The sequence below is a fragment of the Miniopterus natalensis genome, chromosome 9 (genome assembly GCF_054644295.1).
Source record: "Miniopterus natalensis isolate mMinNat1 chromosome 9, mMinNat1.hap1, whole genome shotgun sequence".
Taxonomy (NCBI): Eukaryota; Metazoa; Chordata; class Mammalia; order Chiroptera; family Miniopteridae; genus Miniopterus; species Miniopterus natalensis.
Genome location: NC_142089.1, coordinates 70,349,018 through 70,421,106, shown reverse-complemented (window position 1 = coordinate 70,421,106; position 72,089 = coordinate 70,349,018). Strand labels below are relative to the sequence as shown.

Below are 72,089 nucleotides of genomic sequence, written 5' to 3'. Positions count from 1 at the left end.
ATTTCAGTGTAATATTGTCTCCATTAAGTGAGTGTAAAGACAAAGTTGAAGTTTGAACAGAAAGCAATCCACTGCTGTTCCACATCTGGCTGTTATTTACATTCATTTGTTGAATTTGCACCTTAACTGAGTCATAAGCTTTCTAGCAAGTGTACACTGAGCACTTCTGTTCTGTAGTCAAAACAGAGTCAGACAAGGATACCGACCATCTATTTGACTGTTTGTTTGTTTTTTCCATGACTATATTCCCCATCTTGTCTGGATTTATAAGAACTAGCAGGGAAAGAGAGGAATTTTGTTGTTTATATAGAAATAACCTAGAAATGATTGCCTTTATTATGGGTGGGAGAAATAAATTTCATACAATCTGTTTTAATCTAAATAAAATACAACTTTTAAAAATTTTATTAAATTTAGTAGGAGTAACATTGTTAATAAGATTACATAGGTTTCAAGTGTACAATTCTATAATATATCATCTGTATATTGCATTGTGTGCACCCAAAGTAAAGTCTCCTTCCAATACCATATATTTGACCCTCTTTATTTCTTTTTCTACCTCCCTCCCTCTGGTAACCCCCAAACAATTGTCTGTGCCTATAAATTTTTTTGTTTTTCTTATTTATTTGTTGCTTTCTGTTTTGTATTCCACATCCGAGTGAAATTATAAGGCTCTTGACTTTTTCCATCTGACTTATTTAGCTTAGCATAATATCCTCAAGACCCACCCAGTTGTTGCAAATGACAATGTTTCATCTTTTCTTATGGACTGATAGTATTCCACCGTATATATGCACCACATCTTTATCGCATCGTCTATCGAAGGACAGGGACACTTCGGTTGTTTCCATGTCTGCCCCTGCGAATAATGCTGCAATGAATATAGGGGTGCATATATCTTTAAGAATAAATGTTTTTAAATACAATTTTTATTTTTTTAATGAGTAAAATTACAAAGAAATAATCTTCATAATGATAAATGCAAAAACTTCCTAACAAAGTACTAGCAAACTTAATTCAGCAATATGGAAAAGAACAGTACACCACGACAAAATAGAATTTATTGCAGGAATGCAATGTTGGTTTCACGTTGGAAAGTCGATTAATACTGCCCTGGCCAGTGTGGCTCAGTTGGTTGGGCGCCATCCTGTGCACCAAAAGGTTGCCAGTTGAATCCTGGTCAGGGCACAGGCCCGAGTTTCAGGCTCAGTCTCCAGGAGGGGGTGTGCAGGAGGCAGCGGATCGATGTTATGCTCTTACATTGATGTTTCTCTCCTCTCCCTTCTTCTCTCTCTAAAAATCAATAAACTATTCTTTTTTAAAAAGTCAATTAATATTACTCATCTTTTTAAAAAATATTACTCATTGTATTGACAGAATAAAGGAACAAAACCATAGGATCTTCTTAATAGACGCATAAAAAGTACTTGACAAAATTAAAAACTCATTTCTTATGTTTAAGAACTTTAAGACTAGGAATAGAAAGAAACTCCTTCCACCTGATAAAAGACATTTAGGAAAATCTTACAGTGCTCATTGTTGAAAGACTGTTTTTCCTCTAAGACTGGACACATAAAGGAGGCCCAAGTCAGTAGAACAGGGCAAGACAATGAAATAAAGAGGATGTTTGTGTAGAAATTTCTAAGGAACCAATAAGCAGCTACTACAACTAATGTGCAGATTTTAAATGTTACAGGATATACTGTATATATTCCAAAATCAATTTTTTATGTAGTGGTAGCAAAATCATTGGTTTGCTGCTAATAAAAATTTTAAAATCCATCTATACAATAAATTAGAAATACATAAAATATTTCAAACTAAGTTAAATAAAAAATGCAAGTTCTCTACACTAAAAAATTACAAAATGTTATTGAGAGAAATTAAGGAAAAATCCAAATAAATGGACATGCATGCCATGTTAATGGATTAGAAGACACAAGTAAATTTTAAAAAGGAGAACAAAGTTGAAAGATTTATACTACCCTAATTTAAAATTTAATAAAGCAACCTTAATCAAGACAGTGTGACACTGGCATAAGGACTGACAAATGTCAATGGGACAGAATAGAAAGCCCATACTTAGACTCACATTTACACAATCAATTAATTTTCAACAAAGGCACCAAAGCACATTGAGGGCAAGAAAAATCTTTTTAATGAAAGGTGCTGGTACAATTGGATACCCAACTGGCAAAAGATTATCTAAAAGGAACCTGGATGTTCTTCAGCATTGCTCCTGTCCAATACAGCAATCTGCCATATTTTTAATTTATACATTAGTAATATAGTCTGAGCTCATCAAAGCATTGTTTCCACTATCATGGGAATATTCCTACTGCAGGGGTATTCTTTTTCTTTTTATAAAGATAACCTTTTTAAATTATAAAAGTAACAATCTTCATTAATGATAGCTTCAATATTAAAGTAGAAACAAAAATTACTCATAATTATAAACCCCCAAATCAACAAAATTTACATTTTGGGGTGGTCTTTTAATATCTATATTTGATATCATAAAATTTGTATAATTCATTTTTTGACCCAATATTATTTTGCATGTGATTTTCTTTGTTCAAGACTCTTTGAGATTTTTTTTTGGTTTGCATGTAATATGACAATATTAGCTTTCATTTCAACATATTTCATGGCATTTGTAACTGCCTTTCCTGAAGAGATAATTTCAATTTCAGGCTAAATCCAAATTGAACTTACAGTAGATATCTATTTCTGTAGTACCTGCCAAATTTATAACGGCTCCTTTTCTGTGGAAATTGCCCATTTTACAAGCCCATGTCCAGAATGTAACATTACTGTTGAACAAGCATGACCCAGGGAGGTAATGGTGGGAAAAATTTGTTTTTGTCTTCTACTGTTACTTTAAATTCATTTTTTATGCTTAGTCTTCTCTTGCTCCTGATAAAAATTGGGGCAGGTCACAAATCTGAGCATTTTGAAATTATATTTAAGAATCCTGTTACAAGAATAATACCCACAGTCTCACAGAAGCCAAATTTACAGATTATCTACTCCAAGCCACTATTGATTGTTCAAATTCTGGCAATCGGAAACAAATGGGCCAGGTATGCTCTCACCCAGGAATTTCAAAATAAAGTTTGAGCCCTAGCTGGTTTGCTCAGTAGTTAGAGCTCTGGCCTGTGGACTGAAGAGTCCTGGGTTCAATTACGATCAAGGGCACTTACCTGGGTTGCCGGCTAGGTCCCGGGCCCCGGTAGGGGTGAGTGCAGGAGGCAACAAATCATTGGGTCTCTCATCAATATTTATCTCTCTGCCCACCCCCCTTCTTTCTTTTTCTCTTCGAAAACCAATGGGAAAAATATCCTCAGGTGAGGATTTTAAAAAAGGAATTTGAGAGTTAAGTGTGCCAAGTTTGGCCTGCAATTATAGCCCAGTTTGTGGACTGGAGACCAAAGAAAGACGGCCTTCAGAGAGAAAGAAGACAGAAGGAAATGCAAAGGGGAGGAGCAGATATGGACCAAGAGAGCTCTTGGATTCTGCCAGCTGTTAGCTGCTGGTTCCACTTCCTTCTGGAACTTCAGTTGGATTCCTGCCTTTGAATTCTGTGAAACCTCTCAGTCATTGTAATGCTTAACTCCTAACTTATTTCTTTGTCAAATCAAGTTCCTAACTTATTGCTTTGTCAAACCAAGTTCCTGTTAAAGAGGCCCAAATAATACAAAAATTAATATGGCTTGTGGGAAGTTTTCTCCCATAAATAGCCAATCCTATTCATGATTAGTATATTCCTTGGCTTCCCCTATAAAAAGGGGCCCTTCTCTGCTCTACTTACTCCCTCAATCTAAGGGTGCATGTTAGCTACAAACTTACAGTGCCCTCTGCTCACTCTCTAAGGTGCTGAATGTAGAGTTCCTCAGATCATCAATGCTCTTTTGAGGCTGTAATGTCAAACTTTTACGTATATTTTTCTAACTTGAGAGAATACATTGTCAGAAAATGTACAGGATTTGATATTTGGTGAGCTCTTTAAATTAGTTAATTCTAACCCCTTTGTGTTGTATTTGGAAAGGAAATCAAGTTTTATTTGCCTCACTATTATTTGTAATATAGTCAATAATGTTAATACTGTGAGAGTGAAGCCCATGAGGGTTTTTTGGCTTCTGAATGTCAATGACTTCTGTTTTCAGAAATTTGCCTTGGGTTTAGCATAAATTTATATGATATGTTTTAGTGACTATGGCAAAAACAACAACATACTTTCACATTGCTAAATAAAAGTTTTTCAGTATTAGCAATATAATTTTTATTGGTTTGTGTACCTCTAAGGACTTCTAGAAGACAAAAGATAGAGATCATCACACCCCTAAAATATGTTAATAATTGATTTTCCACACATTATTGAGAAAATTACCTTTACAATTCATATTGAAGACTCTGTTTAACTAAGATAAAATATTTTTAGCTTAGAAAACCAGTTTGTATAACTTATTAAGTTTTTGGAAACTTGGTTTCCCTATTCTTCTGTAAGAAACACACTCTCAAACTATTGTGAAACTTTATTAAATTAAGTAAATCAAGCAAAAATTATTCAATAAATATTAGGTATTACAGGGGAAATATATGAGTTGTGGCGTTTTCCCTCCTTTGCCTTGTAAAATAGTTGGGGAGAAATATAAAGCAACAGCAATAAAACAGGACAGTGTTGAGTAATATGTATACTGATTTTTTAAGGTTCTGAGATTTAGGAGGAAGGAGTAGAAAAAAGATAAACACAGAAGCTAAGAACAAAGGTCACAAAGACAGAGTACATCTTGCATTCCTGACAACTTTTCTGTCCTTCCCTTCTTGCAGCTCCACTGGAAAGAAATGAAGCTGCAATGATGAGAGATCCCTTTTTTTAGGGAGATGGGATTTGATTTGGGGCCTGACGGAAGAGACAGAATTTGAAAGGATAAACAGTTAAGTGAACAACATAAGCCAAAGTATGGGGCTGAGAATACACTCACTTTTGCAGAGAAGTTATTAGTCTTACTAGAGTAGAGCTGCAAGTTGGAAGTCTTGGGAACGTATACTGGGTGAACATGGTGAATAAAAAGAAACCAGAGGGTTTTAAAGATGAAGAACACAAGGAATCACTGAGCAGAGAAATGACAGAATGAAAACTGCATTTGGGGTGATTAATTGGGAAAGGTTATGAAAGAGACATTGGAAGGGTAGGGACTGGAGCCTGGCAAGCTCACCAGGGTATTGCTGTAGTAATCTTTCCATGAGGCAATGAGAACTGGGACTGGGGCAGCGTCTTTGCAAAGAGGAAAGGTGAAGAAGACCTTTTCAAGGAAGGAAAATATCTGATCTTGAGCAAGCTAAGTTAGAGATGATGGTAGAGCTTGTCTAAAACGAGTTGGGAGGTATGAGACTGGGGCTTAGGAAAGAGGACAGCATGGAGAGGTAGGTTGATATAGATTTGGTATTCAGTCTCAGAGGTTACAACTGACTCCAAGAGAATGAGGGAATTTCTAAAAAAGGGAATGTGAAGGTAAAAACAGAGGAATATGAGTTGGGAAGCACACACATTTAGGGCATAAGACAAGTAAGAGGAGCCAATGCAAGGAGGAGCATGTGCCCCGTGTTGTAAGTGAGACTCAGGCAGTATTGCCAGAAAATGAAGGGAGCAGAGTGGGTAAGAGAAAGATGTCCTCACCAGTGATGGAAGAAGCTAAATGATCAAGATGAGGACCTTTGGGCAAAGAGTTTCAGTCGTGATCTGGGACTGGAAACAAGATTACATAGATAAGGGAGTAAAGAAGCCAGGAGGTGATGGGGCAGTGGACATAAGCAGAATAATGAAGTTGTTAGGACAAGCTCTGATGAACCCTCTACCTAAATCCTGGCTCTACCCAGACTGGGAAACTTAACATGCAGAAGTTTGCCTAAGTCTCCATGCACTGGGTTGAGTAGTGTCCCTCCAAATTCATGTCCTTCTCAGAATCTCAGAATATAACTTTTTTTGGAAATAAGGTCATTGCAAATGTAACTAGTAAAGATAAGGTTATACTGCAGTGGGTGCGCTCTTAAACAATTATGACTGATGCTCTTATAAGAAGAGGAAAGGACATGGAGAGAGACACACATAGGGAAGATGACCATGTTAAGATAGAGGCAGAGACTGGAGTTATGCAGCTGCAAGCCAAGGCTTATTGGCAACACCAGAAGCTAAGACAAAGAACAGAACGGATTCTCACCCTAGAACCTTGAGAGAATATGACCCTTCTGACACCTTGATTTTAGACTTCTAGCCTCCAGGACTGTGAGAAAATACATCTCTGTTGTGTCAAGCCACTCAGTTTGTGGTACTTCATTATGGCAGCTCTAGCAAACTAATATACTCAGTTACCTCATCCTTAAAGTGAGGATACCAACACTTTCCTCATAGGGAGAGTTAGCAATATGACATGAAAAATACTTAGTACAGTGTCTACCCCATAGGAAAAGCTGAGTTACATGTTGCCACATATTATGTTATTCTTTGAACAATTTGGTGTGGAAGAAGAGAAAAAGTAATCCCAGGAAAACCATTAATATGATGAAGTAAATGTTATTGTTTTTGTTTCTTTCTAAATACGACTTATGTGTGCATATTTAAATGCTGAAAATAAATAAATAAAATCTCCAGGAAGAGGGATAAACTAAACAATTTTGAGATGATATATATGTTCATCAAAGACCAAATCCAGTGCAAATGAAAGATTTCAAGAGCTGTGACTATAAAGTAATAGACTATATACTTTAATGATTTACTATCATTTATAATTCCAAATCAATATTACTCTTCAGGGAAGTACTCTGGAAGGTTAGATTTTTATTCTAATGACAATGCCATTACTTAAAATGTTTTTATTTTTCTTCCAAACCAAGTGGTTTCAAACTATGCAAAGGTTTCACCACCTATGACACACCTCATTTTTGATCAAAAGAAACATTTTCCCAGCCTAGTCACTCAACTGACATAACACCAAGAAACTTCTATTTCCAAACACTAAATTCAATGCCCCTCAAATTAAAAACATTAGAGCCATTGAGGGCATTTTTAAAGTGCACCAAATAGTTTTCAAAGTTAGTCTTAAATACCCAAATGTGAAAGAAAACACTCGGAATTCAAGTAGAATATCAATCTTGTTGGCATAAATAATGGATGACTTCAAACCAGGCAAGCTTTTAAAAAGTATGTATTATATATTTTTCTCAGATACCTAAATGGCTAATCCTAACTGGCTATTCACTGAAGTAATGAAATTTTCAGTGTTGTATTTCCAATTGATGTCCACAGCAGTTTCAAAGTAAGCAAATTTAAATACGTAGATTTATATTTTTCTTCTCATATCTTAGACCTTAGAATGCATGCAGACAGGCTTTATTTTTCAAAGACTTTTAAAGGACAGAAAGGAATAAACAAAATGATTTCAAAAGGCTTAATAATTTCAGAAGGAAAGGAGGACAAGCAAAAGGCCAAATGATCTTCTTTTAGTCTGTCCCAACTTTAACATTCCCAGAGATTCCAGACAGATAAAAAAGGATCATTAACAGAAACTCACTTTGTTTAAAATGAGTTTTTTAAAAAATATATCTTTGTCCTGCCAGGCGTGGCTCAGCGGTTGAGTGTCGACCTAGGATCCAGGCTACTGGGGTCGATTCCCGGTCAGGGCACATGCCCGGGTTGTGGGCTTGATCAATGACTCTCTCATCATGGATGTTTCTGTCTGTCTGTCTGTCTGTCTCTCTCTCTCCTTTCCTCTCTCTGAAATCAATAAAGATACATTTAAAATAAATAAATAAATAAAAATATATCTTTATTGATTTCAGAGAGAGGAAAGGAGAAGGAGAGAGAGAGATAGAAACATCAGTGATGAGAGTCATTGATCAGGTGCCCCTGCACGACCCCGACCGGGAATTGAACCCTGATTGCCTAATCCTAGGTTGATGCTCAACCGCTGAGCCACGCCCAGTCAGGCTAAAATGAGGTGTTAAATGGGCCTCTTAGTACACATGGACCAAAAGTTTTTCACTGCCTAATATTCTCCCTGGAGTAAATTAAATTCTTTATTCATCCTTCTACTGTACTTTGTGAATCATATTTCACAGTAAAATACTACATGGTACTTTATTTGAGCTTGGAAATCCAGGACAAACTTAAGGAGGCTGAAGTAAAAGAGGAGCCTCCCTCGGAAGCCAGCTTTTGAGAAGCAGAGAGGAAGTTGCATTTTGTTGTGCAACTTGTTGATCATGCAGAACTCTTGGCCTAATTCTAAGAGATGACACCAGTTTAACCGTTGCCCAACTCAGTGCCTTACTCAATCAATATGTGTTGACTTGATTTTAAAACACTGTCTTCCATTCTTTTGGTCATCAGGAAAGATAAAGAAACTAAGAGGGGGAGCAGAGTGCCCTAGTGGGTACAATCATTTCTCCAACTTGGAATTGGATCACATGACCTTGGCTATGAGGAAGGCTCTGATTCATCCTACCCTGTTCTTACAATTCTCTCAGCATTAATGACATATATGGTTATAGATATATACACACACATGTATATATACACACATATACATATATATACACATATATATCTGTAACTGAGAACATGCATTATATATGTAATATATTTACTGAGCATACACATATATTATGTAATATACATAAAATATATATTATTGTACCTGTTACAATATAATACATACTATAATATTTATATATACATAAGTTACACAAATATAACATACATATATGCTATATGTACATATAATATATAATGTTAGTATGTACTCAGTCACAGGTTGTTTGTTATCTGTGTCCTTATGGTTTCTAATGTGTGTTTTGTTCTCTCTTAAACACGTTAAGGTTGATCTTCTATTTCTTAATAAATATAACTACAATAATGAAAGAAAAATAATGACAATTATAAACTTGGCTTCAGTTTCATACTTTTACAACGGGCCAGGTGTTCTCATTATATTTCCAGTTACCCCAGATATGTATTCTATGAACTTAAAAAAGTTATATTATCTAAGATGGCATCAAAAATGGCCATTGGAAAACTTACATTCAGAATTTTATTTTATTTTTTTATTGATTTTTTTTTTAGAGAGAGAGAGGAAGGGAGAGAGAGAGAAAAAACAATGATTTGATGTTCCACTTGTTTATGCATTCATTGGTTTATTCTTGTATGTGCCTTGACTTGGGATCAAACCCACAGCCTTGGCATATTGAGACTATGCTCTAACCAAAGCCCAGCCAAGGCCCAGAATTTTTTTTTTTCAATGCACCAAAATATTTCCAGTTGAATTCAATCTATGATACATTGGCTATGTAACTTAATTAAACAGAACTTTAAGATGGAGTAGTGTTATAGAGTAACACTCATTCTGTATGTGACATAAAAAATTAGACACTTAGAAACAGGGTGGTCAGGGTGAGTTCTCCAGAATGGCCTTTTCTAGCTGCAAGATTTTTACCTGGGTAGAAGCATTTTGTGGGTAAATAAGATCTACTCAAATTTTCTGGGTCTGATAGAAAATTTGAATAACCTAGATTTGATTACTAAATTGAATTCACCAACAGACTTCCAAGAAATAGGATCACTAAAAACATCAAATACAAAATAATGTATTCCTATGGAGCAGTATTAAAATATTTTTTAGGTTGCCTAAAATGCTGAAACCAAAGTTTTAAAATACAGTAACTCAACACAGAGGAAGTTCAAAGTGGGTTCCAGACCACCAGGGGGTGCTCAGTTCCATACACCTTTCCAAGAACCTGGGCTGGTGTCAGCCTTGACATCTTCAACATGTGGCTTTCGAGGATACTTGGGTATCACCATCCCACTTTTCATCAGCAAAATGAAAGAGTATGAAGGAACAGTTGTGGGAGGTTTTTATACACCGGGCTAGGAAGTGGCACACATCACATCTGGGTACAGTCCACGGCCACACCTAACTACAGAGGAGGCTGGGAAACGCATCTTGTTGGGTGCCCAGGAGGAAGGGAAGAGATTTTGGTGAACAGCTAGTCTCTGTCACAAAAGTCATTCAACAAGCAGGTCTTCTTCTATCACCTTTGTCAATTTTGAGCTTCAAAAGTCTTATGGAAACAAGAGGGTAGTTTGGAGGAGTAGCAGTTAGGTTGTGGGGATCAGGTGTCAGATAGGTAACCTTAAGCTAGGTGACCTTGGCAGGGTTTGTCCTATCCGTTTGGGACCACAGCTCTTTCAACCAGAGAAGTAGTTCTCTCAGGGTTTCAGCCTCCTGCTGTTCCCTATGGACTGTCATTGCAGCTGCCTCAGCTACAGCCCATTAGGGCTGGGACTGAGCCCAAAGGGGAAAAAAAGCAGCGATTTCTCACCATTCTCTCTGAGTGTTGGGAGGCTTTTTCTTTCTCTTCAAGCCAAAACAGGAGGACTTCTGGAGCTCTCACAGCTGGCACCTATGTCCATGTCCGTGGTCTGTGCTGTCCTGAGCCTAGCCTGGGGGATGCAGAGGAAAGACATGGGAAACGAATGACCTGTCTGATGGCACTTCAAATTCTTATCATCTCCCAATCCACGGGCTCCTCTTGACTTTCCAAATTCCTCCCTGCACACTAAGTTCAGTCGCTACATTTCACAGAAGACGCTGGATGAAGAATGTTTACTTTGTCTTACCCTGAACTGGACCCTGACTTATTAATTGTATACTTGCTTAAATTTTCATTCAACAACAAAAGACTTCAAGGAATATGCTGTAGTTTCTTTAAGTATTTTTAATGTCAAGATGAAGTAATATTGTGTAACTGACAGCAGTTGGGAGAGGAAGGGTGAAGGGAGGAAGTTGAAATATGTTGATTTCCTCATTTCTCTTAGCTTGGGTTAAAAAGGTATTTGAAATGGCTAAGCCCATAGAAAAGCTAATAATGATGGTGGCCTGAGGGGGACTAAGTGGCTGGGGACAGGGATGAAGGGTGACTTTTTACTGAACACACTTCAGCCATGTGAATATATTATTTTAAAACGGGAATTCAAGAGAATTCTTCACAAGTCCCCTTTGCTTGTTCTTTAGGAGAAGCATGTTGTAGAAGTTGGCATTTCCAAATCGTTTTAAAAATCTATTAATATTTAAATGAAACAATAATAACAGCTAGCACTACCTGAGTGTTTATAGCTCCAGATGCCACTGTAAATACATAATATATAAATGAATAATATATATATATTTAAGATATAGATATTTCCCATTTTACAGATGAGAAAACTGGAGATCATTAAGGTTAAATAACTTACCTAATGTTCTTATCTAGTAAAGCAGCCAGGCTAGGATTAGAACAGGTAGTTGAGCAGTAAAGATAAAGGTAGAAAATATATCACCTACTGTAATCTGATTGGGAAGAGAAAGGTTAGGGTTCACCAAAAGGTATATGCTTTTGAATTGCTTAAGGTGGGCCAATAGCTATACTCTGTTTAGAGGAGACTGAGATGGTGGAGATTAGCATAAAAAATAAAAGCAGGACCAACCCTTTCAAATTATAATGAACACATAAACAAAAGAAAGGCAACACAAACCATACCAATTAAATACTATTTTAAAAGATGGGACACCTGTGAGAGTGGCTGTTCTCAACAAGACAAGCAATAACAAGTGTGGAGAGGCTGTGGAGAAAAGGGAGCCCTCATTCGCTGCTGTGGGAATGAAGACTGGTGCAACCACTGTCAAAAGCAGTATGGAGGCTCCTCAAAAAGTTAAGAATAGAGCTACCATACGACCCAGCACCCCCTCTCCTGGGTATATACCTAAAAAACTCCAAAACATGCATTCGCAAAGATATATGCACCCTGCACCCCCATGCTCATTGCATCATTATGCACGGTGGCCGAGACATGGAAACAACCAAAGTGTCCTGCGATAGAGGACTGGATAAAGATGTGGGGCATGCACACAGTGGAATACTACTCGCCACAAGAAAAGACAAGATACTGCCATTTGCAACAACATGAATGGAGAGAGAATATTATGCTGAGCGAAGTAAGTCAGTCAGAAAAAGCTAAGAACCATATGATTTCACTCATATGTGGGATATAAAACTGAAACTCATGGACACAAAGAGCAGGGTGGTGGCTGCCAGAGGAAAGGAGGTGGGGGGTGAAGAGGGTCCTAACATATGGTGAAGGGAGAAGAATATGACTTTGGGTGGAGGGCACACAGTGCAATATGCAGATCTTGTAACACATAAACACACCTGAAACCTATATGTTCATATCAACCAATGTCACCCCAATACATTTAATTAAAAATAAAAAAGAAGCAACATAATAGAAAGAATATAGCTAATACTATATGTCTATTATATCAACAAAAAGAAATAGTTTAAATTAAAATAGGAATTTCACATTATATCACAAAGTTAAACAAGAGAATTCCCTAGAACAAAATGGTGCAGAAAGGTTGACAATGAATAAAGATATACTCAGTAGACAGATAAATGCAGACAAAAAGAAAGTTAATATTTCTTCTAAAGTCATGACCTTAACATTTGGCAAGATTAAATTTTAAAAGCATTCTCTGTCCACCAAAAAATATAGAATCAAAATTCATAAAGCCCAAGCTATAGAAAAAAGAAAGAAGCAGAAATATATATTATTTGTAGACTGACCTCATTCAGCTCGTGTTAGACTGTGTTATTTGTTCAAATTATTTGTTGCTTCCACCTGCTCACCTTTGCCAGTCTATCCAGTAGGCCAAATATACTTCTTTATTTTATTCGGTTTGGGTTTGACCATTTAGGCTTTGACCAAATAAATGTGAGTATATGTGACATGGACCATACTGGAGCATAAACTTAAAATACACCTGCCTTGCTTCTCTTGTTCTTGCCAGAACTGGGATGAAGGTGAGGTCATAGCGTATTCTCTTTTTAAGATTTGGGATAACAAACAAGGAGCTACGTTGTAAGGGGTGGTAGCTGGGAGAATTTGGTAGGTAGGTGGTTTGAATGCATCAGTGGAGGGAGCACACAAGAATGGAGTGAAAAGTGGAGCTGCCTGGCCTTCCTCAAGCATGCCTCTGGCTCTCAATGACTGCAGTGGAGGCCCTATCCCCCTGCCATGACAAAGCAGTTCTCCTTCCTTTTCTGGGCAGGGCTGGACCCCTCCGCAGCCCCCTAACGGTAGCCTGGTACCCTAGGTGTACCATGTTACTGAAGAGACAAAACAGGACATATCTTTATATTCCTAGTCCCAGAAATCTCAGCTTTTTAAATTGTCTAGGTGAGCAATTTGGAATGCTTCTAATTTTGGTAGGTAGACTAACTACATGTCATTTTGCAACATTGTGTTTAGAGTTAGAGCTTTCACAGAAGGAAAATCCTCTTTACCTTGTTTCTCTGATCTACTGTGATGGAAATGTCTCTTGACACTAATAGGTGTTCCGAGAAATATCTCAGCATGTAAATTTCACTGCAGTACACATTTTGGAATGATGTGCATGGCTCTTTCTTCTTCTTACTTCTGTCATTTCTCCCAACTGAATTTTTCTTCAAAAAACAACCAACAGCGCTCTCATTTCTCTCTCTCTCTCCCTCTCTCTCTTGTGTGTGTGTGTGTGTGTGTGTGTGTGTGTGTGTGTGTGTGTGTGTGTGTGTGTGTGTGTATGCAACAAGATTCGGGCAGAAGTGTGGTTGCATGTATGACATTTGAAAAAAATTAGTCGAAAAGTGTTGCAAAATTTCAACCTATACTTGTGAAAATTAAATGAACTAATCTATAGTACTTGGCACAAAGCCTGGTGTAAAGAAGATGCTCTGTGTTGATTGTTGGTATATGGAGAGACACTATTATTTCTCACATTTTAGAGCTAGTAAGTGTTAGAACCCATGTTTAAACTATATTTTCCATATAATGAATCGATTGAACTTACCACCCAGGGTTTAGAACTGCTGAAATGTGTAACAAGGTGAAGTTAGGTTTTCTATGCCATGTGATCCTATTATATAGTACCATACAGCAAGAAAGAAATAAAGTGGAGACAAAAATGTCTTTGATAATGTTTTTCTCAAAGGATCAATATTATCATATTGTCTGATTTTAAAAGTTTTATTCTGGACCCTATCTGGGCATTTAACAGGATGGCTAAGACTTATGTTACCTCACTTGTGTAAGACGTAAGCCAGGAATCGTTCGTAAATTGCTTATTTTATATTCAAGGGTACAGGGTTAAAAGCGACCTCTAAGATTCATTTGGGGTGTTTCCTGGCTCTGGCAGGAATGTGACTAAACCATTCCTTGACCAGTGTATGAAGTCAATGTCTAAAATCTACAAGGAAAGAAATTATACAGCTTTCATTTGCATTAACTCACTTTCGTGTTTAATAACTCTGGCTGTTGGAAAATGTTCAATTCCCTCGAGAGTATAGGCTTCCAACACAGCAGGTATTATTACCCTTATCAAGGCAAATGAAAGTTAAATGCAATGAATTAGCCTAGAGAGCAGAGAACTTATTAATCTTCAAATCCTATAGATAATGCTTAGCATAGAGCATTACAAATAATAAGTGCCAAATAAACTGAAAAGCAGGGGAAGGTTGTTGGGTTATCAAAGTGCATTATGTAATAGAGCAGTGATCTGTAATCGGTGCGCCACGAGAATTTTTAAAACCTGCAATACCAGACTATTTAGTCAGGGGCACTGACGTCTTTTCCCTTAGACTGGCAGATGAAAAATGACAATAGCCAACACAACAACAGCTGTCAGGTGTAAAGGAACCAGAATCATACCTAATTTTTTTGTCAGATTTGCAAAATATATATATATATTTGGTTGTGCCACAGAATTTTAGTAATTAGTTTATATGCCATGAGATGAAAAAGGCTGAAAGTTGCTGGACTAGAAGCTTCATGGCTATGTCTTACTTTCTCATTTCCTGAAATCAACACTTAAATTACATTTAAAAAATTTATGTGAAACAAGAAAAATGTTGATTTTTTATGAAGTGCATTCAAGTATTCATCCCGTAAATATTTATTGAACACCATGTGCTAGGCACTGTCCCAGGTTCTGAATATTTTATTTTTTTAATTGCATTTATTCAAGTGACAGTGGTTCACAAAAGCATACCAGTTTCAAATGCACAACTCAATGAAACATCATCTGAGCACTGTGTTGTGCACACACTGCCCCAAGCAAAGTCTCTTTCCTTCTATCCCCATTTTCCCTTCTTTGCCTACCTCCACCTAGCCCCGACCCTCCTTTCCCTCTGGCCATCACCACACGGGTATCTATGTCTTTGGGTTATTCATATATGTTCTTTGGCTAATCCCTTCACCTTCTTTCATCCAGTTCCCCCACCCCCTCCTCTCTGACATCTGTCAGTCTGTTCCATGTATCCATGCCTCTGTTTCTATTTTGTTTGTCAGTTTATTTTGTCCATTAGATTCCACATATATGTGAGACCATATGGTATTTGTCTTTCTCTGACTGGCTTATTTCACTTAGCAGAATAATCTAAAGGTCCATCCATGCTGTCACAAAAGGTAAGATTTCCTTCTTTTTTACGGATGCATAGTATTCCATCAGGTAAATGTGCCACAGCTCTTTTATCCACTCAGCTACTGATGGGCACTTGGGCTGTTTCTAGATCTTGGCTACTGTAAATAATGCTACCACAAACATGAATGCTATGTTTTAAATAATAGTGTGTAATACTAAGAACCCCAGTTGATTGCAGACCAATTAAAAGTTCCTGATGTGACAGTTTAACAAGCTGTTGCTCAGAGTTTGCTATGCACACTTCACTGAATGTGGTTCCTTTTTTTTTTTTTTAAATACAACTAATCATATGATGTCAATTCTCTTAGCACCACCATTAAATAACCTGTACCTCCACATCCAGAGCCTTAAAGTTATGGAGTAATAGTGAGTTAAGAAACACAGGGTGGTTGCTAGAAAGAATAGATTGGAATTCAGAAACAAGCCTCTGAAGTGGTGTTACCTCTGTCAAGTCACTGAATTCTGCAGAATCAGTTTCCTTATCTATAAAATAAAATGAATTAGAACAATGCTAACGCCTCTTTTAAGCCCGATATTCTATAATCTTTAATTAAGATCTAATTCTAATTTCTAGGAGGAAGATAAACTCTACATTATTTTGGGCTCATTCCTATTAGTGATGCAAAAATTTCCCTTCCCTTTGTACTTTACAGATGGCAGAGCAGCTGACAAAGGATGGAGTTGGGGATGGGGTGGTGGCTAGTGCATACTTATGTTAAGGCCAAAACTTGATTTTTATTTTTCAGGTTAAAAGGTTTTCAGACTTCCAGGAGTTTAGTTTGTTATAGTTGGATTTTAGATAGCTCCTCCGGCTAATGTTGGACATGAAGAAAGGCACCAGACAGTGGGGAGAAAGTTTAAGTCCTGGGGGAGAAAAAGAACAAAAACTTTTATTTAATTATTTTTTTTACAATTGGGAAGAAAAAAAATACTGCAATGAAAAAAGAACTAGATCAGGGAATGGCGCCGAATAGGGCGCCAGGAGCCCTAGGTCGGTGAGTATTGGGGAGCCTGGAGCCACAGGAGGCCCAAGTTCCCGCCGAGGGGAGGCGTGGGGGATGGGAAAGGGGGTTATTTCTGTTTTGGTGGCTTTAAAAGTCACCCGACTCACTGAGAAAAAAGCCCTCAAATGAATAAATCTAAACTGTTGAGATATTTACGCCTTTCAAAAGCAGGTGCAAATACCTGTATCAGAAGCATCTCACCGTAACTGTCACGGAGTCCATCTCACGAAGCGCGGTACCCCCGGCGCCCCCCCAGGTCGCGGCTGCCCCTGAGGCTCGGGTTCAGCAGCGCCCGCGCGCAGCGCGCCTCCGCCCCCCGCGCCGGCTCTCCCAGGGCGCGCGCCCGGCGCAGGGGGCGGGGACGGCGCGGAGGCGGGTCCCGGGGAGCGCCCAATCAGCAGCGAAGCCCGGCGGTGGCGCTAGTGACGTAGCCGCGCTTCCCTCCGCCCCGCTGCGGGCAGGCTCTCGGCGGCGTCGCCCTCGCGAGCTCCGCGCGCGGGGAGGGAGGGGGAGCAGGAGGACTTGGGGGCCGGTCGCGCGTCCGAGGGCGGCGGGTCGCGGGAAGGGGACGAGTGAGCATGCGCAGCGGCTCCGGTGAACGAAGGGAGGAGGGGACCCGTGCGCGCGCGCACGAGAGGCCCGCCGGCGGCCGCGGGTGGAGGGGGCGGTTCCTCGAGTGTCGGCGGCCGGAGGGTGGGCAGGCTGGCGGCAGGTGCGGCCGAGGCCACCGCCGCAGCCTCCTCCGGGTCGCGGGTCTCCTAGTCCACCGGCGGTGATGAGCTGGACTCCGTCGGGGGCTGCACCTGCCGGCTGCCCATCACTCCGAGCCTCCGGTGTGACCTCGGCCTCCTAGCCTGCCCGCTCCCCGCGGCGCGGTGCTGCCCCTGAGGGGGAGCGGCGGCGGCCTCCTCCGCACCGCGTCCTCGCTTGGGGGCCGCGCGGGGAGAGCGCCCGGCCCCCTCCCCTTCCCCGTCCGCCGTCCTCAATGTCTCCCCGGCGGGGAGGAGGCTGCCTGGGAGACGCGCTGAGCGGCACCCCCCGGAGGCCCATCGGCCGCAGCAGCAGCGCCCAGCCCGGCGCCCCGCAGCCTTGCCCGGCGGCGGCGGCGGCCTGGAGGAGCCGCGCACCCGCCGCCGCCCCCGGAGCCTCGCAGCCGCCGCCGCCACCCGGCGCCCGAGGAGAGGGCGGCGGGCGCCCCCCAGGGAAGATGAAGGCGGAGGCGGGTGACCACTCCATGATCAACCTGTCGGTGCAGCAGGTCCTGAGCCTCTGGGCCCACGGGACGGTGCTGAGGAACCTCACGGGTAATTGACGCGCCGGGGTGGGGACCGGGATTCGGTGCCATCCCCAGCCGCCGCCTCCCTCTGGAGTAGAGGAAGTGCTCCCGGCCGCCCCGCCCCCGTGTGCGCCCCCTCGGGAATTTGCGGTCTCGGGTCCTGGCTAGCCAGGTCTAAATTGGGGCCACTCCGCGCGGGTTCCCGGGCCGCAGACGCCGCCCCCCTTTCGCCCCGCAACTCTGAGGTTTCCCAGGCGTGTAGGGGAGGGTGGGAGAATCCACGACCCGGGCCTCCTGCCCAGCAGGGGGAGGGCCCGCGGCCCTGCCTTCTGTAGTACGCGCGGAATAGCATCGGCGCTGAGACTTGAGCACTGTTAGCTTTTATTTACCCCCTCTTTCCCCACTCGCCCACACACTCATACACACACACACACACACACACACACACCGATTTTTGCTGTTTAGATCTTTTTCTGTTTAGCTCTTTTTCTTTCTGGCAAATCTCAAACTGAATGCAGGACTTAAATTCCTGCTCATGATCAGTTTGCTTCAATTGTTAATTTTTGTTTTTTGGAAATATAGATTACAAGTAGATTATAGAGGGTCAGGGGTTGCGTCAAGGTTTAGTGCATCCTAAGCGTTTTAGTTTTAACCATATAATCTCCTCCCTCTCCTATTTCCTTTTGTCTGTCTCTCTCCCTTTGGCCTCAAGCTGCTGCTTCTGTGACATTTGATAATTTTGTGTGTTTCCTTTCATTCTCAAGGCTATCGGGAGGGATTTGGGCTTAACTATATTATAATAATTAACATCAATTTCTAGTTGTAAAAACGAGTAATACTCATATTTTTATCGAATTTTTAGGTTTGCTTTGTGAAGAAACTTCTGGCTTTGTTAATGTGGAAATGCTTATATTATCATAATCTGAGTCCCAAATTTTAAAAATACCCTCTGAAGATTAATGTATACAAAAAAGAGATTCTTTTACAATTTGGTGACTCTTCAGTGCCTGATCCTCAGAGAAAAAACTTAAAAACACACTCCGGATTTGATTCTTGAAAATGTATAAGGCAGCAAATTTTGATAGAACATTAGTATTTCAAAATGCATTATATCAAACTGGCTAAGAGTAGGAAGAGTATACTACAAATATAACCTGTCTTGACAGGATTCATATATGTGTGTGTGTGTGTATATGTATGTATATATACACATATATACAATGTGTTTTAAAATATGGTATGATATGGCATTCAGATATTCATAGAGACTTTTTTTTTAATTATATACCACAAGGATGACTTCGAGACACTGGTTTCCTTGAATGTGGAAACTATAAAATTACTATAGATTCTGGATCGATTCATGGTGTCCTCACTTTTAATATGTGGTTATTTAACTTGGAGCAAACTGACCTTACATGAGGGTTTAAAGTCAGGAACATGTTCTTCTGAACAACTACATTGACATAAAGACCATCTTATGATTCAGTTGAATTTAGGGATAGATTGCTTTATCTTACTTAGGGCTTTGCTTCCTATTTGTTCACTGTTAATATTTCAAATGTTAAAAAATTAGCTTTGGGAGACCTAGAGAAAATGTTAATGTAACTTAGCTCTTGGCTAGATTTTACACTATTTTAAAATATTTCCTATAAGATTCTAATCACTATTTAGTGGCTTCCAGTTCCACAAGTCAACCATTAGGTTAGTAATAGTAGTATCAGCCCAGGGCTAGCTCTCATTATCTCCTAATACATCTTAATAATTGCCAGTTGCTCATAGGACTTGGCCATTTCATAGAGGATATGCAGAACATCCCAAACTAGGACCCAGGTGGGGCTGGGGAATAAATGGAACCTCTTTTAGGAAATAAGTAGAGTGTGAATATGCAAAATTCTGTTTGGCAGGGTAAAAAATGGAGAAGGAAATAGAAGTATATTTCCCCAGCAGGTGAGTGTTCCACATGTAAGAACCACATCACTTCCAAAGTCCATAAAAAATGAACTTTGGAAGTGGTTACATTCTGATGTGATTCTTTATGGTCTTCTTCACACTGGTGACATATGTAGCTCGGTCATTGTCAAGGTATGTTACCTGCCATGCCATTTAGAACTTGGCCTATTAAACTCAGCTCCTAAAACAACTAAAACAATTCCTGCCATGTATCGGGTACTTAACATATGTTATTTCTCATCTTCAGAATAACTCTCCAAAATAGATTTACAAAGAAGCTCAGAGAGGTAAATTCAGTTGCCCAAATCCTATGCTAGTCGATGGCTGAGCTAGGCTTTAGAAACCCAATCTGCCTACAGAACTGCTTTTTCCCCTTCACCAGGATGGCTTGGTTACTTCCTCTTTACCCCCTTCAGACAGTGAACTACTCGCTTCATCCTGCTACTTCTCTTTATCTATGCTTTTTAGTTATATTTTTCAATTGCATTATAATTTTTATGTGTCTCTTCTAGACTGTGGGCTTTTTGGGGATGGAATCAATGTCTTAATTACTGAATTCTGGAACCCTAGCATTATAGCTCCTGGCACATAGTAAATGCTTAGTACATATTTATGGAATTTTAAAAATGATACTTAACAGTTGGATGATTTAAACATTCTGTTTGCATTATTTTTCAGCTACATCTTTTGGAGTAAATATGCTGTTAATAGGGAATGAGGTGTTTCTATAATTTTTGTAGAAATTATCATACCTTTAAAACACACAAATACTTATTGAATGCCCTTTTTGTGCTAGTGAACCATACTTCCATGTATTTTATTTAATCTTTTCAACAATCTTGAGAGAGGTCGTTTATCTTTAATTTACACATTTAAGAATTGAAGACTAACTTGCTTATATCTGATAGCTAGTAAGTTAAAAATTACCTTTTTTTCCCCAAATTATGATAACATTAAGTCAGAAGGCATTTTTGTTGTCATAATAAACTTGGAAAGAAGCAGGTAATAGAAAGGAGCATAGTATAGAACCAGACTGATTTGAATTTAAGAAATGACTGTGTCAAGGATTTATGGAAATCTGGTTAATAGGAATTCTGGTTAATTAAGAGTCAATTAAAGGGGGAACACATCTCTATTTTTTTCTTTCTACAAACAGGTGTATTTTTTTCTTTGTATCTTATCTCATAGGTGAAGTGGGAAATTTTTTATATTGACCTTTTTATCTTAGAAACTGACCTTTAGAAAATAGTCTTGAGTATGTATTACTTTGACAGCAATAAATGTTTAAAAAGTGATAATGAGAAGTAGCTTAACATTCTAGAGCTAGAAGTTACGTTGTTCAGCTCCTTCATTTTAGAAATATCGAATGTCTCGTTATGGAAGTGAAATGCATGGCAGGGATCGAGCAATTGCTTAATGATGGAGGCAGGACTGGAACTAACCTCCCCTGACCCTTAAGTCTGTGCCTTTTCCTTTAATTCCACATGGCTTTTTTCAGGCAGGTCTGTTGATTAATCTTAATGTACTTAAGAATAAATAGCCTGGTAAGTATTTGTCCCAGTGAGCCCAAGAATGTGTGACTGGAATTGATCTCTGTCCATCTAATAAAATATATTAGAAAATGCAAGAGTTACTGAATAACAGTGCTTTCTAAAATTTTAAGTTGCTTTTGCCTGTGTAAAAGTTAGTGATCTATATTTATTATGTATCCAGTTTTAGAAATCTAAGAAGTTAGGGGTGCTATTTATTTTTCCCTCTCATGGAAGACACTAGGATGGGGACTCCATATAGAGCAGATTATTATCTGGAGACCCCCATCTCTGTCACTTAATAACCGTTGCCAAAGTTCTCTTCTGTATCCATCGCTTCCCAAAGTGTGTAATTCATAAGATTCATAAATTATTAGCTGTGTATTGGTTAGATGTGTCTATGGCTTACTGAAGTAGAGAGAGAAATGGTTTTCTTTTTCAGATAGTTTCTCTTTCTCTGAATTGTTCTAAATACCCTGCTTCCCCCTCCCCCAATCTAAAATTAGAGTCAATACATATATACTTTTTCAGTTTTATGGGTTACTTGACTGTTTTGAAAAAAATAATCTACAGTAAAATGTATTATTTTGCTTTACCTTTATTTTCCCAACTTTGTGTTCTGACCCAAATTTGGTTTAGAGAAGAAGTTTTTACTTAGAAATAGGCAGGATGCCTAAACCCCTGGATAAACACAGATCCAGGCTGGTGTTGGGAAAGGGATAATTGGTCCCTGGGAAAAAAAGGCAAAGGCTAGCTTTAAGCTCATCTGCTCTCACAGTGACAGCAGCAAATGTGGGGGCAGGTGTTTCCCTCTTTCTATTGGTAATAAGCATTGGGAGGCTGGGAATTCAAACTGGCAGGAGGGTCAACCATCTCTGTGTATGTGCATATGTGTGTGTGTCTATATTAAGTGTATATGTACTTGCCCTGGTCGATGTGGCTCAGTGGTTAGTGCATGCACTGAAGGGTTGTGGATTCAGTTCCTGGTCAAGGGCCCTTACTTGAGTTGCAGGTTCAATCCCTGGCTCCCTCGGGGTGAGTACGAGGAGGCAACCAATTGATGTGTCTCTCTCACATTGATGTTTCTCTCTCTCACTCCTCCCTTTCTTCCTCCTACTCTCTCTAAAAATCAATGGAAAAAATATACTCAGGTGAAGGTTAACAAAAAGATGTATATGTGCTTTTTTATTTTTACGGTATGCATACATATTGTCAGCAAAAAACAAAAGACGAAGGGGAAAAATAGTTGGTATCTCCTCTAGGTATTTGGGATTGTTCATACCTTCCTTTAGCGATGCTCTCAAGCAGGTCTGCTTCTCTTGGTGTTACTTTGCTCCTAGATTCTAGTTTAAGGTCAAGTTAAATTCCTCTTCCTAAGTGCTCTGTTATTGGAAGTGAGTTTATGTAGATGAGTTATTTCAAATTCCCCTTTATAGTATTTATGTTTTACAAATGTAGCCTTAAAGACAGGTACTGCTTTTCAGTACTGTGCTGGACCCTAACATTTACTATTCCTGAAATACATGTGAAAAAATCCTGTATTCTTTTGTGGTACAGAGCCAGTAAATAAGTGCTGGTGTGATTTGTACTTTGTAGGAGTTTACTTTTTGGAAGGCTGTGTATCTTATTGAGAATGAAGATACTGTAATTTTTCAAAACTTAGAATTTTTATCTTCAGCTTTTTAAAATTCCCATTTCATTATCTTTGACTCATCATACATTTGTATCCTCTGGCAATACCAAGTCTAAGGTCCAGATGGCATATTTTAAATATAAAGCAGTTTCTGGATAAGTCTTGACAATAACTCTGGGTAATTTTGACATTTTAAGTTAACTAATCGTTAACAGATATAGATTTATCTTTGTCCAGGTGTGATGGGGTAATTATGTATTTTTAATGACTAAATATTTTAACAATAAAAATCATAGCGTGAACAGTGGTGGTAGCAGCATGTTTGAGAGAGTTCTCATTAGACTATCAAGTTCTAGTGGCTTTAGCTGAGTAGGTGAAGCTTTGGAATAGAAGGAGATTTTTCAGGAAACTTCATGCAAATAGGAAGAACCAAACTTTTACTTGGATTCAGTTGCTTGTGTTCTTATTTATAATACAAATCTTGGAATATAATCTAGGAGCATGTTCTGTGCTTACTATAGTAACACTGGGACAAATGAAAATAGTTTTGAGGGCTATAGATTGCTAGGTCAATTAACACTACCTTATTAACATATCCAATATCTTCTTTTATTTGATATGCTATCTCAATATTTGAAGGTAAATCAGTTTTCTAATAATCCTGACATGGCTTGTAAATAATTCTTACATTAAAAAATTCATTTTCAGGATTTCAATACCAAGCAAAGAGAGTGATACATTTCCTCTTTTAGAAATTTTACTTTTAGTAGTTAACCACATTTAACACTTTTTAGTGTGGTGGACATTGTTCTGAGACTGTTACATCTTATTTTCTTTGATCCTCATAAGCCCCTGAGGTAAAGGATCATTACTGACTCCACTTTTAAAAATAAAGAAGCTGTCATAGACAGTATCTTGTGCCTACTTACAGAATATGTAATCCAGGACTTGAAAAATTATCAGTCAATCCAATTCAGCAAGCAGTTGAGTAACTGCAGTGGACATGCTGCTGTCAGAGCTACAACAAATAACACGTCATGACTGTTTTCAAGAAGCTTGTGTTCTAGTGAGTATGAATTTACAATTCTTTGTATTAGTTATTTATTGCTGAGTAACAACTTGCCCCAGAATTTAGCAACTTAAGACACATACATTTTCTCACAGTTTTTGATGTTCAGGAACCTGGGATGGTATTGCTGGTTCTGGCTCAGTGTCTTATGGTAACGGTCAAGCTGTCAGCCTGGACTGCAGTCTCCACAGACTTGACTGGGCTGGAGGGTTGGCGGGCTTCCAGGCACTTTCATGTGACTGTCGGTAAGAGGCGTGAGTCCTCTCCAGGGACTGCTCATAACATGGCTTCCTCCACCATAGTGAGTAGTCAGAGAGAAGCCAAAACACAAGTCACAGGGTCTCTCATGATCTGACCTTGGAAGTGATTCCCATCACTTCTGCTGTACTCTACTGGTCACACAGACCAACTCTGGTGTGTTGTTCAGGGCACTGTACCAGGATGTGAATAGTAGATAAGAATCATTGGGGCCCTCCTAGAGCCTGGCTGCCACAGCCTTGAAGGTAGTTTTGGGAAGGGAGTATGGCCCTGAAAGGGAAGACTAGATGTAACACAGTGGATGAGGGGATGAAGTATCTGCCTAGAAAAGACAAAAACCATCTTCATACATTGAAGAATTATACTAAAAAGCGATGTCTCACATTTTCAAGTGTTAATTTTGTTGGATATTTCTTGGCCATGAGTCACGTATCAGTCTCTGATAAATACAGATAAACAAAGGAAAGTATCAATCATTGTCCGTAAGGAGCTCATGGTCTAAAGACATTGACTAGCCATCTGGTTAAGCAATATTTTTGTGGCCTGTTGAGTTCAAGGAGAACCAGGTAGCAGGATTTTGAAGGCAACAGAAGAGGTAGAGAGTGGAGAAAGAACCTGTTTGTGGGATGGTGGAGAGAAAGGAGAGATGAACTGCTTTGCTTGTAGGATGATCCAGGAATACCATCAGGACTTGATTAAGTTTAAAAGTATTACTTGAATATCTATGTCCAGCTAAAATGTTTTCATCAGTAATGAAACTGGATTTTCATTATAAAATTCTCCCCCTTCCCATCCCTTACCATCCCATTCCCTACCATGACTTACCTTAATCCGACAGGATTTCTAGACTTTGCTACATAATGGAATCACCTGGGGCTGGTTAATGGTACAGATCCAGGGCCTCAGCTCCTATCTGTGGAATTAGGATCTTTGAGAACAGAGGCTAGGAAACCACCTTTTAAAATAGCTCTTAAGGTGATTTTGTTATTGAGGGTTCAAGGATTGGGGACACCTGATTTTGAAAAATTAAGTTTTTTGGGATCAATTTGTAGCTATGTAAGATACATAATGCACATTACTATGGAGTATTTAGTATAGCTAAAAACTTGTTAAAATTTCAATGTAAATGATTCACTTATATTCCAAGAAGATGCTATGACCATTTTTTTTAAGTGACTTTTTTTTAAGTGACTGGTCTTTAACATTAGGATCACATATCTTTTAAAAATGTTTTATTTATATGAAGTATTAGCCATGGAGAATAATTCTTATAAAATAACAATATTTTAAAAATTCTCAGCAGTTTATATTAAATCTGAAGTATATGGGAGAATTGAGCATTAACACTGTTTATGTAAATACTTACATAATGAGCAGTTATTGGAATTTTCACCCCTACTATAATTTGGATTCTGCCAGATTTCTGTATGAAAATAAAGAGTCTAAGTAAGCACTAGGATCCTTGAGTTCACAAGTCAAGAACCTGAATTTTATCCTTGAATGTTACTAATTAGCTTTTGTGCTTCAGACAAGCCATCTATTTCCAGGGTCATCCATAATATAATCTAATGCCAACAATTTTCATATTGAAAGCCGATTTAGAAATTTTAATGAGTTGAGAAAAAGTTTAGAGATTTTACTGCGTTAAGAAAAACATTTATATTTGCATATAAACTTGTTTCTTTAATCTTTAAAATTAAGAAACTTTTTTTAAAAAATGGGGACTTCTTCAGGTCTTTAATATGCTAATTAGGTTTTGGTTTAGGACCTAGAAAATCTTTGTTGTCTGAATGCCATTTAATAACTCCTAGAAGTAGGCCTTCTTAAAATCTGGTTTAAGAAACTGGATTCAGTATCTATGAGATCCCTTCCACTTCGGAAATTATGGTTTGTTTTTTTAATCCCAGTGTGGTATAAACTGCTCCCTCAGGGTTACTGTCAATAATGCCTGAGGTATGACTGTCTTGACGGTGCTTGTGAGATACTTGCTTAACAGTTTTTCTGGTTGTGCTTTTATTTTCTGATCTGCCATTCATTTGGTCTCTTTTGTAGATTTAATTTTAGGAGTATGTTATATTTAGGAATATAAATTCTGTTCATTGATATAAAAAGTTCATTTTTCAGTATTCAGCGTAAATATCTTTTAGAAATATTGTATCATGAGATCATTCGCCGAGATAAGGTCAGTGACTGAATCAAACAAATGTGTTGTTTACTGGGATAACTTAAGATGCTTGAGGGCATACAAGTAATAACAATTGAAACTACTGCATAATCTCTTATAATTTTATAATAGATTCAGATTCTGACTATAAGCCCTGTTCTTTTGTAACTGAGTAGTAACTAATCAGTTATGAGGACAAACAAACTGAATGGCATCCTTCAGGAGGATAATGCTGTGGCTGAAATATAGAGCAGTTTTTGAACTATTTTAAATAGCTTAACAGTTTCTTTAAAGCAATTGATATTTGGGTTGTTTTAAAGTAAAAGCCTGTTTTTCTAACAATTTTACTATTCCATGATGAGTACTGTAATCTGTAGTTTGAAATTCCATAATTAGGTAGAGAAAGGGTAATTTAGTTTAAGTGGATAATAAACAGTATTGCCATAAGCTTTAAGAGAGGCAGTATGTTAAAGCAGCTCTTGAAGGTGTCACAAATAAATTTAAAATCTAGTGTTTTTGCTCTTTTCTAGGAAGCAGAAGCAGACCACTATTAAATATCTAAAACAGCTATAACTTCTATGCTAAATGAGGTTTCATGTACAAAGACAGGAACTTATTTTTAAATCTGATTAAATTGTTGGAGTAATTAAAAATAAGAAAGCATGTCTTTTATATTTACTTTCATTGTTATTCATTCTTTTTGTAGAGTTAGGATTTCATGTAGTATTATACCTCTTCTCTCTGAAGAGCTTCCTTTTATGTGTCTTGTAGCACAGGTCTGTTGGCAGTTAATTCTCCCAGCTTTTTTCTTTCTAAAAAAAAAAGGTCTTCATTTCACCTTCAGTTTTGAGAGGTAGTCTCTTTAATATAGATTTCTGGCTTTATAGTTTTTTTCCCTTTCAGTCTTTTTTAAAAATGTGACTCTGTTGTCTTCTGGTTTGATAATTTCTGATGAGAAGCTTGCTGTACACTTTATCTTTGTTCCTCTGTGTCTAATACAGTAAACCCTCGATTTTGTTGACCCTGATTTAACGGGCTTCAGATTTAACAGACAAAATTTTTGGTCAATATGTCATATGTAAAAAATTAACACCTTGTTAATTTTAAAATGCTTTTAACCAAGATTTGTTTATAATTAACAGGTTATTTTTTGTTATTAATTCACTGTTATTTTTAACAAATTTTAGCAAATAGACCATATGTTGGAAAAAATACTGTAGTAATTTTGCTAATATAAATATTACATATCTACAACTATAGTCTACGTATTTACATCGAAGAGTCACCGCTTATAAACAGTGTTTGCAAATGATTAGTACCCGATCACACTGTATCGCATCTTGCTCGATAATTGGTTCTGTTATCTCATAGGGTGACTTTCTGCAGCAGTTTTAACCTGCCACATGCTCTAAGCCTTGCTCCAGCCTTGTGCATTTGTTTACTCACAGTGACTGGTGGGTGAATGCACGCATTCACTAGACCTAGTCAGTGTAAATTTAGAACTACTGAAAACTTTTCTGTGAAATTAAACTTTTCATACATACTTAACTTTAATTACACAAAAACATGTTCACATAAGTAAAACAGGTAAACTAACTAATTTGTTCATTTTTTAACATACGCATTTGGAAACCTACTTTATTATAAATGGACTTTCAGCTTTATCTCCTCACCCAAATTAGTTCATTATATTAAAGTTTTACTGTACATCTTTTCCCCTCCAGCTACCGTCAGTATTTTTTCTTTGTCTTTGGTTTTCAGTAATTTCACTGTGATATATCTAGGAGTGTGTGCATAGTTTACTTTTGTTTTATTGAGTTTTTTTGTTCTTTTTGGGAGGTCTTTATCTTGCTTGGGATTCTTTGAAAAGTCTTAGATTTAGGGTTTGATATCTTTAGTTATTTAAAAAAACTGTTCAGCCACTCTCTTCATATATATATATACACATATATATATATTTGCATTCCCTCTTTCTTCTCCTTCGGGGACTCCAGTTACATGTATGTTAAACCATTTGAAATTGTCCCATAGCCCTTAGATGGTTTCTCCTTTTCCTTCCCCTGTTACATTTCAGTGTAAATAATTTCAATCGGTTCATCTTTAAGTTCACTGATTCTTTGCTTAGCTGTGTCAAGTCTACAGGTGAGCCCATTAAAAGAATTCTTCACCTCTGAGATCATATTTTTTGTTGTATTTTTTGTATGTTTGTTTTTTAATTTCTAGCATTTCTATTTGATTTTTTCTTGGAGTTTCCATCTCTCTGCTAAAATTTCTCGTCGTTCCTGTGAGCCGTCTACCTTTTTCATGAGAGTCTTTAACATTGTTAATTATAGTTATTTTATAGTCCTTGTCTGGTTGTTCTAAAATCTGGGTCATCTCTGGGTCTGGTTTTGTTGATTACTTTGTTTCTTAACAGCGGATTATTTTTCCCGTTTTTGAGTGTGTCTCATAATTTTTTTTTAATCCTCACCCGTTGATATGCTTACTGAATTTAGAGAGAGGAAGGAAGAGACAGAAGCATCAATGATTTTCTCCCATATGCGCCCCAACCCAGGGATTAAACCTGCAACTTAAGTATGTGCCCTCCCTGGGAATCGAGCCTGCAACCCTTTTGATGTATGGGTCAGTGCTCTAACCAGCTGAGCCACCTGGCCAGGACTGTTATGGCTACCTTCAATGTACCACAACCTTCAAATTCTCTAGTAATTGGTGTTGCTGCCTTGTCCTTAGGGTAGGGAGTAAGTGCTGCAGGGTTATTCTTAGTGTTAGTGCTGTATGTCAGGTTTTAGCCATCTCTACCGCTGTAGGGTTGCCTGTCCATGCACTTCCCTCTCCCAGTGGGAGACTTCTGTTGTTTGTTACTTAGTGCTAGGATCATGGTAGGGGCAGGAGAATTTCTTTGCTGTCCTTGTCCAGTTTTAGTCTTTGGCAAGCTCTGTGTATTAGGGTCTGACAGTAGAATTGAACTGTCAGTATTTTTGCCTTTCAGAACCACGGTAGCCACACTGTACCTTGTATCTGATAACCTTGCCTGCTTCTTGGCACCTGCTCTTACTTAAAGCAAAAGACTTAAGCCATTAGGGGAGGGCAGCCTCAGTTTTTGCATTTTCATATTCTCTATTGTACGTAGTTCCGTGATTTGATCATTATATCTTAGAGTTGTTTCTTGTTCTTGGCTGTGCATGAGAGTCACCGGGGAACTTTTAAAAACTTCTGATGCTCAACTAAATCAGAATTTCTGGGGGTGGTATTTCTTCTAGGCTCTCCCAAGTCACTCTAACCTACTACTGAGGCTGAGAACCATTGGCTTAGAGTGCCCCTCTCCATTTCTCACCCTCATTCTATCTCCAATATGTTTATAGGTTAATCCTGTTTATTTTTTTAAATTCGGGTGTAGCAATGTATTGTCTTGCGATCTTCCTTGACATTCTGCCCCCTTTCTTTGAACTATGTATCCCATAGTACCAGTTGCGTACTGTGCTCTGAAGAACCTGGAGTATTAGAATATATGCCATTGAGGTATCATTAATTAAACACCAAAAGTGTCAGTTCTTTATAATATATGAAATAACCGGGACAGTAATTTTCAATGGGGTGTGGGACAGTGCAGCCCCTGGGACATATATCAAAATCATCTACACCAGGAAACAGCAACTTTTTCTGTAAAGGGCTAGTATTCAACATACTCAATATAGTAATTGCAGTAAATATTTTTGGTATTGCTGGCTGTATGGTCTTTGTCACAACTGCTCAGCTCTGCCATTGTGGCATGAAAACAGCCATAGACAATGTGAATGAGCATGTCTATGTGCTAGTAAAACTTTATGAACAATTAAATTTGAATTTTGTATAATTTTATGAAATGCTGTTTTTTAAATTTTTTTCAATTATTTCAAAATGTGAAAACCATTTATAGCTCACAGAGACAGAGAGTGGACCAGATATAGCTCATGGGTCATATCTGAGGCTGACCTCTGATCTGGGGACTTTTTCAGATATAAACACATCATCTTCCTGAGAATGAAATAAGCCCCCTCTGTGGGATATATCCCCAAATTGAGAAAACACTGCTGTTTGAAACTGAGGAGAGCAAGTTCACACCTTAGATTTGTTAGAATGAAAAAAGTTTCAGATATTGAGATAGCCTAATTTGAACACAAATTATTTAAACATATAATGTGCACCGTTTCTATAAAGAAGGTGGAAAATTATGAACAGCCTCCATCTTACTGGTATGGTATTTTCAGCTTGAGGCTTAGAGTATGATGAATATATAGTATGTTTTTAGTATCTACTTGCTAATGATATTAAAGGGTTAGATACTTTATAGAGGATTAAAAATCTAGTGTTTTTTTAATGAGATAGGTTTCCTTGTTTTTAAGACTTTTAGATTTTTTAATAAATACTGCTATGAACCTTTAGCCTAGAGTAGTGATTTCTGTCTCTATTGCTTGTCATGATTATTTGGTAGATCTGATAAAAAATATAGTAGTTTAAGTCCTACTTCCAGAGAGTTTTAGTTGCTCTATGGGTAATTCTTAGGAGCTACCTAGGTTGAGAACCTTTGGGTTTGATGAGTTATAGAATGAAAACCTATTTTTCTAAAATATGTTTTTATTGATTTTAGAGAGAGGAAAGGAGAGGTAGAGAGAGGTACAAACATCACTGATGAGAGAGTCATTGATTGGCTCCCTCCTGCACACCCCTACTGGAGATCAAGCCCAAAACCTGGGCATGTACCCCAACAGGGAATGGAACCGTGATCTCCTGGTTCATGGGTCAATGCTCAACCATGAGCCACGCCGGCCAGGCAAAAACCTATTTTTTAAAGACAGTATAATTTTCAGTAAATTTTTTTTAAAGTATTGCAGTTTATGCCTGGCCGGGCGTGGCTCAGCGGTTAAGCATCGACCTAGGATCCAGGCGATCAGGGTTCGATTCCTGGGCAGGGCACATGCCCGGGTTTCGGGCTGCAGCCGATCAATGACTCTCTCATCATTGATGTTTCTATCTCTCTCTCTCCCTCTCCTTTCCTCTCTCTGAAATCAATAAAGATATATTTAAAAAAAAATAAAGTATTGCAGTCTATTAAAAAATAAGCAAATAATAAAGCATATACACAGTCTCATTTATGTCCTATCTTATTTTTAAAAGATAGCCATTGTCAAGTCTTTTGTTTGTTTATACATTTTATGTAAATATATAAATATAATTTTTAAAACAAATAGGACCAAACAATATGTACCATTCTTTGACTTGTTTTTACCCAGTTAGTATATTCTAGACATCTAGAGAAGTTCATTCTCATAATAAATTTTTCCAACGATTAAAATCAAAAGCACAAAATATAATTTCTGAGTGACTTGGCAACCGTGGCTGATGAGATGCAGATTTTTAGCAGGGCTATTTCTAGTATTGTTTGGAGGCTGAAACAAATCACAACTCTCCTGCCTCTTATCCCATTAAAAAATAAACAAACACACTGCAAAAATCCAGGCAAAACTGGTTTAAGTTGAAGATTATAGACAGCCTTGAGTAGGGAAGAGTAACCAAAGGGCTTCATAAGAGGTGCCCAGGAAGAAGGGATATATCTTGCACTGAATTAAAGCGATTGTATGGGTGGCATGCTTCAAAGTTTCTGTTTTGTGCATTGTACTTTAAAATTTTTGTTTTATGTTTGCTTAGCATTAGCGAAGTTTCCCTCTGGCTTCCTTTTTTCACTGTTGCTCAATTGCTAGAAGCTTGGATTAGATGAAGTGTAGATGGAAAGGAAAAACTGTGGGAGTGTGAGTATTCAAGTTAGCTGCAGGACCTAGACAGTTAAAGAAGAGATGATTTTTAACTCCTGTCCTCTTAGTGCCTGTTCTTCCTTTGGCTTTTGGGCATCTCTTTTGCTCTCCTCTTAGGATCTGCAGTTTTCTTCATCTGAACTAACCCAGTAGGTTTCCTGCGTTTGCCAGTTGTGAGTAGGACCTTAGACACTAAGGCTTGTTTACCCAGAGTAGATCAAGATCTTCAGAGGTCCTGCTCATTGACAGGGTTGTGTTAATCACTCAGGCAATCAAAATAATAGTAGTAACATGAAACCTAAATTAATTGCAGATATTTTCAGTGGAGTTTAATTTTTTTCCATGATAAATAACATTACTCTTTTTTTAAAGAGAAAGAAACATAAAAGTAAAGTTGAGTTTAAGTACTTTGTAGTTAGACTCCATAAGAGATAATCCTATCCTGGTCATTAGAGGACCATTTAATATTTCCTTTTTAGTCATATAATTCTTTAATATCTTGGGGTTTTATAAAACATTACATTTAAACTTTACTTTTCCTTATTATTAGGTAAATTTATTGTTGAGATCAATAGCTATATAGTCAGTAGGCAGAGAATATTACTTGTAGTGTCAAATAATCCTGCATTCATGGTATTAAATATAGTCAAGAAATTTTGTATTCTACTTGTGTTACAAGGAAAACAAAGAAAAGTGCTTTTGGGGGGTAGATCTGATAAGTTACCAGAAATGGTCTTAGGATACAAGGCAGATTGTTGACTTATTAGGATTACGTTTTCTGTTGCAGAGCCTTTCCTTGTCTTAGAGCACTTCCCATTGCATTTTATTACTCCCTTATATTTTTACTTTATTAGGTTCACTTTGGAAAAATGTAAATATAAATTTAATATTTATATTTATAAATATAAATTTATAAAATATAAATATAAATTTTTAAATATAATTTTTATCTTCTGAGCAAGTTAAGCCTTTTTATCTTTAATTAATTATGAGTTGAAGCCGTTGGTTTGGGAGTGATAGCATGAAAGCACTGTTTCCCAGAAAACTGGAAGGGAGAAAACCTTTTAAAAAGCAAGCTGTGTCTGTTTCCCTAACCACCAGCATCTCTCTCGTACTGTTGAACAGCATGCTTGGCACTCTAATGTATATTGGAAAATATAACAGATGTCTCCTGTGAAATGATTTCGAATGATCCGAGTCCATTCTGAGGATCAGTTCTTAAGAATTTGGGATCTCCCTTCCTTTTTCTTTTTAAATTTAACTTTTTATTTTGAGATAATTGTAGATTTACATGCAGTTGTAAGGAATGATTCAGAGAGAACCCATGTGCTCTTTACCCACTTTACCCAATGGGGAACATCTTGGAAAAGCACAGTATCATATTAGAACCAGGATATTAACATCAATGCATTCCACCAACCTGCACACTTCACCAGCATTGTGTACTTGTACTTGTTTGTGTGTGTGTGTGTATTTAGTTATATACAGTTTTATCAGCCTTGTATGTACCCACCATCACAGTCAAAATACCGAACAGTTTTATTGCCACAGAAATCCCTGGTGTTACCATTTTATAACCACACCTCCTTCCTTTCTCAAGAGAGGTTTTTGTTTGTTTTGTTTTTAAATGCCTAGTCATTTATGGTCTTGACTTAAGACAATTATCTTTTAAATTTCTACCCATATGTTTTAAAAATTTTACTTATTTAATTTTTTAAAGTGTGGCAAAAATATAATGCAAAATTTATGATCCATTTTTAAGAGTGTAGTTCAGTAGTATGTTCATATTTGTCGTGCACCACGTCTCCACGTTGTTCTTGTCTTGCAGAACTAAAACCCTACCCATTAAACAGTTCCCCTTCCCCCTCTTCCCCAGTCCCTTGGCAACCACTGTTCTATTTTCTGTTTCTGTGAATTTTACTACTTTAGATACTTCATATAAGTGGAATCAAACAGTATTTGTCCTTGTGACTGGCTTATTTTATTTAGCAAGAAGTCCTCAAGGTGCATCCATGTTGGAGCATCTGACAGAATTGCTTCCTTTTTAAAGCTGAATAATATTCCATTCTGTGTATAGACCACATTTTGTTTATTGATTCATCCGTCTGTGGATACTTGGGTTACTTTCCACCTCTTGGCTCTTGTGAGTAATGCTGCTGTGAACATGGTGTGCAAATTATCCCTTCACCATCCTGCTATCAATTCTTTTGGCTATATACCCAGAAGTGGAATAGCTGCATCATATGGGTAGTTCTATTATTTTTTTTTTTGAGGAAACACCACATGGTTTTCCATAGTGGCTGCATCATTTTACATACTCATCAACTGTGCATAACTGTACTCTAATGATGTTTGAATAAATAAGTTTTAATTCATTTATTTTTGTTTCATTTTCTGACTTGTATTGACTTACCTTTTATACTCAATGAGTGAGTATTAGCACAAATAGCAAATGAGGTATTTTGTATTATAGAACGTTTGTATACCAAGGACGAGTCTCAAGGTGACATCTAAATATTTTAGAGTCAGCTCTTTTAATTATAGGTAACAGAAACCTTATCTGAACTAGTTTAAATAAAAAGAGGGATTTTATTACAAGGAAACTGGGATTGAATCTAAGGATGGTAATGTGGCAGGGCCTTAGAAATCACTAAAAATGGGACTTGGTTGTCTCTTGTCTTTGGTGGATCTATTTTTCTTTCATTGTGTATGGTGACTTTTGTCACATGGCGATGAAATGGCTCTTTACAAATCCTGAGCCCTTCTGCTTCAGCCACCCAAAGACTGAGTTGCTCAGTTGGTCCCAGTACAGAATTCCTAGGGGGAGGGGTGACTGGTGTGGCTGGGCTCAGTGGCCTGCTCTGATATACCTGACCACAACCATGGTCAAGAAAATGGAGCCAGTGCGAGGGCCCAGCAATATGTATGGGAGCTATAGGGATTGACTGGTTGTCAGAAAGAAAGGGAATGACTGCTAGAGAGACCCAATGCAAGGTATGCTCATTAACTCTATATAAACTCAACTTCAATGAATAGTAGCTCACTGAAGATACATTGAGGCATATTGGAGCTTGAGGAACTTTGGGTAAGGACTATTAAAACAACCGCAGGCAAAGAATTCTTAATAAAAAGTTCTGACTGCTCAGTAGTATATATAAAGTTGAGAGCCAAGACGGGAAGTGCTTCAAATTCTTAAAATTTTAAAAGATAAGCTCATTGACTAATTTCTGGAATGATTTGAATTAAGGAGTAGGATTTTAAATGTCAACATTGGTATTTAGTGTAGAAAATAGAAATTTACATATCAAACAGCAATAAATTAACTTATAATTCACTTCAGGAGATTTGAAAATATATTAGAGATATCTTAGACAAATTGATGTATTATGGCTACATAATGGAGACGTTTGGAGGAAATTATCGTGTAGCCTTAACCTTTTGAAGTCATGGAGGGAATTATTTTCCCATCAAGCACTAGCAATGATGGTAATTGTTAAAATGTAGTTAGTACTGCTACCTATCAGGCACTGTGCTAGGCATTTTATATCTGTTACCTCATTTACCCTTCCCCAAACCATGGGGACTCACTCACAATTTGTCAATTGAATTTTCTAGGCTGTTTTTCCACAGGATGATTAACACAGCTTTTCCTTTCAGAGATGTGGTATTGGATCTTTCTCTGGGCTCTCTTCTCCTCTCTGTTTGTCCACGGTGCTGCGGGAGTGCTGATGTTCGTGATGCTGCAGAGACATAGGCAGGGAAGAGTAATCTCCATCATTGCCGTCAGCGTCGGGTTTCTGGCTTCTGTGACTGGAGCATTGATCACTAGTAAGTTGATTTTGTTTTGTTTAAGAACATAATTTTATATGTACTTACGGTTTTGGTAACGTTATTCTTATTGCTACTGTAACATGTAATCTTTCATGTAGAATATTTTTCAGCACTAATTGCACTCCTCCTAGAAGGTAAAGATCAGTTCATTTATTCATTGAAATCATTTTTGTACTTCTACTATGTGAAGACTCATATTTTGTGGGAAAAGCAAAAACTTATAAAATTTGGCAAGGGGTAAAGCCATTCCTGGGAAAATTTATCTTACAGTGGATGTAGTTTCTGCTTTAAAGGAGCTCACTGTCTCATAAGGGGGAAAGGTAGGAACACAAATATGATGGTGATTCTTAAAAAAGAATGGTTGTTCTTAAAAAAGAATGAAAATATATCCCTTAGGTCCTTGATGTCATCCTCCTGTAACTACAAAATAAAATTGCTCTTCTTTCTTATACATAAATTATGGCACAAATCTCCCTGTCCTACTGGAAATTAGCTACTTTAGAGTGTCCTCTAACTATTTGCAAGTTTTCTACTGTGCTGCTCTTGTATTTCATGCATGGCCTCAGGTTCATTCTCTCTGCTCCTCTCCTCTTTCTTTTTTTAAATCCTTACCTGAGGATATGTTTTTATTGATTTTTTTTTAGACAGAGGAAGGGAGAGGGAGAGAGAGAGAGACAGAAAACATCAATGTGAGAGAGAAACATTGATGGGTTGCCTCCTGTGTGTACCTCAACTAGGGAATTGAACCGGCAACCTCGATATGTTCCCTGACCAGGAATCAAACGCGCGACCTTTCGGTGTATGGGACTATGCTCCAACCAGCGGAGACACACCTGTCAGGACTGGCCCTGTCCTCATAACACTGTCCTTAGACTCCAACTCTAGCCTGGGGTTCAAAGAGTTAGTTCTGATTTCTGCTCTGCTAGTTGAACCAGAACTTCGATGCATCTTGTTCTGACTGGAGGGTGCCACAGCTGCTTCCTTAATGTGGTCGTGTCAGAAATGGGCTGCTTCTCTCTGCTGCTGTTGATTGTCATTGCCACTGAGTAATAGAGGCTTATGTTTCCCTTTGCTTCTGCCCTACTTCCAAATGTCTGGGGCAGCTCACTGCTCCCACTGGATCTGTTTGGAGACTCTCCAGAAAGGACTTCCTCCTTCCTAGTTGGTCCTTAGCCCCAGAGATATGAGGACGGGAGGTACTTTTCTTCTGTAGCTCTAAGGCCTCCCCTTTTGTGTCCCACCCGCACCTTTTTCCGGAGTGATTGACACACCTTGCCCTGAGAGGAAAGCCCCATTTCCATGTCTCTGGGTGTTTCCTGGGGAACTGATGAGATAATTGTAAAATAGTTGTGGGAAGTGGTGAGTAGCCTGTTTTTTCCTTTCTTCATTTACTATTTGTTTTTGTGTGTGTTGTATTAGGTTTTTGGTTTTGCTTTTGTTGTTGATGTATTTATTCCCCCTGTAACTTTATCATCTGGTACCTCATCCACTTTGCCATAGATAAGGCTTAAAAGAAGTGCACAGGTTTAGCTGAACATAGGATGTGCATAGTGAAGGAGATTCAGCTGGAAAAGTGGAATGGCGCCAGAGCCTAGAGGGCCTTGGAAGGCCAGAGGGAAAGTACTGCACGGTGTGCAAAACAACATACTTTTGAGCGGAGTTGGCAAGGTGCAAAGGAGTTCAAGGGAAAATGTGTTTTATAGCTAAATATAGAATATATGTGAGGAACCAAGAGAAAACTCTGAAAGACAGGGACCTTCTCTGTCTTTATCACTGATATATCCCCAAAATAAAACACTACCTGGAACATAATAGATACTCAAAAATAGTGGATGGCTGGATGGCTGGCTGGATGGATGGATGTAGTGAGGGAGGAAGAGCGGAGAAAGGAGGAAAGAAAGGGAAGGAAGAGGAATTAAGAGGCAATGACTGTAACTCGAACTTGAGGTTGGATCTGAATTAGAGTGGCAGTGGGTTGGAAAAGAAGTTAATGTTAGCACTGCGGCAAAGGGGAAAAAATCCAAATTAGTTATTGTATAGTTTGATGGCTAACAAAGAGGCATGAAAGGGACTGCCACTGTTGCTGATGTGGGCCACTGTGGTAATCCTGGAACAGTGAACAGAGGAGAAAGAAGGAACAGCTTGTTCAGAAGTCATGGTATATGTGTATTTATTGGCATAGATGTTTTAAAAATTTAAAGAAATGTCATTCTACTTCCATGTGTCTCATTGATATCTAGACATATATTACCTACTTTCAATTCAGTCAAGAATAAAATAAGCCAATGATTTTGGAAACGGCAATGTTATATTTTAAAATTCTTGAAAATATAAGTCTGACACATTTTCAAGTAAAAAGTTTATATCCAGCTTAGTAAGAAAACACTTAGATTTATTCTGGCTAATTTTCTGACCTGCAAGCATTTGAATTAAGGAAATTAGCCAATGTGAACATTTAACTCCGTTTTCTTAGTGTATTTATGAGTGTCAGAGCACTCATAGCTTTATATTCAGTGCAGGAATCGGTCTTGGATATCTATGTGGAACAAGATACTGACTGAAGATAGATACGTCTCTGATATTACGCCACTTCTTAGATTTTATTTCCAGGATAGAGTGATTTTTTTTCATTTTAGTTAATACAGATAGTTAATACCAGAATTGGGAAAAACTGGGTTTCTATGTAATGCCATAGTTGGCATTATACACATAGCTGTCTAATTTTAGCAAGGTATAAAGTGACACCTCATTGTTGGTTTAATTTGCATTTCCCTGATTACTGAATGAATTAGAACATCTCTCTCTATGCTTATTATATATTTAGATTTCCTTTTCTGCAAGTTGCTTCTTTAAATTCAGTGCTTGCTTTTCTTTTGGGGTTCTTTTATCCTCCTTACAGGTGTTCTCATGTGCTGGAGAAATTGACCTCTTGTTGGTTTGGGATTCTGCAAATAACTTCTCAGTCTCTTACCAGTTACCTTCATCCATGATGTTATTTATTGGGCAGAAATCTTTAATTTCTTCATAATCAGCTTAAAGATTTTTTTATTTTATGGTTTATAATTTAGAGTTTTATTTAATAATTTTTCCCCATTCCAAGGTCAAAAGATTTTATGATATATTGTCTTCTGTTTACATTACAGTTTTACCTTTTATTTTAAGGTCTTCATCTAGAGCAGGGGTCAGCTAACATTTTCTAAAAGGGCCAGATAGTAAATATTTTAAACTTTGCAGGCCAGATGTCTCTGTCACAACTATTCAGTTTTGCCATTTTAGGGAAAAGCAGTCATAGACATATGTAAATGAGTAGGCATGGCTTTTTTAAATTAAACTTTATATACAAAAACAGGCATCTGGCATTCAGGTCATAATTTGCCCTCTGGTCTAAAGTCTACCTTTATGTTTGGTATTAGATAGGATTCCAGGTGCCTTTTTTTCTTCCCATAGAAGAAGCCAGTTTTTACCACTCCAGCCACTGAAATATACATTTCCTCATTGATTTGTAGCATCACCTTTTTTGTATATTATGTTCTAATAGTGAATAGATACATCTCTGAACTCTATTCGGATTTGGTAGTCTTTTTATCTGTTCTTTCAGCAAGGCCATGTTTTTTATCCCCATGGTTTTGTAGTACAGGCAGACCTCATCTTACTGTGCTTCATTTTACTGTGCTTCACAAATGTTGCATTATTTTACAAGTTGAAGGCAAACCCTCCACCAGCAAAAAGGTTATGACTTGCATTATTGCCATACTTGCTCTGTTGCAGAAAGGGAAGGAAGAGGAATTAAGGGTCAGTGACTGTAATTTGAACTTGAGGTTGGATCTGAACTAGAGTGGCAGTGGGTTGGAAAAGAAGGAGTTAATATTAGGACTATGGCAAAGGGGGGAAAATCCAAATTAGTTATTATGTACTTTGATGGCCTGCAAAGGACATGAAAGGGACTGCCAGTGTTTGTGATGTGAGCCTGGAGCCAAACCCACAATATCCCTGAGATGTGCCTATATTTCTTAATATCTGATAGGGCCAGGTCCCTCTCATTTCTCTTCTTTTTCAGAGTTAACATAGCTGTTCATGGATCTTGATTCTTTCATGTAAATTTTTTAAAATGCCTACTGAGTTCCTCAAAAAGTGTAACAATGATTTTGGGCAGGATTTAATTGAACGTAGAGGTTAATATGAGTAATATGAGAAGAACTGGCATAGTAAATTAATCCACCTAAGAAAACGTAATATATCTCTATTTATTCAGATCAGCTTCTGTATCTTTTGTTAGAGTTTTAAAATGTTTTTCTCCATAGGAGGGTCTTATATTTTGATTATTTCCTAACCTCTTTATGCTCTGGTTGTCATGCATGGTATCTCTTCTGATTACCTTGTTTAGTTTCATTGGTATAGAGAAATGCTGTTAAGTTTTGTATGTTATGACTTGCTTTATTGCCATACTTGCTCTGTTGCAGAAAGGGAAGGAAGAGGAATTAAGGGTCAGTGACTGTAATTTGAACTTGAGGTTGGATCTGAACTAGAGTGGCAGTGGATTGGAAAAGAAGGAGTTAATATTAGGACTATGGCAAAGGGGGGAAAATCCAAATTAGTTATTACGTACTTTGATGGCTTGCAAAAGGATATGAAAGGGACTGCCAGTGTTTGTGATGTGAGCCTGGAGCCAAACCCACAATATCCCTGAGGTGTGCCTTTCTTTCTTTTCTTTTCTTTCTTTCTTTCTTTTTCTTTCTTTCTTTCTTTCTTTCTTTCTTTCTTTCTTTCTTTCTTTCTTTCTTTCTTTCTTTCTTTCTTTCTTTCTTTCTTTCTTTCTTTCCTTCCTTCCTTCCTTCCTTCCTTCCTTCCTTCCTTCCTTCCTTCCTTCCTTCCTTCCTTCCTTCCTTCCTTCCTTCCTTCCTTTTCTTTCTTTCTTTCTTTCTTTCTTTCTTTCTTTCTTTCTTTCTTTCTTTCTTTCTTTCTTTCTTTCTTTCTTTCTTTCTTTCTTTCTTTCTTTCTTTCTTTTTCTTCTTCTTTCTTTCTCTCTCTCTCTCTTTCTTTCTCTCTCTCTTTCTTTCTCTCTCTCTCTCTCTCTCTTCCTCCCTTCCTCCCTTCCTCCCTTCCTCCCCTTCCTCCCCTTTCTTTTTCTTTCTTTTCTTTCTTTTTCTTTTTTAATTTTTGTTTAAAATATTACAGATGTCCCTTTTTCTCCCCAATGACCCATTCCACCCCACCCCTTCCCCCTCCCCAGTCCCTCTCCTATATTTCTTAATATCTGATAGGGCCAGGTTCCTCTCATTTCTCTCCTTTTTCAGAGTTAACATAGCTGTTCATGGATCTTGATTCTTTCATGTTTACGAAAGATTACAAAGCAGAAACACTGATTCTTTGTGAAGTTAATAAGATGGATAGATTACTAGCAATCTAATTATAAATGATTTAAGGCAGAAAAGTAAAATATAAAACAAAATAGAAGAATAGCTATAGATCCAATAATAAAGATAGGATAAAGAATTATTAAAATGGCATAGTTTTGTAACATCCATATATTCCTAAATATAAAATATCAAAATTAGCATAAGAAGAAATAGAAAATATTAGTGGAATAATAAGTATTTTTAAACAATTGAAGTATTAAAGACTCCTCCCCACAGAACTCCAGGCCCAAATGGGTTTACAGGCATCTACCAAATTTCCGAGAAACAGTTAGTTCCTATTTTACCCAAATTATTGCAGAAAATGGAAAGGGTAAAAGCCGGGGGCACAGCTTATTTACCAAGGCCAAAGTAGTCTTGTTGCTAAACAAGATGAAGACTACACAAGAACAGAAAAGCACAGGGTCACTAACCTTATGCATGTTATCCTAGGTATGCAAAGATAGCTCAGTATAAAAAATGAGTATGGCTGTGTGCCAATAAAACATTATTTATGGATGCTAAAATTTGAATTTTATATAATTTTTATTTATCATGAAGTAGTATTCCTTTTGGTATTTTTCAGCTATTTAAAAATGTAAGAATCATCCTTAGCTTCTATGCTGTACAAACACAGGTGGTGGGCCAGATTTGACCTGCGAGTGAGTATAGCTTGCCAAACCCCTGATCTAACTATACAAACTATATAAATGTGTAAGATTAATATCCAAACTATGTGTTTTTAAAACCCTATGAATTAAGGAAAAGACAATCCAATTGAAAAATGGACAAAAGATTTGGCAAGCATTTCATAGATTTAGAAACCTTAATGGTCATTAGTGTGAAAAAAATTTCAGTCACATTATCAGAAAAATGCAAATGAATACCAGAGGTAACACCTCTCACCCACCAGATTGACAAAAATTTAAAAAACAAAAGATAAGGATACGGATTTTTAACTGGAATATAAATTGGTACAAATACTTTGGAAAACAATTTGGCATTTTCTAGTAAAGTTGAAAATGCCCCTACCATAGGACTGGGCAGTTCTGCCTTTACCCATGTATTATAGAGAAACTTGTGACTGCACGTGTGTGCCCAGGTGTCATGTGAGGATGTTCACAGAAGCGGCATTCGCCATTGTTAGGGATTAGAAACAGTGTCATAGGCAGTAGGGTGGATAAGTAAGTTGTGGCATATTCACACTTGGAGTTCTGTACAACAGTGAAAACGTGTAAATTAGAGCTACATACAACAACATGGGAACTTCAGACATCTGTATTGAGCCCCAAATTCTAGAATAGAGTATCAATGTATATCAAATTCATTTATTGAATAAACTAAATGATATATATTCTTATTAAGATAAGCAGGTGGTAAAACTGAAGAAAAGCAAAGGAATGACGACAAAATCCAGGGAGGGAATGAGACATGATTGGGGGTGCCCATGGGAACGTCAGAGGAGGTAATAATGGTCTTTTCTTCAATTGGATCATGGATACTTACAATATGCTTTTTAAAAATCTATGTATATTTTTATAAATATTCTTTCGTATCTGCTCAATACTTAATAGCATTTTTCCCAAAATCATTTAATAGGCACACAAAATTATTTTCTTTTAGTTCTTTCCAATGAAGAGTTTCACTGGAACAGGTTTCTGATTAGTGCTGGGGTGCGAAATAATACAGAAAAGCAATGGGAACTCTTATAAACCCACTTCTTTGGAGGGAAGTGATAGCTTCAAGTGGGTTTCCAGCTGATTATCCACTGGGAGGAAAACGGCAATTGGTTTTATTTTCTGTACAACACTGTTAACTGTTCCTGTATTGTGGAAACTTGGGAGTTTTACAGTGGGTTTCCTTCTTTATTTTTTTAATTCCCCTTTTTCCCCTCATCCTTCTAGGCGCTATGTTCTTGTCCTCTGTTCCTTGAAAACTTATAAAGAAAAGGGGGGTATTTAGTACTTTGATTGGGTTGCTTTTCCTTCAACAGCAGGGCCTTCCAAGGTGAACTCCATTCAGCCCTCCCGGGACAGTCACGTGCTGTTGAAGGAGTCAGCTCACTTGGGTAGCTGACAGTGAGTAGAATGCTTTTCGTGCTCGCTCCTATTCCTTAAAACGCTTCTCTTGTTCCCTTCTCACGTTGCTTAGGCTGCTTTTCCATGGCTCCTGACCTCCAGTTAAATTCTAAACCCATGTGGAAGATGTCCCAAAACTGATTTCTTAGGTCCTCCATCTTGAGCCAAGAGTATTTAAGCCCCAATCCTGAAACTTCAAAGGAATAAAACAAGAAATGTAAGCACATATCTTTTAGTCACATAGAAAACATTTGACTTTTAAGACAACTTTTCTTTCTCCGCAAGCATTTACTCCCTGGGTTAAAATATACCTATTCCCTGCTGATTTAAATCAAGAGTTTAGTGAACTTTGTCACTGCATACAAGTATTTTTGTTTGGAAAATAGGATTAAAAGATAGTCTGTCCTTTAAAATGAGTTTCTTGTAATTGTAGGGAAATTTAGGCAAGTTGGTATGGAAATTGTTAGATTTTTAAAAAACTAATTTTAATTATGTAAGTAATATATTAGTTTACCCCTTTTCTATGGGAGATACATTACAAGACCCCCCTCCCCCCCCAGTGGATGCCTGAAACTGAGGGTAGTACCCAACCCAAAATACACTGTTTTTTTTCCTATGCATACAAACCTTTTCATTTAAAGGAAGCAGATTACCTCTTCTCTTTGGCAATTCAGTAGATCTACTCCAGCACTACTATTGTGCTTTAGGGCCATAATTAAGTAAAATAAAGGTTACTTGGACATACATATCATGATACCGTGACAGTGGGTCTGATAACCAAGAAGGCTAAAGTGACTGCTGGGAGGAGAGCACCTGCAGTCTGGAGGTGCTGGACCTATGAATTGTTTATTTCTGGAATTTTCCATTTAATATTTTCAGACCACAGTTGACCGTGGGTAGCTGAAACCACAGCAAGCGAAACTGTATATAAGGGAAACTTCTCTCTCTATAGTATATAACTGTTTTCTTCATGTTAAACTTAAAACATTATGGATGAGGCAGGGGTCTCTTTTGACTAGCACTTCTAAACTAGTGCTTTTGTCAAATGTAATCCTATTTTCAGGTTGGTAATGTGTCCTCCAGATTTTTTTTTCTACATTACATTCATACATACATGTATGTATATTTACATACATACACATACATATGTATGTATGTACTAGCAGAGCATATATATTGTTTTATGTTTTATCTTCTTTGTTGTATAAATGATGTTTTAAGTTATTCCTTTGTTAATTCATATAGATGTATATTTTTCTTTTGAAATTGCATAGGTTTCATGGTATGGTTTAGCCATTACTGACTGACAGACATTGGGTTTTTTGCTTTTTTGTTTTTGTTTTTATGTGCTATATTACAAAAAATGCTGCATTGGTTATTATATGTGTGTTTGTGTGTCTGTATTCTGGATACTAATCATTAGTTTGTTATAAATGCAGCAAGTATTTCTCTAGTCTACCTCATATTCAAACCACTATGGTTTTGCTGTTTTTTGTGGGAGTGGTCTTAAGCTGACATCATAGGATCATAAACATTGTCTCTTATATTTTAAATTTCATATTTATAGTTTTGTTTTTAACATTTAGCTCTTTAATCCATCTGAAATTTTTTTGGGGGAATGGTATGAAGTAGAGATCTAAATTTACTTCTTCCAAATGACTACCAATTGTTCTAAAACCGTTTATTGAATAGTGAATCACTGCTTGGAAATACTTTTATCATTTACGGTTTCACAACTACTAACTTTAGTTACTTTATCACAACTACTAACCACAATTTGGAGTACATACTAGGACTAGACACCACTGTAAATACTTTCCAGGTATTATCTCTTAATCTTCACACCCACCCATTTTACAGTTGAGGAGGTGATGCACAGAGAGATTAAGTGATTGCCGTGTTACACAGCTGCTAAGTAGTGGGACTTGGATTTTAATTGATGAGTCTAGCTCCAGAACCCATGCTCTTAACCTTATATAAGCATGAGATGTCTAAACTGACAAATTTGTTTGCCATTTTCCAGGCAGCCTGAGCTAGTAGAAATTGCTTAGATTTTCTATTTCTTGGATCATTTTTGAAACCTTAGGGCTGGAGATATGGAGACCAAATTGTGGTTTTAATAATTGAAGATAGTCATGGAAATCTAGGTAAATCCAAATAGAAAACAGAGTATTTTCTTGGGTTTATTTTAGCATAATATCTGATAACAGAGAAAGCATGGGATATTTAAAATTTTTAAGAATGTCATCTAACTCTAAAATTCTAGGATATAACCAATTATACAAGTGAAGCTTGTTGCTTGATTGAGTAAATGTTGGTGCCACTAGGAGTTTTATTTAATATTAAAATGATTATCAGTTACTTTATTATTTTCTCAGTTCCTTGTACTCTTTTCTACTTAGTCTAAATATGAAATGATAGAATAATTGGGGACTTGATGGCCAGACTAACCTGCTTTGGTATTCCAGCTCTTGAACGTACTGTATTTCCTTGGGCTAGTAATTGAACCTCCCTCAACTTCCTTTTTAAAATCTTTAAATTAGGTAATAATACTCAGGGGCAGTATGACAGTTAAATAAGGTAATATTTATAAAATTCCTATCAAGATATATAGTATGCAGTCAGTACACTATAGATTTAATTTCCATCTTAAAATATGCATATGAAAGCCCTTGGCTTAGATTAATAGTTTGCTTTTCCCATGTATATCTCTTACAGAGGAATACAATAATTTTTATTTGGGAGGTTTTCAGTGAACTACAGAATTAATTCTTAGCTAAATGTTATGAATACATTTCACTGTCAAATGTAAATTCAGTGTCTTCAAATAATTTATCTCTTCTTATTTCTATATATTTGACCATTCTAGGATATGTAGACAGCTTTTTCTAGAAAAGTAATTTTAAGGCCATCTCAATCTGTGAGATGGCATTTTCTAATTTAAATGTTCCTTCCTTTATGATTTCCAAGTGTGCTTTTAAAATCAGCCACTTAGATGCAACATCATTTTATCTGCTGTGTTAATAAAGTGAAGTGTTGAGTCAGATGGGCTCTGAGGCTCCTTGTAACTGTGATACTCTCATTCTTGGACGTGCACATTATCTAAAAATTTTTGGTAAAACAGATGCCAAGTTCATTTTGCGTTTTTATTAGATGCCACCGTAGTGGTATTCAAATAACCTTACAATTGTATGCTTTACTAAAAGCTCAATAAGCAATTTTATATGATAGACTGTGAAGTGAAATTGTCAAATATTCTAATATTTTATATGACATTTAAAAATTAATACTTTTACTGAAAGAAATAAAATGATTAACATTTAAATTTTCTTGAATCATTTAAAAGTTACATTCAATTGTGTAGTTTTTGTATTACCATTTATAATTATCAATGTATTGTGTTGTATGTTTATAAAATGCTGATGAATTATGGCCAGTTCAATGCCCAGGTGAAAGATTATGAATTACTTACTTTTTATGAACATACAGCATGTAGCATAGATATGTATTTTGTGGTTGAATAGAAAAGCCTCTTTTTCAGTTAAGTGGATAAATGTGTATATAGTAAAGTGTAACTTTTTACAATCACCTGGAAACTCCTCCATAGAAAATTTATTAAATGAGAATGATCAATGACTAACTGTTCTGATAAAGTGAAAAGAGATCTCAAGTTAAAGCCATGCAGTGCCCTATAAATGAATGGACGTGCCGTTTCTCGCCCTCCTCTCGTCCAGGTGCAGCAGTAGCAGGCATTTACCGAGTAGCAGGGAAGAACATGGCCCCTTTGGAAGCGCTGGTATGGGGCGTTGGACAGACTGTACTGACACTGATCATCTCCTTTTCAAGGATCCTCGCCACACTTTGAGGTTTCTGTGGAAATGTCTTACTTCACATAGGAAACGGATGTACAGATTCTCTGAAAATGGCTTTGTTCGCAAGTGGGAATGAAATTACACAAGAATCCTGGAAGGAGCCAGTCGGAACATAAGGCCTTGAGCTGTGTGGAAAGGTTGCCCTCTGGTGTTCAAGTGATTGCACTACCGCACTGCACCTTACGTGCCTCCATCCCAGGCAAGGCGAAGTACACTATGAGAAACTTCAAGAAAAAGCACCTTGTTTAGCTGCCAATCAGGTTAGCATTGGTGTTGAATCATCGTTTTTAACAGTGTTGTGTTTAAGTTACAGGGACATTTTGAAGAATTGATATATGTGCCAAACTCTCTTCTTTTTTTATAAATTGGTCATGTGACAATTGCAAGTGTAGTTGTAGATGAGACGAGTGCTGTGAACATGTTTGACATGAATTCAGGTCATGTAGTGAGACTTTGTTTTGTAATGCTAAATCCTGTGTGAGTGCTGAATACCGACTCGTTTACTAGGAGATAAATTATTTTTAATGTTAAACGTTTCTGGGATTTAGGGCTTTAATATGTTTAGGCATTATTGTTATTTAATTTATGTGGAAACTTATACATAATGGAAAACTAGCTAAAACCTTTTAAGGACTCAAAGTAGATCTATAGGGTGCATCCTTTTCACCCACTTAAATAACACTTTTAATAGTTTCCCTCATACATAAATGTTCCATTGATATGAATTAAAACCTTAATGGGTAACACCTTGATTGTAGTTTGTGTGTCACAAAAATATACTTCAAAGTTTTTCTTATAAATTTTGTTAGAAAAGAAGTCTGAAGTGCATGTGCATTCTTTACCCCTCTAAAGGAAGTTTTGCCATGAATCTCACAGAGGAAACATCTTCATAACTGTATTTCAGTGGGGTGATATCACTTGGTGCATATGTCTTGACTTTTGACAAAGTGTGAAATCTTTCATTCTGGAGTATTAACTATATTTAAAGAGTGGCCTAAATTAGGCTGTGAAAACAAAAAGCCTCATTTGTAGATAAGTAACAGTAAGTTATCTAGGGAGATTAATAAACTATCTTACTTTGGGTATGAGGTAACAAAATTTCGCTAAGTAAGAATTGGGGAATTTAGTAAATTCTGAAATTTGACAATTCATCTCAGTATCAAACAGTACTGAAATATGTTTGAGTGATTAATTTAGTTGTTCAGTTCTTGATTTATGCTGTTATTTAAGTTTGCTAGAATGTGATAATACTAGAAATGAAAAAGTCCTTAGTATAAAATATTTTAAGAGGTTTTGGCAACATATACTTGTTTTTAAGAGTACAGGAAGTAAGGGAAACAGAACCTGGTTGAATTATCTCTTACTGACATTTTTTAGTATATGACGTACAATTATAAATGTTCTTATTCAAAGGAGAGCCATTGTGGAGAATGTGAAGTTAAGGACAATCCATTAAAACAACCTGCACCCTCCAGCCTCACTACTTCATAACCCGAGTGGGTAACAAGCAGTTTTCTATTGGGTCCCATTCAAATTTCAGACCTTTGTTACCCACACCACTTTCCTTCACCAAAAAACAGAAGTCAGCTACTTAACAGTGAGGACTTGGTGGGGGTGGTACTTTCACCAGTAGGGAAGCCAATTTGGGGGATTTTCTAATTCTGTGGTTTGGAAATTTGATTAAAGACAATAAGAACAACAACTGGCACCTATGCATTCTTAGAGCTCTTTGAAGTAAATCTTAAAATGGATTTTAAATTATGTATAACCCTGAAATTATTTTCATGTGTTCTTTTTATTTTTGATGTTTTCCAAATTAAATTTAGGCACAAATTAATTTGATTTCTCCGTTTCTGTTAGACTTGAATTCAGTGTTCTTTCTTTACTTTGGCTGTTCTGTCAGTAATTTAAAGTGTTTTTATTCGTTGAGAGGAATTACCAATAACATATTGAAGATGTACAAATGAAAATGTTAGCATATGGCTGTGTTGTGCTTTAAGAAAGTTATTGTGGAAAGGTAATATGGAGCACATGGTTCAGAATCCAAAATCAACCAGAAAATAACTTGGACATATAAATATGTGAACGAGTGGACCAAAGAGATTTAAACTCCTGTTTTTACTCTAGAATGGAAGTGCAATTGGACGGTTAATAATTAGTTAGTAGAGTGTCCTAATGTCATTATCGAGTTGCTTTATGTTATGAATTTGTGTGTGTGTGTGTACACTTTTAACTTGTGGGGGAATTTTTGGTTTCTTTGCTGTTTTCAGCTATTTCCATTGGGATTTTGTGCAACTGTCACTTTTTTGATGTTTTGAAATACAGCTGAATAGTGAAGTGATGAAATTGTCTTAATAGCTGTTTCTATGCTGAGATTTTTTAAAAGTTAGTGGTTTTCCTACAGAGACAAGAAACATTTAATGATACATATCTGCACACACATATATATCATTATATATGTATATACAAAGCTGCTGTGTGTGAATGGAGTCTAACTGGAAAGCTTCTGCTCAGTGAACACGCCCATGCTCCAGTGGAGAACTTGTTCAGATGAATGATCTTTTAAATGGGTTTGAGGATGTTTGAGATTTTTTAATTTGGGAAGATTTTTCTTGGTTTAATAGTGCTGGAGACCCTTGTTTTTGATATGACAAAAGCCCTAATTGATGTATGTGTGTTACACCTCCTTAAAATATGTACGTGGTTTAGCAGTAAATTTTCTTAGTGATAAATGCAGGAAGGACCAGGGAAATCCTCTGCGCTTTACACATCCTTATTTTTTTAAAAATATGTAGTAAAATATTGCTGACAGTGAAATCAGTTCCCCAAAGAAGAGACTCCTGTATGCCCAAAGTAATTATTATTTAACATACTGGCTAGAAATTTCCATAGGCCAGAGTTTAGTCAGGGGCCTCACGTGAACTACAAATAATGCTTAAAACCTTTACATGCCAGAGGTGCAGATAACCTGTCCCGTGGGCTGATGCCATTGGTTGTCCTGAATAAGGGAAGCTCTGAATGAAGACTTTTTCAGTGCTTGCAGCTTAATTGTCCTTACGTTAGGTCTCAATGTTTACCAAGCAGTGTTATGGTTTGTTACCCAAGGTATTGAGTATTTGCAGCATTTAGTATTTTCACTGCCCTAAAAAGTGTAAGGGTTTTATTTGTGCTTTAAGGGAGAAATAAAGAAGTGAGCTGCCCTGTTTAGCATGTATTTGTGGTGTAAGGAGCAGGGGTGATTTAAAATCAAAGAACATTGTTGGAGAAGATCTTTAGAGAACTTCAGTTAAGGTGAGGTAAGGTGAGGGGCTGACATGTTAGCATGCCCAAGCAGACACTTACAGACCAACTAACTCAATTTTTTAGACATTTTTGGTGGATGTACTATGTACAAAGCTGTACCAAGTATTTCCTGTAGAAAGTACAAGGGTGATTCAGATAGGATTCCTGCTCTCACCAGGCCCAGTTCACCAAGAGTTAGCAAGATGGTTTTAAATCCTAGCAAGACTGGGACAATATTTTGCTTTCTGATTCTAGTTGAGAGTTCAAGTCCTGTTCCCCCCCATTCTGATTTTCCCAGTTAATCCATGAAATGGAGTTTTAGTAACTGAGGTACCATTGCTGGGACACAGTGAAGAGAATAAATTTGAAGCCAGGCCCTGTTACTTGTAGACTTTTTGTTAATGAATGGCAAAGCAGTAAATGTTGGACAGTAAATGATAGTAGAATTTTTTAAATTACATTTTGGAATGCTAATTAAATACGTTGTTTTGTAACATTCATCTGTTTTCTTTCATTCCCACATTTTCCTTACATGTATTTTAAGAAGGAAAAATTAAAACTCTCACACCCTTGCTTCCTTTACCTCTTTAGCTCTTTATTTTTAAAATCGGCAGATACTTACGAAGAGCATGTTGAGGAGCTGGTGGTGGTGGCAGTGGCCAGGCAGGCAGGGTAAGTTACAGGCTGTGCTTGCTGCTGGCTGAAGGAGGCAAAGGCAGAGGCGGCCGGGATCCACTCCTGTCCCTTATGCTGCTGCTCCCTCGGATTCCTTCAGCCGCAGGCATTGAGTGTCCGCGTGCCATCCATTGAGTCTCCCACACGCGGCTCCCTGTCTTGTTTGAGGGCGGGGGAAGCATCTCCTCCTGCTCCCTGGGCGTTGGCTTCAGGGCGTAGTGCAGACTCTGTAGGGGAGCAGAACGGGGCTGGGGTCCACCAAGTCCTTCCTCCACCAACCAAGGTGCTTCCTTGCTAGTTACTCTCTCTCTCTCTCTCTCTCTCTGTGTGTGTGTGTGTGGTTGTTTTTTTACTTAAAAAGAAATACTGTTATTTTAAGTTTATGTCCATTTTATAATTCAAGAAGCAGCAAGAGGCTATTTTCTCAGACTACTTCACTTTCTCTATTACAATTTTTCCTCTCAGAAAATCTTCCTCAGAATCTCCTCAAAGACTTGTTTCTAAGATGTGAAGGATGTGGAAAGTTACTGAACAAATTCTAGTAAGCCTAAATGGCAGAGAAGTTTGGCAGCACTTGGGTAACTGGGTAAATTGCTGTTTCTTTTAATACCCAGGGTGAGAATCTTGGTGGTTAAAATTGACTAATCAAACATTCTCATCATTCCCCTCAACTGTCAGTCCTTTTATAACATCTTAGGGGGGAGACTCTGTAGGATAAAAAGGACATTATTTGGTTAAAACTGATGAAACATTTCAAACATGTGGTAGCATTTTGTAGCAGAGTTTAAAGATAGGAAGACACATTGAAGGGGTGACGCAAAACAGGTGATCTGGCGAAGGACTCCACGTTATGTGAGCAATTCCCCCCTTGTGGTAAGAATACAAACTACACTGTATGAGTATGTGCACTGCATGTTTCCAAAATGATGTTGCTTTGTGTGTGCGCGTGTGGTGCTGGTAGGTTTGCCTTCTAACTTAAGGATCTCTGTTCACTGCAGCCAATACAATGTTTTTGAGGAGGTTGCTGAATAAATTATCTAAAAATGTACCTGTAGATGTGTTTGGAGGAAGTAGTGCTTAATATATAAAGTATTTTCAGTAAATGTGGAGATGTACCAGTTAATTAATACTTTTTTAAATTAGTGGAAACACCCAAGTTCTGAGTGAACTGAACTGTGAACTGTGACCATCTCCTCCCCAGTTTAGAGGACTCGTCTTCACATTCTCCAATTCATTGCATATGTGTCGAAGTTACTTACCATAACCCTTTCTTATTTTGAGAACTAATTTAGCAGTTTCTTAAAAATCTCCCTCCCTCCACACAGATTTCATATGTTATGGTTCAAAAATATGTACAGTTTGTTGATAGAATCAGAAGTGCTGGTTTTGAGGAGAATGTGCTTAGCACCTTACGGTTATGCAGCTATAAACTTACTGACAGATAGGTGCTATCGGCGAGTCAGGAGGTCATGAACCTCTCACTATTCTTTTAGATTCTGTGCTGCGCCCCCCTCAATGGTAACGTGACTGCCCCCTTCTGGGGATTGCGTTTAGATATGTGACTGAAACTGGAAAGCAGTGTAATATAATATATAGAAAGAGGAACTGTAATGCATAATTACCATAACAGGAACACCTTTTCTCCCGAATATGTTATATACTGGCAAATTCTAAAAAGCATCATTTTTTAGAGCCCTGTATAAATGAATATTAACTTGATAGTATTACTGATGATGAAAACTTTTCTTTGTTTTTAAATTAGTGTATTTGCACAGCATCACTAAGTATCTTTGGGAAGGAACATTGTAAAGTTTTCTCCATAGAAAGCAAAACAGGAACTTGTTTGAGTAATAATAAAAAAGGTTTACTTTCAACGATGGGTGAGTTGATAATCTAATTGTTGACACTTTCTTAGCATTTGTGATATTGGATGCATTTATGATGGAGGAATTTCTTTTCAATTCTGACACTCTGTACACACACACATGCACAACACATGAGCTGCACATATTTAGGTGAACAATATGAAATTCCACAGTATTTTTCATTTTAGTCCTTTAACTTGGTAAAATTCACATGGCTCTACCATAAAGTATTAAACTCCTTACTCTAGTCATTCTAGGATGAGGGAATCAACTTTATCTTGAAGTTAACCAACTAAAATGTATTTATTTAAGTAGCAAAAGTATCGTTTACCTGATAGGTATTACAAAATTTATTTTCAAATTGTGTTAACTCTCAGACCACTGATGAATCATTTAGTAAACCACAGTACAGTTTTTAAAAGCTAAATGATGTCTCAGTCCTTGGAAGTTACGATGCTTTTCAAAGTGAATCTAGTGAGATTCGGGATTGGTACACCTGTTAGTGGGGTTCAGAGTTAAGGAACAGCGTATTTGAACCAACTCCTTATGGTTTAATAAAAGTCAGTTATTTTGCTATTGACAGTGATAGATGACAACTACTTTCGTTACATTTTCATGATGTGGTATTTCTCTTTTTTAAGTAAGTTTGAAATGGGGAAAAATATAGGTAAGACAAATACGGGATTTCAAAGTTTAATTTTGTTGTAAACTAGAGGTTCTAGTATAAACAGTGTTAGTTTTATATTGTAGTACAAGGGCGGACACTTTATGTAACCTTTAGAAATATGTTTACCATCAGGGATTTATTTTTGCTATTGAAATACTTATGTACTGTGAAGCTTAAAGACAGGAAGAATTAACATTGGAGGGGTAACGCACAAAAACAAAGGCGTATCTGATGAAGTACCCTATGTTATGTGAACACAATTTCCCCCTTCTGTTAAGACTATAAACTACACTGTATGAGTATGTGTACTGCATGTTTACATAATACAGTTTAATTTTGAAGGATTATTTTAAAAAACTTTATGTATAATATCTAACAAACTGTAAATATTGTATACTATTGATTTTTAATTTTATATAAGCAATTTTTTAATTTCCCAATTCATGTACAAATCTCATCATGTATATAGCATAATTTCCTGGAGGACACAAATTTTGCAGTGAATTTTAATTATTTTAACTGAGGTAAGCATCAGGTTAGCCTTAGAGATGTTGATCTTTGTTTTAAATTATTTTTACCACTCATTTTCTTCACAGGGCAGCAATAAACATATGCAAGTTGTTTTTGATCATAGAAAGTTGGTCTGCAAAGACAAGATCTAGGTTCCAATTCATGGCTTAAAAAAAAAGATGCACAATTAATATCATCCACTCTCTAATCACAGGACCCTTTCTGAGGTCCATGTGTGTTTCTCCTCTTTGTAACATACAGGGTGATTCTACTGATACACACGAAACAACTGTTAAAAGTGAACCCAGCACCTAAATGTCATAACACAAATTTATTGGATTAAAAATTTATAATATACAGTATTTTAATAAAGTTTCTGTATTCTATTTCATGCACTTATATATAAATAAACCTGTCTTTAAAAGCTTTGTGGGGTGTTTGATTCTTGATGACATATCTTTTCAGTTCATTCTCTGTAAAATAAAATGTTTCTTCTCACCCTTTTGTCAGTTTTTCTGGAGCAGTTTTACATACGGCTTTTGGGGGTAGTGCCGAAAGGAATTAGGAAATCTGAAAGACACACTTGGCCTAGTTTATAGTTTTATCTGGGACCAGTCCTAAGCCACATAAGCACCCACTTCTAAGAGTTACTGTTTTAAAAAGCATACTATCACTTTCAATAATAAATGACTACCATTTATCAGGGCTTATTATGTTAGGCACTTCATATGTATTTTTTAACACTTGTAATCCTTCAAGTTAAGTGTTTTATCCGCACTTTACAGATGAAGAATTTGAGGTTCAGAGAAGGTGAAAAACTGCAGGTCACATAGCTAATAATGCTTAGTTTTGGTTCTCTTTACCTGGGCTTCCCCCCACCATGCTATGCTAGTTTCTGTACACTACTCTTTGAGCTCTTACCTGTAATGAGATAAAATCTCATTATTGAAGATCAGATGGAAGTATGGGGATTTGAAAATGATTAACTCAGGATTTGTCCTGTCAAATTCATGCATATTTTAAATTTTTGTTAGGGATTTCTAAGGGATGGTACTAGGTACCCAACTAGGCTTAACTGTTCTGTCTGAAAAAAGACTGGGGCTCCAGCCACTGTAAGTGGTACAACCCTACTGGAATAAAGACAAGCTTAACTAAAAACCATGGAAGCAACATGGAATTAAATGGTTTTTCACATATATTGACATTATTTTATGTAATTGCTAAATTAAAATGTATTTCCTTTTCTAGGTAACTGTTTAAACCATATAATTATAAAATTATTAAATATATTTCTTTCCCAACCATGAGTCTGCAAAAGCTCTTGAACAAAAAATAAATCTTGAGATTAAAAAAGAAAATTTCTATTTTGATTCTATTACCATTGGCTCTTGAAGTAATATTTTTGTAACGTTTTTGTAATAGGTAATTTATCTGGGTATTTTGATATTTACTGAGCATGGGGATTCCAGATTTATTGCCACCTATGTAGACATGAAAAGCGTTGAATTCCAGATTTATTGGAATGTAGACATGACCAGAGGGAGAGGCAATATCAGAAAGATGCTCAGCTTTCACACAACCTTATGATGGAGAATGCGTCCTAGTCAGACTTGATGAATAGGTACTTATGTTATCTCTGTTTTGAAGCTGAACCGTTAACTCATAAAATGGTACCATACAGAATGGTAATTCTGTATGGTTTTAGAACATACAGAAAAGTAAACGGGACCTATGGCCAATCTCTGAGGAGTAGAATTTGGGTTCACCTCCAGCTTCTAATGGAACCTTAACAGGAGAATCCATCGCATTCCCCTGTCCTATTTATTTGCCCTTAATTTTCCACTGTTGTCATCAGACATTTTTCTTCTGGCCAATTTTATGAGCATTCTTCAGACTCAAATTGATTTTCAAAATAGAATTGCATCAGGTGGTTTTCTTGCAAAGCAAGAGTTTCATCACTAGATGGTGCTGTGGTTCTATTTTACTTTTCTCCGTTCTTAACGTCTCTGCCATTCTTGCCTAAGAAACCTTATTGACTGTACTTTTGTCCATTCTTACCTAAGATTAACTAACTCAGTTTGTACTCTTTTTCCATAGGATACATCTAATGTTATCCTTTTCTGATAAAAATACATGTGAGGAAATTATGAGAAAAGTCAAGAGCTTCTACATATTATCACTAACAAATTTAACTTTCCAAAGAAGGTTAAAATACAGTGTCCAAGGTTTGTCTACAAATCAGAAAATTACATTTGTTGTGTAATTTTGATAAGTCATTCATTAATCTGGACCTTGATTTATGTGTTTTTCTTAAATCTGTCATTCTAACTTCATGCATAATGATTCTCATCTAATTTAATAGTTTATACTTTAGTGACATTTGTTTCATAGTTGGTCAACTTATTGGGACAAAAGAGTACACCAACACAACACAATCATCCTTGTATTAAATTCTTGCTCTGTCATTTAGTATTTGAACTTGGCCAAGTTATTTTACTTGTGATTGTCAGTCTTCATCAGTAAATGGGGGTAGTATCTCATGTTGCACGTAGTAGGTTCTCAGCAAATCCTCCACTTTATGCCACTGGCCTCTTCTCGTGCATGTGTGCACGTGGACGGATGATAGATTTTGCCGTAAGTTTTGGTGGTGAGTCCAGATACCTCTGTTTCAATATCAGCGGGATTCCGTTTCCGTGCAGGGCACAGTGCATTTTCAGAGAGGGTTGTTTCAGGTTTAAACTGTCCACTGAACTGTGCAGAAGGAACTTTTTACAAACATTCCTCAGTGGAAAAGGGCCTGGTTAGGAAACAGAATGGGGAAACTTGCTCAGCTGGCAAATTCCTTGCATTCTCTAAACCTAATATGTACAAAATGAGGAAGCCAAAGCGGCCAACATAAATTAAATCCCCCAAAAGATGGTCGTGACTCCCGGTCAGCTGTGCACAGTCACCGACCAGCTCAGATCCGGTTGCAAGTGGGCTTCTCAACTTTGTTTATTGTTCTGCAGAGACAGCCTATGGTTCACACTCAGAGAAGTGTTGCTCTTTTCAGCTCCAGAGCTCCTGACCTTAAGAGCACGGTCTCATTACACAGCATGGTCTGCAGCAGCCGTGGAGACAAACATGCCCATGAAATCAAGGTCCTAAAGAAATCAGGACTGACCTCAAGAGATTAGAAAAGAAGACCCGATTTTCATAAAACATCTCTCCTGTTCCTTTTGCTTATTTTTTGGTGGGAACAGGTGTTGATGGGTGGCCCTATGATATGATACAAGAAGACACTTGTGTTACCTTTGATGTGAAAAATAGAAGGTACAGAGATGGGTAGGAGATGCTGCAGGGCTGAGGGAACAACAATTATGAGAGACTTCAGACTTTCGAAAGCCCCGTGTTTGCTCACTGAGCGGGGAGGGGATCCGACCTGGGTCTTCTCCCTGGTCCTCATGCCCTGCACATGAGACCTCATATGTCATTTTCTTCTGTAATAAACATGGAAATGGGTTGGCTCCTTTTGCCTTCTCTTAAATGTAGGTTGAAACTTTTATTGGGACAACATCAATCTGGGTCTGTTACTCTTGAACTTCCCTGGACCAAGGCCAGCTTGGCATCATGAACTTGACATTCGCCATACTCCCTGCAGTTCTCAGTGTCGGTCCCTCTTCGGATTTCTTACGTGTTAAACTTGGGCACTTTTTATAAGAGGAATGAAGGGATGAAAATGTCCAATCTCAACCATAACTTCTGGGATTTTAAAATTAGTATCTTTAGGAAATGTGTAAAGCGTGTTATTGATAGGGTCATCCTTGGAGCAATGTCGGTATCCACCTTTTACTCTCAAACCATTTTCACATCTATAGTTTCATTTTTATCCTCACAATCTGTATTTATTTGGAGAAAAGGAAAAATGCCTTTTTCCCCCCTTTAAAATTAAAGCCGCTTACCTGGCTAAACACAGATGTTATATGAGACCGGGACAGCTGTTTGGACAAACATTAATAATTAAAAACAGACCTAAAATAGACACAGCATCCTAGTTGCCTGGACTCGGGGAATCTCCAGGAGCCTGAAGAGCTCTCCTTGGAAACTGGCTTCCCAGGTAACCCAGGACTAGCTGACTCTCCTGCCATTGTGCTTTGACTTAAGACTTTTTATGAAAGGACACAGAAAGGTCCAGATGTGTTCACAAGAGATCTTATTGGGGAGTTAACCTGTTTTCTTCTATCAGTGATATTTTACCTGTGACAGATGCCTTCCATCCTAAGAGTTACGTGCCAGTGTTGATAGAGCGCTCATATCAGCAGGAGTGCCACCACATTTAATTAAGGTTTTCCAAGATTTCGCTTAACTAAGCAGATTACTTCTTTCATAAATAAAACAGCATGGTTTTCAGAGACTCTTGTTTCACCTTCACTGGTTCAATGCACACCACTAATTATCTGGACAGGAAAAGTTGCCAAGTCAAAGAAAACACTTAAGTGTTCCTGGACATTTTGAGTCCAAAGCGGACAAAAGAAAAAAAAGTGTCATTTTGGTATCACAGAGATGGGAAGCAGTGTTTTAGAGATGCCTTCGGACTCGGGCCTGCAGCATGTCAGCAGCAGGTTTGTTGGCCGTGATGGAAAAAATGAGCAAATGCTGATTAACCTCAGAATCGGGATCGAGTTAAGACACATCCACCCATGACATCAGAAATCTGTTTGTGGTATTTGAAACGGTATTGGGGAAACCATTAAAAGCTTGAGCCCAAATTTAGATGACAATAGTGCCCATAAATAAAGACCAGGTCAACATGCGTCAGCCCCTCCACAATGGAGGAGACAAAAGGCTGAGGCAACAAATGGGTGACTAACCTCTCAAGAATTTCTGCCTGACACTGAGATTTGTGCCACCTTATAAATTCACTTTATATTTCCAAGCACTTCTTTTTGAAATAAGTATAAGCTCTGTCTTCACTCCCCATATCTGGATGGGAGCAGAGGTGGTCAAGTGCCAAAGGATTTATTTGCGTGGAGAGTAGATAGAGAATTAAGATGGAGCCAGTAGATACTTTTTTTTTCTCCCAAAAGGACAGCCCAAAAAGCTAACAAAATAAGCCCTTGAAACAGGCTTTGTCATGAAAGCAAGGCTTTTCCCATTAGCTAAAATGAGGACAATCAAGCTAAAAATAACTAAAAATTGTGTTTTTTTTTCTTAAATATCCATGCAATGTCTTTAATATTAGAAAGTATCAGCTGTCAACTAGAGAAACGTATCAAATCACCTGGTAGGGCTTCAGTTTTATGACGTACACCTCAAGGAATTCCTTGGTTACCTTGGCTGTTACGAATCTAGACCGGACTCATTCTTTGGTCCAAAGCTACCAATAACTGGCTTTTCATACAGTGATAAATTTGCTAAAAGTAAGACCGAAACACTGTAAAATTTCCCAGTCTTAGCACTTTTTAAGCCACAAGGAAATGGGTCAGACAAAATGTAAATAGCATTTATTGTGTTCTGAAGATCACTAAGTGGGAGAGGCTCTTAAGCAAAAAAATTCCCTGGACAAATAATTTTGCAAAAACTTGCCTTCTAAATTTCTGTCGTAGGGAGCCATAAATCACACAAGCATATCAAGGACTTTGAAAGCTTTGAGTTAAGAACCCTAATTGGCCCTGGCCGGTGTGGCTCAGTTGGCTGGGCATTGTCCTATGCACAGGAGGTTGCTGGTTCAATACCCCCTCCCCCAGGGGGCGTGCAGGAGGCAGCCGATTGATGTTTCCCTCTCACATCAGTTTCTCTCTCCCTCTCCCCCTCTCTAAAAATCAATAAAAATATGTATTTTAAAAAGAACCCTAATTGACATTGTTTAATAGCCATGAATTCTCAGAAAATGTATATATATTAATACAAGAAATCTCACTAGCTAATCCTGTGGTCTCTGGAAAACATTTTCATGAATATTTTTCAAGTTCTACCTGATGTCCCCAACCCAAAGATCTCTGGCCCATCACACTAAACCTGAGCCAAGTTTTTACTATCTCAGTTTTAACTTCAGCTTTTCATTCCTCTCTAGCCTGCAGTGTATGCTGACCTTCTCCCGTCCTACGGTGTCACGTCTGGCACATCTAGGCCAGGCACTTCCTAACTTGCATGTCCTTCTGGGGCTTCCTGGGCCCAGTCCCCCTGGCTGGCGTTCACTGTTCGTGGCCCAGGCTCAAGTTGGTCATAGTCAATGGGATCCGTATCCAAGGTTGCATCTGGCAAATGTCAAGTGGGAGCAGCAGACTAAATGTCACAGCATTTTAGCAAAAAGAGAGGCTGCTTGGGGCTGGAAAGGTCGGAGACAGCTGCTCAGATGACTTGGCGATGGGGCGGGTCTTGACGGATTTCCTGGAGGCAGAAGTGGTGCCCTCTGTGGGCGAGAAAAGGGACAGAGGTGGAAACTTCGGCGGAGAACAGCAGGAACCCAGGTCGGGGGTGGGGATAGTCCACGTGAGTTACAGACAGGCGAGGGTGACGGGGGAGACAGGGAAAGGGGTGCCACCTGCTTTCACATCGCCCCGGTGTCTGCTTCCTGGCAGGAGCGGGAGAGAGCGGGAGCTGTGGGTCAGAGCCCCCGAGATCACCCACCTTTGCCACTTATCGCTGCCAGTTACTTGGAGACCCTGAGAATGGCTCTTAGTCTCGCAGAAGCTTGGTTTCCTCGTTACGAAATGATTTCCAAAGCTACCTCGTCAGGGTGTTGTGAGGCTTCAGAGCCTGTCCTGTGGGAATAAAACGTGGCTACAGACACGCTTACTAAAGCCGTGCACTTGGAGAGCAGCCTGACCTGCAATACAAGCAGCGTTGCCCAGGGGCACCGATGGGCACCCGCCTGGCCACCCCGCCGCCCCTGCAGGGGCCCTGAGCCCACACGGCCCTAACTGCCTGCAACAGACAGAACCGTGCAGCTCATGTAGTTTTCCTTGGTAACTGGGGTTGCTGCTTTGGTGGCTGCTGGGCCCTTACCTCTCGCTTTCTTCCTTGGCGTTGGCTTTAACTGTGACCAGACGGGCTGCCACCTGGGCTGGCTCTGGGAGGACTCCTTGAAACCCAACCGGCCTCTTACCGCCCATGCAGAGGTCGGGCTGGGGGAGGTGAAACCAACTGACCCCTAGAGCTGGAAAACTAAAATCCCCTTTGTAGCTTCTCCCTTTCTTCTTTTGAAAGTTAGTTCATCGGGGGAGGGAATGCCTGGTGGGAATATCTCTCATCTGGACACTACTTGGGGCCCAAGGGGTGGCAAATAAGGAAAAGTAAGTTCTTATATGTGAGCATTTACTTTCAGCTGTAAGACTCTCAGCAAACAGTTCTTACTAGCCAAAAATTTATTTATGGTTTTTGATTTTCGGTTTCTCTCTTTCCCCTATGGCTACCTGTTGGGATCTTTAATTTCCCTCCTCTCCTCAACCCAGACTCTCGGAACCGAGGCCTCATCTCACTCTCTCTTCATGCGGTGCCTCCTTCGTCGTGTCCCTGTGGTTCACTGCCTCCGACCCCGCCGCACGCACCCCGCGTCCCCACAGGCGCGGTGCCCATGTCACAGCTGCTCCAGGTGAAGCAGCGCCCGGGCTTGGCTCCTGGGCAAAGACAGGGGTAGGCTCCCAGTCTTCGGGAAGGAGCCAGTGGAGACGGAGGCAAAGGAGAGAGACAGACAGACAGACAGACAGACAGGCTGAAAATAGCCTCAAGAAAGTCACCCAGGGTGCAAGAGGGGAATGACCGGATAGGACATCTCTTCTAATACCTTGGTGGGTGGCTGAGGGTAAGACTGAGTGTGGCTAAGGGTAAGTAGGTGGTATTGATACAATCTCTATATTATTATGAAATTACCTCTCTCTCTCTCTCTCTCTCTCTCCCCTTCCCTTTAAGAAGTAAAAGCGTGAAGCCAGGATGGTTCTGTGCTTGTATAGTGATTATTGCTGTTGGCTCCTGGTGTGACTATTGATTGTGTGTATCCTGGTCTTGTGGAGACTGGGGTAATTTTCATAAAGAATATTTCTCATCCACATTTTAATTCTTATATGTCCCAGAAGCCCAAGTCCTACTAACCTTTTAAAGGCCGTATTTTACCTCTTCAACTTCCCTGCTGATTAATTGCTTTTATAATGAACTATCAGATCTTTCCAATCAACTTGAGACCAGCAGGATAACCAGACTATCTGCTTGGATTTACAAATAGGTCTTCAGAGGCCTCAGTGCTAGGCAATAAGCAAACTAAAAATAGCTGGATCGATAAATAATTTATGGAGCAAATAATTTGTTCATACAAATTGGTGGGAAGGTTCTCATGAATTATCTCTGCAGTGAGTAGAACATTTTTCTTTGTTTTATTAAAAACATTAAGTAGCTTAAAGCTGCACTAAGACTTTTGGGTATATTATAGCTGGATTTAATGAAACGTAGCTTAGATAACAGGATCACATCATTGTAACATTTCCTGAACTCAGTAATTTTACTCTGGTTATGTAAGAGGGTATCTTTTTTCTCAGGCAAACACTGGTGCATTCAGGGTAAAGGGAAATAATTGGATATAACCTACTCTCAAATAATTTAGGGGCAAATATATATATGGAGAGAGAGAGATGATAAAATACACATGGACCAATGTTAAAATCTGAGTAAAGAGTATATAAGAGTTCTTTGCATTATTTTAGCAACTTTTCTGAAACTGAAATTATCTCAAATAAAAAGTTTAAACTATGTATTTATAATACATACATCTATAGCATAAATATATCTATCGTATACAATATTCTTGTTTTGAATTTAACCTTTAGATTGAGGTAGCTCCAATTGATATTTCCATAGGAAAAGCTGAGCCAGGTGACTCTAGCTTCAGGTGCATTTCCAATCTGCAGGCTGTGTTGGGGTGGCTGCTCCCCCACTGGGCCTGCCAGTAAATGCTCCAGCCTCCACAACCTGAGTTTCTCCCTGGGAGCTGAAGTTTGGTTTCCTTGTTTATTGAGCTACTTGATTATCCTGGAGAGAGAACAGGCAAGGGCTCCTGCCCCAGGCTCTGCAAAATGCAAGCTAAAGAGCTTATTTGCAAATTGCCAAGGACAACCACTAGGTTATTTGTACACAAAAACTCCTGCGTCAACAAGGCTTCGGAAACTTCCAGATTCAAATTAGCGAACTGATGTAAAGTCCTTTGATAAGTGAACAGCTCCAGCTCAGGAGCCTCTGCTCTAAGGGGTCAAGGTGGTGGGGGGAGGGTTGAGAGTAAGATGTGGAGATTCCTGTCCTGACCCTGTTCCTCCAAAGGGTCGAGACCTTCAGCAAATACCGTAACCTCCCTCTCAGCCTCTGTGGCCTTTTTTCTTGTAAAGCTCTGACATGTCAGGGCTACATTACTGACCTTTGCCCGGTTCTAAAAACTCCAAGGACAGTGTTGTGCTAACCAGAAGCTCCTTGTGGGAGGAGATGATCCTGAGGGAATCAGGCTGAAAGCAAACAGACCTCATCTTTTACTTTCACCATCCCGTCCCCCGGGCACCTCCACTTTCTACCATTTGCTCCTGGCCTCTCAAGTTTCAGGGCCTTAAAAGAAATTCCCATGGGAGCAGCTTTGGGACTGAAAGATATTCTTTAAATGTCAAAGACCTTGAAACGAAAAGGGCAGGTTGCTTTTCATATTTAAATAGAAAAATTTCAAATTGGGGGGGGAACCCCCCACTACCCTCCTTGACCAGGAAGTAGTATCAGGTTGAAAGTTTAATTGGATGTGAGAAGAATTTGACATCTTGAGGGCAAGGGTGAGCTGCAGGCACAATTGTGATGTAGGTGAGACTGTTCTTTATGACCCTACCTCCTCTCAGTACCTTGGCCCGAGAGGCCCATGGGTCTCAGGCTGCCTGGCCGAGGCACACCCGTCCAGACCCACCCCTCAGTTCCCCATCAGTGCCCTGGGGGGCAGTAAGCTCTCTAGCCAGGTTTGGTAAAAGAATGTGTTAATGAAAAAATTATTCATGACACTACTAGAAGAACCATAAGGCTGACCTTAATCCAGGGACAGCTATCAGGATGTGTACAGGGACCACTGCAATGGGGTTTTGCAGTAGGGGAGAGAGACTGGGCTCAATTCTGAAACAACAAAGAAAATAGGAATTTATAGCCAGGGAGCAGGGTGGGGGTGGGGGGGGTCAGAGGCTGAAAAATTGCTGAGTGGAAACATCAGGGGTAAGGGGGTTCTGGCTGAACTGACTCAGCAGGATTCCTGTTGGGGTAAGGGCAGGATATCAGACACCAGGAGGATGGTGGAGGAAGGAGGAGGAGCCCGGTCCAGCACAGAGGGTGGTCAGATACAGAGGATGGGGGATTCTGGCTAACCCGCTGACCACGATCCTGGCTAACACTCAACAATCAGGGACAGACCCAGAAGCCCAAAAGTCGGTGCCTAGTTGAGAAGAGAGTTCAGAGGAGCCTGACTAGAGTTTGGTCAAAAGATCTGTCAAATGGCCAGTAATTGATTACAGCAGGAATAACATAAATAGAGTCGAATTACAAGCATAGATTACTTCTTAAATCCTTTTATTCTGTAAGCTCTTTAGTAATGTCTAAGACTCTCTCCTTGACCAAGCTTTAGTCAGGCTCCTCTGAGCCCTCTTTTTGAACAGGCCTTGAAATTGGCCCCCTTGCTGTCATTGACCTGCCCAACTCAGCCTTAGCCAAGAATCCTGGCAAGTCAGTTTAGCCAGAATTCCCCTATTCTTGACGTTCCCTCTTAGTAATCACCCACTTCCTGACCGCCCCTCACCCTGCTTCTCAGCTATAAATGCCTGCTTGCCCCTGCAGGATTCAGAGTTGAGCCCAGTCTCTCTCCCCTCTCTCAGCAGTCTCGAATCAAGTCTTCATTACCAAGTATCACAACAAATTTTTTCCTTAACAGTACCCATGAGGTCCCAGACCTTATTTTTATAGAGATCATAACACTGAATGGAAGTGCTTATGGATCCGACAGGGAGAGGGAGTATGTTGTGGAAAGAAGGTGTGCAAATAAATAAACGACAGGTTAAGGACTGAAACAGTCGTAAGAGTCAGTTGCCGTGAGAGTCTGGAAGACAGAACTGTCGACCCTGAGTATGTAAACTTTGAGCTGTTAGAGGGTGAGTAGAATTTTGCCAGGTAGAGAAATAGAGAAACGAGCACTCCGGGCAGAGAACTTTAAATACGGACCTTCCGTGTCTCAGCCCAAACTGGCGATTCTGCCAGTAGGACTGCGGGGTAACTGGGGCGTGCTCACATGATGACAATCAGGTCGCTTCAGGCACTGGGAGTCCCTGGCCCAGGAAAACTCTCACTTTAATAACTAACATGCAGTAGCACCCTACCTTTGCTATTGTAAAAGGATTTTTTTAAAAGAACGTTGGCCCTTTGGCTTCAAATGTCAAAAGGAATGTTTCTCTCTATCTTTACAAATAAAATATTTCTTTTGGTTCTTCTGAAAGTTACTGATAAGGCCAATGGGGTGAAACAGGGAAGAAAGAAGGAAAAAAGAAACCTTGGCACCAGTGCCTGGACAACGGCTCCTGGTGGGTAGAAAATGTTCCAGTCCTCCCTCCTAGGCAAGCCTGGAAGCAAAGAAATCGTGCAGAAAGAGCATGGAAAATCCGAGCAAATTATTTTTAGCTGGTTGACCTTTTAGTAAGAGTGGCATCTCCTTTAAAAAGAAACATTATCAAAAGAATGTTATGATACTAATACTTGGAAGGGGGGATAAGCCAGACGTAAAAATATCCAAGTTTGTGGTACACACTTTTGGGGCTTGGGAGCCCCTAGCTGCTCACCTTTCTGAACTGGATGGTACCAGAACTTTGCTCCTGCATCTGGTATAATGACACCTCTTGTCTGTTGTCTCTTGATTCCCAAAATGTTCCCATGCAGCTCCCTCCTCCTCCCTCCCTCCCTCCCTCTTTTCCTTCTCTTCTTACTGTATCTAGGAAAAAGCAGCACCTGGGAGGTAGTAGAGCTTCCTGTGAAGAGCACAGCCTTTTTGTCATATTGACCTGAACCTGACTGGACTCTGCTCCTTTCTCTGTGAGTGACCTTGGACAAGTTACTTAACTTCTCTGGGCCTCAGTTTCCTCATCTGTAAGGTGGGAAGAGTTATAGCACCCGCCTCGCAGGATGGTTGGGATGATTAAACGAGAGCACATATAACATGCTCAATAAAACTGGATTATCAGGAGGAAGAGAGGAGCTCAGTAGGAACCTGCTGCCCGCCTGAGGGGAGATGACTGTAGGATAAGCCAGCAGGTAAGGGCGCCCGCTCTAGACAGACTTCTCTTGATTTTCAAACTTTCTGGTTTCTCTCCAGTACTCCCTGGCCTTATTCTGTTGTACCTGGGTGGATTGCTTTGCCAGACTGCTCTGAGTTAATCCCACTCTGTGTTTGTATATTCTCCGATAATGGGTTCTTTTTCCAAGTACTCCACTGCCTCCCAAATAAAGTCAACTCCAAGTAAAATTCTGGAGCACGTGGGGTCCTGTTTTTGTACTGTGTTTTTGTTTCTATCTAACGCCTCTTTCCATAGGCTTCGCAGCTCCATTTCTTCCCCCTGCCCCTACCCTAAAATCCCAAGTACTCATGGGTCTGGCCTAGAAGTCATTGTGCAGCAGCTTGTCCAGTCCACTCTCTTCCTTATTTCCCGAGATGGCCCTGCCCCATGACCTTCCACTGCTCTCATTTCCTGGGGTAGCTGGTGTCACCTAACTTTTAGGGATAAGCCCAGGGCTAAGCCAACCCACGGGTGAGCACAGCGAATGGCCTCCTCCACCACGCTCTCTTCTCGTTTTGATTTCAAAGGCACAGCTCTAATAGCGAGGCAGCCTGCGGTTCCCAGGCAATAACAACCTTCCCACGCACTTAATTGTACCTGCCGTGTGGGGAGTCCCCTGCTCTTCCTTGCTGTTAGGTGGGCTCCAGCCATGACCCGGTCATGACTCCCGAGAGACTCACAGTTGGATGGGGGAACAGGCTCCAGGGCTGAAAGCCACACAGGTCACAAAGCAGAGGCGGGGAGTGGGCGGCCCATCCCTACAGGCGGCAATCTGCTCGTCCCAGCCCCTCTATTAGCCGGACCTCACTGCTTGGAACAATGCTTGGAATGGATACAAAGTCTTTTCCTTTTCTCGGAAAGTCCTGTTGGACTCGCTCTGCCCTGAGCACTGAAGGTTGGGCTACTGGAAAGGAGTGTGCCTCCAGGGCCTGCCTGCTGTTATTTTAAGGGTTCTGTGGGCTCCAGACCTCCTGTGAATATTAACATTCTTTCCTATTTAACCAGTGAAGGATTTCCAAACCCTTCAGTCCTGCCAAAACCAGTCCCACCTCTCCTGCCCCTCCTACCTGACCCCCTCACTCAGCAAATGAACTTGGTTCATCCAAGGGGAGAGTCCCCTCACCTTCTCTCACCTCTTTTCTGTCTTTACCTGTCCTTCCCTCCCCTCTCTCCCCTCTTCTAAGGAACCATGCATTCTGCTGCCCCTCAATGGCGAATGCCCTTTGTCTCTGACCTTGACTTTGAGCCCACCTACCAACTCTACTGACCTGTGCCATCGCTGTGTCTTCTCTTTCTTGCATTGTGACCCTCTCATCTTTGGGTTATGAATAGTGTCACATCTCTCTAGTCTCCTCGAGTGCAAAATATATGTAAGTCCCATTCTTCACGTGAGCTTCCAGCAAAGTCTCCCTCTTGCTTGCCGGGGGCATCTGCCCTCACAGCCCGCCCCCCGGATAAGTGTCGTTGTCATTCTCACTCCGACCTCTCCCAGCGCAGGCCTCCTGGGTGCCAAACCCAAACACCTTCTCGGTCCCTGTTCTCATCTTCCCTGCTCCACTGTAGCATTTTCTGCATGACAATTCCCGTTTCCTCATTTCAGTGGCATTTGTCTGTTTTGATTTTTTTTTTTAACCCTTGAAATCACCCTCTTCTCCCTTTCCCCCTCCTTCCCCCTCCATTCCAAATGCACAGCCCTGTCCTGGCCTCTACTCCATCAGGGTGGGGAAGATGTTTTCAGATCTACAGGACCAAGGCTGTGGAGCCTGGTGCATTTCTGCCACCTTGTCGGTTGTCTCTCATTTGTTTTGTAATCAGGTCCCCACCTTATTTAGGTGACAGACACTCGGACTGGTTTCAAAAATGCAGTTATTGTCTCTTCCGACTCCTTCCATGCTGCCATCTCAGGAAGTCACATCGGCATCTTTTCCCCAGGTTCACATAACATCATATCTGACTCCTGTTGCTTGTTCACCCTTCACCTTGCTTGTGCCTTTGCAACGTCTTTCCCCTCCTCTCCTCCTGCCAGTCCCATGGAAGCGCCCTGCGTTCCTCTAGCCCCTCTTTCTTAGCTAGGGCCTCCAGTCTCCCCCTCACTCCGTGAGCCCACAGGATTCTGCTTACAGGTATTTTCCTAACATACATTTTGAATCCTATCGCTCTCTTCCTTAAGAACTGTCAATTCACTGTAAAGTATCAGACCCAACTCTGATGCCATGCACTTCTACTATTTAATTCAACAAGATTTTTCAGCTTTTCCTCTCACGGTTCATTCCCAATGTACAGCACAGGCAATGTCACGGGGCTGCCACGATGGGACCGGTTCGGGATTCATACAAACAATCCCCCCTCCTAAGAGAGCCTTCTTTCCCATGGTCTTTTAAAAATGTTTTGACAAAATACAAATAACCTAAAACTTACCATCTTAATCATTTTTAAATGCACAGTTCAGTGGCATTAAGTGCATTCACTTCGGTGTGCAGCTATCACCACCATCCGTCCACAGAACTCTCTTCGTCTTCCCCAACTGAAAGTCAGACCCATCAAGCACTAACTTTCTGGTCCTCCCTCCCCTGCCCCTGGAAACCACCGTTCTATTTGTTGTCTCTGTGAATTTGTCTCCTCTAGATGCCTCGTATAAGTGGAGTCATTCAGTATTTGTGTTTTGGAGACTGGATTATTTCACTTAGCATTATGTCCTCAAGGTTCATCCATATTGTAGCAGCACGTGCCAGAGAGTCCATTGTTAAAGCTGAATAATATTCCGTGGTATGTGTAGACCACATGCTCATCAGCCATCCTGGCTGCACAGTTGGGCTGATTCTACCTTTTGGCTGTGGCGAATAGTGCATTATGATCATGGGAGTACAAGATCTGTTCCAGCATCTGCTTTTAATTCTTTTTGGTTTGTTCCCAGAAGTAGAATTGCTGGATCACACAGTAATTCAATTTTTAATTTTTATAAGATCTGCCGTATTGTTTTTCACAGTAACTAAACCATTTTACATTCCTAACAACAGTGGGCAAAGGTTCCAATTTCTCCACAATTTCACCAACACTTTTCTTTCTTTTTTCTTTTCTTTTTTTTTCTTTTTCTTTTTCTTTTTTCTTCCCTTCCCTTCCCTTCCCTTCCCTTCCCTTCCCTTCCCTTCCCTTCCCTTCCCTTCCCTTCCCTTCCCTTCCCTTCCCTTCCCTTCCCTTCCCTTCCCTTCCCTTCCCTCCCCTCCCCTCCCCTCCCCTCCCCTCCCCTCCCCTCCCCTCCCCTCCCCTTCCCTCTTTTCTTTTCTCCCTCTCCCTTTTTTCCTTCCCTCTTCCTTCCTCCTTTCCTTCCTTCCTTCCTTCCTTCCTTCCTTCCTTCCTTCCTTCCTTCCTTCCTTCCTTCCTTCCTTCCTTCCTTCCTTCTTTCCTTCCTTCCTGTAGCCATCCTAATGGGTGTGAGGTAGTTTCACAGTCTCCTTTTGAAACCTTTATATTTTTAAAAATTAGTAGATGGTTTTGGTATTTTTGTTATTTAATGATAATAATAAGGCATACTCATTAGAACTAATTTAAAGTTTCCCTTTTAAAAAAAAAAAAAAGAAAAGAAAGGAAAACTACCAGGCCCAAGAGTGGTTGGAACATCACCACGGCCCCGCCCCCGCCTTCTCCCCCCAGGCTCCTGGATGCCCCGCTCTTGTCCTCCTCACCACTGCACCCCTGGAAGCGGGGGCGATGTCAATGGAGGTCACCAGCCCGGTTGTTTACAGTGTGTCCACTCCCACTGGCTATTGCTTGTGCCTTACTGTTTTGTTTTTTAGTATTTAGAGTAATGGCCCTGCCTGGGAGTCCTTCCTCCTGGAGACCTCACAGCAGTGTAAGACAGGAGAAGTCCTGGGGCAGCAACCATGAGCCAGGGGACGGCCACTCTGATGGACTTTTCACTTGGCTCACTTAGTATGAATCCCTTCAAGACCCTGCCCACAAGACCCAGGGGAAAGAAATCTCGCCCCCCACTCTCTTCCTACTTCCCCCACCCAATGGAGGTCACTTCTTTCTCTGTGCTCCCATAGCACTTTATTTGGGTTTGCAATTATACATTATTATTATTAAACACCCTGACCTTTATTATAGTTATGTGCATATATTTACTGCATCCTTGGAGCTGTTGGTTTTTCGTTGCCTTTGATGATGGCCCCAAATACTTTGCATGTATCAGGCATAACATAAGATAAATGACAGCAAATGCAACTGTATTGAGACTACTGCTACGGGAGGCACTGGTGATTTCACCGCTGCCCGCGTGGAGCACATGTGCAGTGTTTAGCTCTTCTGGGAGGCCTGTATGAGCGCTGGTGCTTTTTCAGTGCAGAAGAGGCTGACTGCGACCCTGAATCTGGAATCATGGTCTAGAAATGACATGGAGGGCTGCATCTTGGGGTCTCTCCACCACCAAAGTCACTTCCTGGGATGGGGCTTTTCTGCAGAGGGAGCCCAGGAGGAGACTACTTCAGGAGAGGAAATGGTGATGGGGGAATCTGGTTTCCTTCCCAGATTATTGCCATCAAGCCCCAGCCTCAAGGCCTCCCTGAGGTTGAGGCCCAACAGTCTTGGCTGGAATTCAAATCCCTGTGGTTCCAACTTGTGACCACACAGCCACAGTCACACTTGGGTGGGTTATGAGTGTCCAGGTCTTCAATTCCTCCAATCTTGAGCTCCCCATTCAGGCAGGAAGCTGTCTGAGAGACACATAGATAAGGAACACTCCAGAATCCTACTCTGAAGAGCTGGCGGGAGCACATATCAGCTAATTAAGATTGCAAACCATCGAGTGACAGAGAAAAGTAACAGAATAATCCAGAATTCACCCTCCTAAATGGAGGCAGTGGCCAGACAAGTGACCTGTACTGTGTTGTGCATCGGATACCCTATCTGGGTTGGACACAGTGTAAGTATGGGGAAGCTGTCTCCATAGGACAGCTGATGGCCCAGCCTCAGGACGGCACCCAATTTGTAGGGACTGACTGTACAGTTGAGATCTATATTTTCCCACAGGGCAGCCATGAGAGAGAAAGCTTTTATTTGCACAAGAAATGTAGCTCCTAGGAAAAGCAGTAATAGCAGGATGGCTTAAGTTAGCTGGGAAAGTGGAAAAGAGGGAAAGGAGATGTGGAAAGGGAGAGGGTGGATGGCTCAGAATCAGCTCTATCTCTTCCTTGGATTTTGGTTGTGGTTCGAGATGGCTCAAGGCAGGAGAGCCCCGCATCTTTCCCTATTCCACTCCCCAGACCTTGCCTTTCCTTTAAAGATTTTGTTATGTCTCTTTAGAAGTCTCCGTGGAAGAATATAAGCATAAAAACCCATGCTGCCTCTGAGCTTAAAGCAATTTTTAATCAGCTTCCAGAAGTTTCCTTTTTGAATAAT

General features: G+C 39.2%; 1 protein-coding gene across 1 annotated transcript; it reads left to right on the top strand.

The window, feature by feature from the left end:
* The first annotated feature begins 17,534 nt into the window (after nucleotides 1-17,534).
* TMEM170B (transmembrane protein 170B) lies at nucleotides 17,535-49,231 on the top strand. The gene is made up of 3 exons (XM_016204175.2): nucleotides 17,535-17,853; nucleotides 35,878-36,048; nucleotides 47,257-49,231. The coding sequence occupies exons 1-3, from the start codon at nucleotides 17,535-17,537 to the stop codon at nucleotides 47,385-47,387; spliced, it is 621 nt and encodes a 206-aa protein (XP_016059661.2). The 3' UTR covers nucleotides 47,388-49,231.
* Nucleotides 49,232-72,089: the final 22,858 nt, after the last annotated feature.

Excerpts from the sequence above, each read along its gene's own strand:
- TMEM170B (XM_016204175.2), top strand. The coding sequence starts at position 17,535 with ATGTCTCCCCGGCGGGGAGGAGGCTGCCTGGGAGACGCGCTGAGCGGC. Across the intron at positions 17,854-35,877 it reads GGTGCTGAGGAACCTCACGG|AGATGTGGTATTGGATCTTT; the intron begins GTAATTGACGCG and ends TTTTCCTTTCAG. Across the intron at positions 36,049-47,256 it reads GACTGGAGCATTGATCACTA|GTGCAGCAGTAGCAGGCATT; the intron begins GTAAGTTGATTT and ends CCTCTCGTCCAG.